This window comes from Lupinus angustifolius, chromosome LG10 (genome assembly GCF_001865875.1).
Source record: "Lupinus angustifolius cultivar Tanjil chromosome LG10, LupAngTanjil_v1.0, whole genome shotgun sequence".
Taxonomy (NCBI): domain Eukaryota; kingdom Viridiplantae; phylum Streptophyta; class Magnoliopsida; order Fabales; family Fabaceae; genus Lupinus; species Lupinus angustifolius.
In genome coordinates this window covers 13,343,965-13,416,053 of record NC_032018.1, presented here as the reverse complement: position 1 = coordinate 13,416,053, position 72,089 = coordinate 13,343,965, and the positions used below count along the sequence as shown (strand labels likewise).

The 72,089-nt window shown below is 32.7% G+C and overlaps 6 protein-coding genes across 6 annotated transcripts; 2 read left to right on the top strand and 4 right to left on the bottom strand.

Annotated features, from left to right (window-relative positions):
• Positions 6,578-7,321, bottom strand: LOC109358130. The gene has a single exon (XM_019602205.1). The coding sequence runs from the start codon at positions 7,302-7,304 to the stop codon at positions 6,750-6,752; it is 555 nt and encodes a 184-aa protein (XP_019457750.1). The 5' UTR covers positions 7,305-7,321; the 3' UTR covers positions 6,578-6,749.
• On the top strand, positions 16,776-24,670 carry LOC109358622 (protein disulfide-isomerase 5-4-like). The gene is made up of 15 exons (XM_019602956.1): positions 16,776-17,000; positions 18,170-18,260; positions 18,423-18,517; positions 19,379-19,436; positions 19,974-20,161; positions 20,315-20,372; positions 20,758-20,798; positions 20,946-21,020; positions 21,730-21,786; positions 22,377-22,443; positions 22,588-22,731; positions 22,980-23,201; positions 23,875-24,027; positions 24,115-24,192; positions 24,270-24,670. The coding sequence occupies exons 1-15, from the start codon at positions 16,960-16,962 to the stop codon at positions 24,345-24,347; spliced, it is 1,446 nt and encodes a 481-aa protein (XP_019458501.1). The 5' UTR covers positions 16,776-16,959; the 3' UTR covers positions 24,348-24,670.
• LOC109358623 (early nodulin-like protein 3) lies at positions 25,502-27,219 on the bottom strand. Its single transcript, XM_019602957.1, has 2 exons — positions 26,935-27,219; positions 25,502-26,199 (listed from the first exon to the last, which is right to left on the bottom strand). The coding sequence occupies exons 1-2, from the start codon at positions 27,131-27,133 to the stop codon at positions 25,664-25,666; spliced, it is 735 nt and encodes a 244-aa protein (XP_019458502.1). The 5' UTR covers positions 27,134-27,219; the 3' UTR covers positions 25,502-25,663.
• On the top strand, positions 42,014-49,087 carry LOC109358653 (GTPase-activating protein GYP7-like). Its single transcript, XM_019603019.1, has 11 exons — positions 42,014-42,406; positions 43,473-43,568; positions 44,334-44,437; positions 44,763-45,025; positions 45,289-45,411; positions 45,691-45,779; positions 46,804-46,909; positions 47,150-47,247; positions 47,624-47,884; positions 48,142-48,225; positions 48,736-49,087. The coding sequence occupies exons 1-11, from the start codon at positions 42,314-42,316 to the stop codon at positions 48,748-48,750; spliced, it is 1,332 nt and encodes a 443-aa protein (XP_019458564.1). The 5' UTR covers positions 42,014-42,313; the 3' UTR covers positions 48,751-49,087.
• LOC109358652 (COBRA-like protein 10) lies at positions 50,451-53,135 on the bottom strand. Its single transcript, XM_019603017.1, has 2 exons — positions 52,365-53,135; positions 50,451-52,219 (listed from the first exon to the last, which is right to left on the bottom strand). The coding sequence occupies exons 1-2, from the start codon at positions 52,960-52,962 to the stop codon at positions 50,817-50,819; spliced, it is 2,001 nt and encodes a 666-aa protein (XP_019458562.1). The 5' UTR covers positions 52,963-53,135; the 3' UTR covers positions 50,451-50,816.
• Positions 56,274-58,699, bottom strand: LOC109358846 (protein translation factor SUI1 homolog 1-like). Its single transcript, XM_019603322.1, has 5 exons — positions 58,552-58,699; positions 57,935-58,021; positions 57,401-57,606; positions 57,272-57,325; positions 56,274-56,563 (listed from the first exon to the last, which is right to left on the bottom strand). Exons 2-5 carry the CDS (start codon positions 57,969-57,971, stop codon positions 56,519-56,521), a joined length of 342 nt encoding a protein of 113 aa, XP_019458867.1. The 5' UTR covers positions 57,972-58,021; positions 58,552-58,699; the 3' UTR covers positions 56,274-56,518.

The window sequence follows — 72,089 nt, the reverse complement described above, 5'->3', positions numbered from 1 at the left end:
TATTGAAACTCTTAAGTCTAAAGTTCCAGAATCTAAATAGATTCTTTCATTTTTCTAAAAATCTGTTGCCCAATAAAAGCATAAAAAACACATTTAAACACTCAAACTCACTTATACTTGCTTCCCTCTTTAGATCCAATTTTCTCAGCACCAAAGGTGACTTCTTTTTTTAGAACTAAAGGTCATGTGGAAGACATAACATTTATCTTAACTACTAAATCATTTTAAGGTGATTTTTGAAATTTTTAAGTACTAAATACAAGTTTTTAAGCTTCCGAAAGCCACTTAAGTTTGTCCCTATGTTCCACTCCCTTTGTCAACCTCAAAAGGTGACTTATAGAATGATTACAATCATGAGGTTTTCATAAGTATTTCACCTTTTAAAACAAAGGGTGTGTTCAAGATTCAATTGTAGTATAGTAGATGGTTATGTCGAACCACAATGAATTGCCTAATAGAAATGTACTCATACTTTGTATTTTTTATCAAAAGTAGGAAAGTAACAAATAAAGTTGTTTTGGTAAATTTTATGAACTAATGTCCTGGTATGATAAGATGATATTCAAACCTTGCATAACACACTAAACAATAGTTAACTACCACTCATCGGAGCACATTGTCACACCCTACTTCAGGCTCATTAACATTGTTTTAGCCTTGAATACAAGTTGCTTAAAATAGATGCTTTGAATTGGCAAGTGAACTAAGACTTTTTAATTCACTTGTAAACACTTTAAGAAGAAGCATTTTTGGGTATTTAAATCAAGTTTTAGGTGATCAAGTTAAAACCACATTAAGAACTTTTTAAAGAATAAAAAATTAACCAAAAGTAATAACTTGAATGTATTGATATCAAAATATGATACAAATGAAGAAAAGAAATAAAATTATACCATAATCCAAATAAATGTGTAGGAGCATGAGCCATTTTTCCAAGGATGAGATTCTTTTGGACCCAAATGATATTATAAAATTAACTTTTGCATCACATTTGCCAACTCCTTTCACCTCTCCAATTCTAAGAGCTAAACACCTAACAAAAGCCTAAAAAGAGCCTAAAATGAGAAAGAACCAAAAATGGAGAGAAAATGGTATGTACAATGTTGTAAAAGTAAAGAAATCGGTGTGCCTTTTATAGGCAACAGGAGGGCCGCCTAACCCCCTTTCTAGGCCACCTGGCTCACTGGTCTGACCCATGGCAACTAGCTTGGACAACCTATTGTGAGCTAGGCTACACGCATGGCGGCACCTTCTACTTGCGTGTGTCTGAAGATGCAAGCATGCATCACATATATTTTGATGAAGACAAAGGACACATATAGTTTAATGAAGACAAAACATTGATAAAGACAAAGGATTGACAACATGATTAATGCTCAAGGACAATCTTGAAGAGATGATAAAATCAACAAACAAAAAGTATCAACAATAAAGTCAAGACTCAAGTTCCTACAAGGCAAAGCATTCAAAAGAGGATCTAGAGGCTAAGTCTTTAATATCTTTATTAGATCTTAAGATGCTTTCTTAGTAAGAGTCTAGGTTAGGATGAACCCCAAGGAAAGTCTCACAAGCTAAAATCAATCATATCTAAAATTAGACTTACATGCATACATACATGATTTATATGCACACACATACATACATGATCATATATTTTGAATGCATTTAAAAAGTGTTTTAAATCATACATCATTCAAAGGCATGCATCATTCTTTTATAAATCATGTAGGAGGTTCATTCATAATTGAAATATATATTTAGAAAATCATTAATCAATTAACAAATGTGTTAATCGGTTAATCATTGATTTCTTGGGAACCCGTTAATCGATTAATTGAGGGGTTAATCGATTAAAGGTTGTTACTATTTCTGTTTTCTGGTATTTTCAAGAAACCCATTAATCAATTAAGATTAAGTATAATCAATTAACTACAGCTTAAAACATAATAGTATTTTAACCCATGTTTTTTATAATGCTTCATTATAGAGATTGACATTGATTCGTAGAGTTAGAACACATATTCGAAATAAAGAGTTTACACATTATTGTTCAGGAAATCTTAATCTCTAACTTTCATATCTTTAGAGAGATTTGAAAGTGTTCTTTTGAGAAAAGAAAATGCTTAATCTTTACAAGATACTTGTTGAGCTTAATTTTCAAATCTTTTATTGAAAAAAGAAACCTTGCATCTCACACATCTTGTTTTTGTAATTGTGAGATCTTTTAGAAAGGTTCTTAGATTGTGAGAAGAGTGTAAAATCTACACATTGAGGTGCTGATATGAACCTGACAAGGCCCATCAATGAGGAAGAGCTAAGTTGGTTAGGAGGGCCCATGACCCGATCCAGAACCAAGAAGGCACACCAAGCTCTCAACCAACTAGTGGAAGAAGTGACTAAATCAACAAAGCCCAACAAGGAAACCAAGCCCATATATTGCATCATTTTTATAGAAGTAACCCAAGTTAGCCACGAAGAAGGGAATAATTGAGGCGTGTGGGAGTCCCATTTAATAAGTGGGGTTGATCATACCCACATGTAGCATGGAAATTATTTTCTTGCCTTATTTGAAAAAACAATTACCATATGCATTTTTAAGCTTTAAGTGCTTGAATTTATAGTTGTAATAAATTACATTAAGAACTATGTAATCCAGGTACAAGCAAGGGAACACTTTCCTTAATAAGCCAGTCGTGAGATTACCCTTGAAGGCCATAAGATCTCAAGGAATCCTTTCCTAATTTGAAGAGCACGTGTGGAAGAACTCTACATGGTAACAATCAAGAGCAATCAAGCAAATCCCATTTATTTCCTAATCAAGGGAGGCGTGTGAGTGAGGAGCAAGGAGCAAGGCAAAACTTTCCTTAAAGATTTAAATCAGAATGAAAGCTCATCAATATCTTCCTTATTCATAATTAAGCATGTGTTGGGCGTGATCATCATAGAGAATCTCTCTATTCACACGAGGCAAGCCATAAAGAAAGCAATGAAGACAAGTTGATTGTTTCCTTATTCACTCCAAAGCATTCAACTCAAATTGGAATCCATCAATACCTTCCTTACTCATAAATAATATGTGTTGGGCGTGATCATCAAGGAGATATTCCCTTTTTTACACGGGGCAAACCATAAGGGAAGGCCATGAAGGCCAATTGATTGTTTCCTTATTCACTCCACAATCGAATTTGGACACTCACTCCATGAAGATTCATTTTCAAATTCAAACTCCCACCTCAACCGAAAAGAGCACATGGGAATTAGATTAAGGAAAGCAATCAATACACCTTGCAATTCAAATTCAGTCCCAAACTGAAAACACATGGAGAAAAGAATTAGGAAAATATTCAATGTACTTTACTACTCTTTATTCACGTGGACACATAGCTTGGCCGAAAGTTCCATGGCTATTTGTACTTGGCTTTGTTATTGGAATAAGATAACTTGAATTTTATTTGGAAATAATCCATTGCTATTTGAGTTTCTCCTAGTTTCTTGGTTAAACCAAGGTCAATGAACAACTTCAACAAGGCATGTTAATCTCTCTTCCTCACACATGCATTTCTCTCTACAAAGTACAAAGTAAATCACGAAAATATGCTCTCTAATCAATTCTAAACAATAGTATGCAATGTTGTACGTTTCTGCAATTTGCCTAAACTTATACAAAAACAAATTCGAACTTCAAACCGTTGCAATCAGTTAAGCAGTTAAAATATAAAACAATTATTACATAAAACAAACATGTTAATCGATTAAGTTACCATGTTAATCAATTAACTAGTATAACATGATTAATCAGAAAACAGTTATAACAGAAAAACAGATATAATAGAAAACAGTTGAGTTAATCGATTAAGTCACCACGTTAATCGACTAACCAGCATATTAAAACACGTGATTGAAAAGACAAACTACTCATATGTTATGCTTAACTCTTATACATGTTTTACCAAGTATATTATACCTAATATGCATATATAACATGTAAGATTAATGCATAAACATACAATAAACTAGATGATATGTCTCATGAATATGATATGACAATTATAATGGCTTGTGAGACTTGCATTTAGGTTTACCTTACTTATACTCACTTACTAAGGCACACATCCCAGACTACTTAGAATTATGAGTCTATTGATATAACCTAGTCTAGATATGACCAATGAGTTCTAAGCATGTTGATTGTTGAGCCATCTTCAAGCTTTAATAAAACATTGTCTTCATCAAAACATAGGCAAAGAATTGCTAGTACAATCCTTGACACTTTGCACTTTCAGATATGGCCAAGATTAGCCATAGATGTAACACAAGGAGGTTGGTTGGCGCATGCTGCAACTAGACGGAATGAGAGGATGACTCCAGATAGGCGCTCAAAATTTGTGAGATGAAAGGAGCACAATGTCTAAGTTCCACTCGGTCGTCAGGTATTCTACGCATTCACTGCTGGGGTAGGGATCTCCTATGGCAGAGTCTACATGACGGTGGTTACACACACATTAATGTCGCAACCCGATTGACTCTAGCTGCTAGACAAATGCAAAAGCTGAGGGTGGGCGCCACACGGACCATAGTGAATAGCTAGGAACAAGTAACATGGTCCCAAATTTATGCTCTACCCCACGAGATTAGAATTCTAGGCTCTTCTATAAGCATCTAGCCTTCTTATTTATAGTGGGAGAATTTGGACATGTTAAATAAAATAGAATATTCCTATTAAATTGTTGGAGAGAGATAAGGGTAAATATTTTGCTACTCATAAATCATATTTTTTTTATTTAATTCAAATTCCAAATTTGATTTTTGTCATTATGGTTTTAAGATTTGAAATTAATAAAAACCATAAATTAAACTTCGAATTTAAATCATTTTTTGTTATGAAACACTTAAAAATGTAATTTTTCAATAGAAAATACCTAAACATTTTTTCTTAAAAAATATAAAAAATTATCGTAATCCCTATGTGTATCGAGTGATTTTTTTTTACTTCAAAATGAGCAAAAGTGGTCGAAAATTTTGATTTCAGGCTCCGCTTTTCATAATGACTTTTTAAAAGCATTATTTTATTTTTGTAGAGTCAAAAATATATTTTTTATTAAATAAAATAAACGAAAATTAAGGAGTATTTGTCATACTAATTTTTTAATTGAATTCTTTCCAATACAAAGCTAATAAGAGACCATTAAACCATGTAAAATCCCTTATTTTTATTTAAAAAAAGAAAACAAAAATAGGAAATAGAAAAGGAAAAAATTTGTCATCCATAATTTATCATGAATGTAATTATCGTATAAAATAACACAACTCACTCAATTTTATATGAAAGTTATTTTTTTATATGGTTTGTATTTTTCAATATTGCGATCTATAATTTATTTTTTGACCAAATTCTAATAACATTGAATATCTAAGGTTTTAATTTTTGTCTAAACAATTCATGCTACCTAATCAAAATGATACCAAAATTATTTAATTAGACATGGTTTTTATTTTTAATATCACAATCTTTAATTTATTTGTTAATTTATTTTTTGACCAAATTCTAATAACATTGAATATCTAAAGATTTAATTTTTATCAAAGCAATTCATGCTACCTAATCAAATTGATGTGAAATTATTTAATTAGATATGGTTATTATTTTTTATATTATAATATTTAATTTATTTGTTAATCAAATTTTGATTAAAGCAAATCTCCAAAGATACGATTTTTTATAATATTATGAAAAACATTGCTTTCTTTACAAAATATATTTGAAATTATTATTTTTATTTTTTAAGTAAGTATTTTGGACCTGATAAAATTGAGTATTCACACCCATAAGGTGAGGGAACAAACTTAATAGTAAAAAAATCAACCTAGTTGATGCCTCAATAGAAATAATTAAACATAGGCAAAAACACTTGTCATATAATGACTCTAAACCTACCTATACATTGTAACTTAAATGTAATCATGGAGACCATTCATCCTAACCATGATAATCTCTACAAAACAACATTTATTTAAAAGACATTAATTGTAAGATGCAATTGCTAAATTAAATAAAAATCATACCATATTATTTCTTATCCATTATTATTTTGATTTGACTTTAAACCAAATGAAAATATTTTTTTTTATTTTAAAATAATATACTCAAATAAATGTCAATGTATTTAGCTTTAAAAACAGTAATTTAAAATTAAATAATTGACAAATTAAAATATATTTTAATGATTATTAATTTCCTTATACAATTTCAAAATCGTATTAAATTTATTTTACTACATTATTTTGATTTAATTTCAAATCATAGGAGTTTTTAAAACAAGGTACTACTAAATGACAATGTATTTAGTCTTAAAAATATTATGGATTGTGTTTTAAATAAAAAATTATTATCTTAACAAATCAAAATTTAATAGTCAATATAATTCACTTTTTTAATCTGTTTATTCTTATTCTCCTTTTTTACATGAGCCGGAAAAAAATAGATGTAATAACCAAGCTTACAATTAATTTACCCTTGATCATGGGATTTATTAACAACTATCAAATTCAAATATTAATTCCACATGAGAAGAAGCTTAATCGAAATATAAGAAATTAGTAATTCTTTTGATATTCATTTATATAGTTCATAGATTCATCCCATGATATACTTCTTTACACACAAACAGTAATAAAAAGGTAAATTCATGTGATGTTTAACTTTATTCAACGCATAATTACACATATATCAATTCCAAAGAAAATCATAACTACTTTTGGATCAAATATTTTGAAATGATAAGAAGTATGTTAACAACTTTCTGAACAACATCAGCATATTGTGGAAGGTTGGACTTATCAGGATAAGGAGGATCTTCTGGATCCTCTCCTGTAATACAATCATCAACGTCTGTTATGACAGCACTGGCAGCTGTACCCACGCCAAAGTAATCTCCCTTCTTTAATAACTCTTCAACATAATCAATGTCATTAAGGGCACCCTCATCTTTATTAAAATGTGTCAAACAAGTTTTATAATGATTTTTTGCTTTATGGTCACTACCACTCTTTGCGATCAGAATGTTGATTAGTTTGACTGTGTTGGTAGCCTTGACACGAGCGACATTAATGGTGTATTGGGCAAGAGTAATGAGATTTGCACCTCTTGCTCCAACAGGCCTTGAGTTTAGAACACTTGAGCATAATTTAGGGTCTCGGGCTTTAGCACAAATGTCTTTCACATCCACAACTTTAGATGCAGAAGAGAGTGTTGCATATAAAAGGAACAATAGTGCTAGGGAAGGTGTAATGGAGAAATAAGTCATTTTGTTGTTGTCTAGCAATTTCTTTTTAGCCTATTGGTTTTATGTATTTTGAATGTTAATAGTTGAATTTTATAGAACAATTGAAAAGTAGGATTTGGTTTAGAGAAAAAGATATATGATCTGATATTTAATTGTTGTTGACTTTTCAAAAAAAGTAATCTAAATAAATTGAGAATAATAAAATGCATGTGTAAAAATCTTTATATTAGTGCATAGATTTTATACTCTTTAGATTAATTCTTGAATGTAATCTATACTTGTGATTTGTGAAAGTATCTAATAAATTTGACACAAAAAGAATGATTTTAATATTTATGCAGTAATGGTACAAAGATTTATGCTAAGGTAATATATCATCCGCATCTATACATTTATTAAAAAATATATATGCATTCGATGCACCTATTTAATAATGGAACAACCATCGTTTGAATGCATTAAATCTATATGAATGAATGTAATCACTATATTTATTATAAAATAGTTTACCAAAGGATAGTGTAATTCATAGTTTGATATAGATTATGTTTTTATTTTTAATTTATAATATATGTGATTATAAACCGTAGGATTATAATTTATTGTCATTATTATTTGTTTATGTTTAGATAAATAAACAAAAAATTGAATATAACTTTATCTGTTTTTTTGGGAAATGATAAAAAGAATATTATTTTTATAGAGAAAATTATAGAAAATGGTTTGAAGTTATATTTTATTATGTTGTAATTACTATGATTGTTTCTAACGTATTTTTTAAATATATATTTTTAATATTTATCATATATGTTTTACTAAAAGATAAAGGTATTTTTTAAATATACAGGTTTTATATTATCATAATATTTAAAAAAAAATAGTGAATTATGAGAAAGGTTAAAAAATATTAAATAAAAGAAAATATGAAAATCAATTTCAATATTTTAAAACAAAAGGAACATACTTATTTTATGAAGTTTGGTAGAAAATTAAATAAGAAGGGAGATGATCTTAAAATTAAGATCATAATTGACATTTCAATAGATAAAATAAGTCAACTTTGGAATAAAATAGTAGAAGAGCTTCCTTTTTTTTTCACAAAAATAAGGTGAGCTTATAATCTAGTAGGTTGTCCACATATTTATTTTGCAACTTTAAATTTACATTTTAAAAAATAAGTGAAAACTACAAACTTTCATCTATACCAACAACGTACTAAGATTTATATGGTTATTTTTTTAAAAGTATTATAAGATTAATAGCTTACACTTGTTTAATATTACTCCCTAATCAATAGACTTATTAAAAACAATAAAAATTAGATATAGTTCAAGCTTTCAGCATAGGCATGTCACAATCGGATTTATCGGCACCATCTTGAAAAATGTTGGTCTACCGATTAGGTTTCAGAAGTTAGGGACTCAATTTATTATTTTAAGGAACAATAGTACTAGGAAAAAGATTAAGGAAGGTGAGAAATAAGCCAGTGTTGTTGGGTAGCACTTCTTAGCCTATCAATTTAATATATTCTGAATGTTAATCACTGCATTTTATAGAACAATTGAGAAGTAGGATTTGGATTAATTCTTAAATGTATTCTACACTGGTGAATGTATCTAATATACACAAAATATACAATCAATGCAGCTATTTAATTATGAAAATTGTTTGAATGTATTATCATGCATTAAATCTATATGAATGAAAGTAATTAATATATTTATTCCAAAATAGTTTATTTGAATGTATTATCTTGCACTAAATCTATATGAATGAATGTAATCAATATATTTATTACAAAATAGTTTAACCAATGATAGTGTAATTGACATTTTGATATAGATCTTGCTTTTTTTTTAGTCTATAAAGTGTGAGATTATAAAATATGAGGTTATAATCTATTAAAATTATATTTTTTTTATGTGTGGGTACATTAACTAAAAAATGAATATGTTAGGTATTAATGGCCTAGGAACACCTAGAAGGAGAGTTGAATATGTGTAGCGGTTATCAATCACCGCTTCTTTCACCAAAACTCAATTCTGGAAACAGCCCAGTTAATCGATTAACACCGAGTCTTAATCAATTAACACATGCACAGAACAGAATGATCAGAAAGGCAAATTGCACAATTATTTAAAATCAATTCAACAGAGATAAAGCAGATATTATTAAGCATTATTAATTAGCATACGGTAGTGAACAATTATACAAAATATCAGCTATTAAATCAAATTGAAACAGCAAGAAAAGTAAAGAAGATTTAAGGAGAGAACAGCGTGCAAAGATAGATCTTTATCCTGGTTTGTTTGCGGTCCACTGCAAATTACATTCAGGTCTCTCCTTCTCATCTTGGGAGATTTTCTTCTTCATAATATTGAATATATGTATGATCACACACACCAATTCAATTTACACAAAAACATAGGACGTTTCTTTCTTGAAATCTAGAACACCTAAACCCTTGGTTTGACTCTACCTATCGCCTGAGAAAACCTTTCTCGCGAAACAGCCCCAACCAAGATTCTTGTTCTCAAATCAAGACCTCCTAGTCTCGGTGAAGAATCCCAATCTCTATGGTTGTACGACACCAAGAGATCAATCCAAAATATACAAAAACATATTAAAACAACAAGGTATTATAAGCACAATAATGCCTAAAATATTACAAGTAAAAGACCTTAAGACTAACTCACTCACAAATCACTTAAGTCATCAAGAACATGTGAGTTAATAAAAAACATAAATCAATTATATCTCTCTAACAATCTTTACAAATAATGCATGAACATGTATGCAAGATAAAGATGTGCATAAGAATGTGAAAAACGGTATGCAAATCAAGAATCGATTAAGCATGGTAACTCTCTTCCTCACACATGCAACTCTCTTGCAAAAATAGAATACAAAATGAAATATGCTCTCTAAAATCAATCATATACAATGGAATGCAATGCTACAGTTTTCTGGAAGTTGCCTCTATTTATACTATGCAGTTTTTATAGTTGAATTCATTGCAAACAGTTAAACGGTTAAAACAGAAATCAGTTATAACACAAAACAGACCTGTTAATCGATTAAGGCAACCCGTTAATCAATTAACCAGCGCAACAGAATTGAAACGGAAAATAGTTGTAATAGAAACACTGATTTAACAGAAAAACGGTTGAGTTAATCGATTAAGTCACCACATTAATTGATTAACTAGCATATTAAAATGCATGGTTCAAAAGGTAAACTTCTCATATGTTATGCACAACTTCTATACATGTTTTAGCAAGTATATTATGCTTAATATGCACATATAACATGTATGATTAATGCATGAACATACATTTAACTAGATGATATGTCTCATGGAAATGATGTGACAATTATGATGGCTTGAGATACTTGCACTTAAGTTCATCTCACCTATACTCACTTACTACGACACACATCTCAGACTACTTAGAATAATGACTCTATTTATATCCTAGTCTATATATGACCAAATGAGCTTTAGGCATGTTGATTGTTGAGCCATCTTCAATCTTTAATAGAACCTTATCTTCATCAAAACATAGGCAAAACATTGCCAGTGCTATCCTTGACACTTGTTCTTTCAAAATATAAACTTATCTATTTTATTTTGGGTAATGTAGAAATATTATTTTTTATAGAGTAAATTATATAAAATGTATGAGGTTATATTTTTTATATTGTGATTATTTCGATTGTTTGTTAAATATTTTTTTTAAATATTTTTTTTTTACTAAAAAGACAAAGTTATTTTTAAATTTACACTTCTATATCATCATAATATTTTTAGTACTTCGTGACAAAGGTGGTAAATAATTAAAATAAAAGACATTATAAAAATCCATATCAAATTTTCATTTATATGAAAACAAGCAAAACTACAAATATAAAGACAATATAAAAATACACTTCTACAACGTGAAGTTTATTTTAAAAATAAGCAAAAAAAAACTACAAACTATCATAGAAGCACTAAAAGTTATATGGTTAATTTTCCTAATATTTTCTCGAAATAGTATAAGATTAATAACTCTCACTCATTTAATATCCTTCCTTAATTAATAGTCTTTTTTTTTGCCACAAGTATCATCACATTAGAGGCAATCATGTCCGAGTTGGGAACATTCACATGTATGTGGGGCTAACTCTCTCTGCAGGTATTTATCCACAGGACTCAAACCCTAGACATTGTTTAAGGGGAAACAAACATGTATGACTTGAACCAACATCCGTTCCGTTGATTTCTTTTTACCTTTCTTTTTTGTTTTGAAATAATAAAAGTTAGATATAGTCAAAGGTTTTAACATAAGCATGTATGTCACAACTAGATTTGTGGACACAAATTAGATCAAAGAATGAAATAGAACAATTGAAAAGTAGGATTTGGATTAATTATTGAATGTATTCTACTTGTGAATGTATTCTACTTGTGAATGTATCTACTAAATCTGACCCAAAAACAATATACAATCATTGCAGCCTATTAATAATGAAAATTGTTTGAAGTATTATCTTGCATTAAAACTATATGAATGAAAAATAGTTTATTTGAATGTATTATCTTGCATTAAAACTATATGAATGATAGTGTAATTGACATTTTGATATAAATTATGTTTTTTTAGTTATTGTGAGGTTATAATCTCTTAAAATTATAATTTTTATGTGTGGGTACATTAACTAAAAATTGAATATAAACTTATTTTTTTGTTTAGGTAAGGTAAAAATATTATTTTTTATAGAGTAAATTATATAAAAGGGTATGATATTATATTTTTTATGTTGTGATTATCTTGATTTTTTTAAATTATATTTTGTAATATTTATCATATATATATTTTAAATTATATAAAAGGTATTTTTAAATATACACTTCTATATCATCATCTTATTTTTTAGTACATCGTAACAAAGGTGGTAAACAATTAAAATAAAAGACAGTATAAAAATCAATATCAAATTTTCATGTATATGAAACAAGCAAAAACTACAAATATAAAGACAATATAAATATATTTCTACAACCTAAAATTTATTTTTAAAAAATAAGCAAAAACTACAATCTTTCATCGAAAGAAGCACTAAGAGTTATATGGTTAATTTTACTAATATTTTTAAAAAATAGTATAAGATTAATAGCTCACACTCATTTAATATTGTCTTATTTGAAATAATAAAAGTAGATATAGTCAAAGGTTTTAACGTAGGCGAGAAGTATGATTTGGATTAATTCTTGAATACATTCTACACTTGTGAATGTATCTAATAAATCTGACACACACAAAAATATACAATCAATGCAGCTATTTAATAATGAAAATTGTTTGAATGTATTATCATGCATTAAATCTATATGAATGAAAGTAATTAATATATTTATTCCAAAATAGTTTATTTGAATGTATTATCTTGCACTAAATTTATATGAATGAATGTAATCAATATATTTATTACAAAATAATTTAACCAATGATAGTGTAATTGACATTTTGGTATAGATCATGTGTGAGATTATAAAATATGAGGTTATAATCTATTAAAATTATATTTTTTTATGTGTGAGTACATTAACTAAAAAATGAATATGTTAGGTATTAGTGGCCTAGGAACACCTAGAAGGGGTTGAATATGTGTAGCGGTTATCAATCACTGCTTCTTTCACCAAAACTCAATTCTGGAAACAGCCCAGTTAATCGATTAACACCGAGTCTTAATCGATTAACACATGCACAGAACAGAATGATCAGATAGACAAATTACACAATTATTTAAAATCAATTGAACAGAGATAAAGCAGATATTGTTAAACATTATTAATTAGCATATGGTAGTGAACAATTATACAAAATATCAGCTATTAAATCAAATTGAAACAGCAAGAAAAGTAAAGAAGATTTAAGGAGAGAACAACGTGCAAAGATGAATTTTTATCCTGGTTCGTTTGCAGTCCACTGCAAACTACATTCAGGTTTCTCCTTCTCATCTTGGGAGTACTACCACTATCTATCAATATATGCAAATGCTTCTTCATGTGACTTTCAGTGACTCTTAGTTCTAAAACTAGAGATTCCAGTAAGTGCATTAACTAATATGTGAGGTTCACATTGTTCCTTACCCACATTTCCCATCTCACACTCATTTTCCCCCTCTTCATTTGTTTCTATCAAATATAATTGTTTTTTTTATGTGTCAAGATGTGTTTAGGAGTGTATGGCTCATCACAAAAATAACACAACCCTTTTGACCTCTTCTCATTCATATAGGTTGGTGTTAAATTTTTGGGCCCTTTTGATTTAATTTTGAATGCCTCAACAATGTTTTCAATTGAGGTAGTGGGTTTTGAGGTTAGGATAGGCTTAGAATGAGTGGATGTCTTGGTGAACTTACCCATAGCATGATTAGCAGGACTCTAAGCATTGGCTGACTCATAGAGTTTTGCTAAGGAAAATGCATGTCTCGCTGACTTTGGGTTAAACATTCAAATTAGCATTTCAGTGTCATTTTTGAGTCCCCCTAAAAAACAACTAAGGGTGTACTCTTCAGATAAGTCCAATCTACTGATGATGACATCAAATTCTTCATGAAATTCAGTCACTGTCCCTTTTTGTCTTAACCTCATAAGTTCAGCCATGGGTCATCACATACTTCCCCAAATCTATCCATCAATATTTTCACGTATTCTTCCGACTTTGTCCATGCTTGAGCCATGATCATTGACTTGGCAAAGGCATGGTGCCATTGTAAAGCCCTACCCTCAAAATGAATTACAACCAATTTAACCTTTATGTTTTCAAGAGTATTATCTATCAATAAATACATCTCATATTTATATAGTCATTGATTCAAAATTTCACCATTAAAGCGTGGGAAATCTATTCTAGCTAACCTTGTTCACACGAATAGTGAGAATTATGAGTGCCACCTAACCAAGAAACTCTTCTATTGGCTAGTGATTTGTTAGCTTCATCGACATTCTCTAGTAGATCCTGTCTCAATGCCTCTACTATGGTCTTCTTCAAGGACTCGTTCAATGTCTTCTGAATGTTCCCAGCCAATTCCATCATTCGCAATTCCATCCTTTCAGCAAAACAATTTCTAAATGATCCCCCATTTCTCGCATTGTTGCTTGAGTTTTGGTAGATTCTGCCATTGCACCCAAGGAAGGAAACAACTCTTAATACCAACTTGATAAGGACTGAATTGAGAGCCAAGAAACCTAGGAATTTTCTAAGAATTCAAAGGATTCAAACAAGGAATAGGGAATTCAAGAAGGAGAGAACTCCAAAATTCTCTTATTAATGGAAGAATGAATGAATTGTAAGAGAAAGATGAAAATTCTGCTAAAAATGATAACTGTTAAAACAGAATTCAATAACAAGCTTTATAGTTTCATGTTTTACAAAAGAATAGGACACATGGCAAGTAACAAAATTAACTAACTAACTAATTTGTTTACTCCTTATCATTCTTGCCTTTTGGCGATTATGATTACAATGATCTTGAAGGTCATTAGGCTTCTTTTTTTTTAATAAGGGATATATGATCTCTTAGATCACTTATACTTCGATTATCTTGATAGACATACCCTCCATTTTTTTCTCGTAGGAACCATAGCCTCCATTTTTTGGGGGTGCACGAGAATGACAATTTATATATTTTTATAAACGTTGCTAATGAATTGTTATTGTAGAATCTTCTGTCAAAGTTTTGAGATGACACATGGACTTCATGATATTTGTTAGGACTTAAGCATATGTGAAGTGCTCAAACCAAAAGACTAATTTTTTAGGTGGAAGAGTCTTATGATTTACGTATCGCAATGATTTTTTTATGTTATCCAATGTGACATGCATAACATTGTCGCTCTGATCCTTTAAGGATTGATGTCCGCGACGAATTTTACTCTATCAACACTTATCTAGTGGTAGCCTTTTCTATTTTGATGACTTCACCCATCTACTAGTATTTGGTAATATGCCTAAGTCTAGTCTATAGGTAGCCTTTTTCATGACACAACTCTCAATGAAAGGCACAAATTATAAGGACCACATAAGGAGAGCTGAACTCGAAACACTAGTCTATTATGTGAGAGAGTCTTATGGCTTGAGTAACACATTGAGTTTGTTATGTTACCCAATATGGAACTCCTAATATTGTCGCCCTATTTAAGGTTGACGTACACAAAGACTTTCACTCCATCAACACTTACCAATCAATATTCACTAATATACATTGGTCTAGCCTATAGATAGCCATTTCCGTAACACAAATCTCAATTGAAGACACCAATTGTTATGAATTAAGCTCATGAGCAGAGCTCAACACAAAAGACTATATAGTCTATTAGGTATGAGAGTCTCATGACTTAAGTACCACATTGAGTTTGATATGTTATCCAATGTGAGACTTCTAACATTGTTACCCCCTCTTAAAGACATACGTCCACGATGACTTTCACTTATCAACACTGACCCGAAGGTAGCTCTTTCTCTTTTGACGGTTTCACCCACCTATAAGTATTTGATAATGTACTTTAATCAAACCTATGAGTATCACTTTCCATGATACAACTCTCAATGAAAGTGTCAATTGTTAGGAAGTATACGCATGATGATAATTTAACCCAAAGAACTAGTCTATTAGGTGGGAGAACTTCATTGATTAACTAGTGCATCTAATTTGTTACGCTAGACTTCATATTATAATGAATCTATTTCTTTGTATGACTTATATGAACTACCAATTCTAGCAAGGAAACTTCAGTACTCTTAGTCAATGTGTGTGTGTCAACATAGGATATAAGATTTACCCCCTTATTGTTAAATGTAATCTTTATAGGGCGTGGACGAATAATACGACCCAACCACGCTTATCTTAGGCTTCATCGCATTGATTTGGACAATCATCAACTTTAGATGGATGTGTGATAAATTATTAAGTAGATAGATGAGATTCTCACCGTTTTCAACAATAAGGAGCCTTGGCTTTATTGTGTCATTGAGAATGAATTTGTTTTTTTTTTTTTTTGTATTATTAAGGGTATTTCTCCATTTATGAGTAAGTAACTAATTTTTTTTGAAATTTTTGTATGTTTTTCTTAACAAATATTATTCATAAAAATTGAAACATTAATCTTTTGATCATTTTAAAAATCTAGTAAAACTTATATCACTAGAACAATGTTAATGTTATGTTGGGGCAATGAATGTGAGGTTTGTTTGAAATTTGGGAGGAGATACAATACTCTTCTAGTTTCATAATGATCTTTATTGGGTTGACCCAACAATGGTTATTATTATCATCTAAAGATAGGTTTTACTTGAGTTTATGTGTCATAGGATGAAATTATCCATCTTCTGAATTGAGTGACATTATGCTCAAAATCTAATTATTATTTTTTGCTTCCAAAAACTTTTAATTAATTATTGCATATTAAACATTTATATTTTATATATTATAGTGATTTTGATATTATATGTAGACACAATACATATGGGGAGCCAAACCCGGAGTTATAGTGAATCATCTGGAAAAAGCTACACTTGAAGAAACCTCCTGCGATCTGTTTCCATTAGCACTATTATTACGCTCTCAAATCTCACCATTTGGGTTTTGAGCTTTTTCCTAATCTTTCAGATTTCACTTCATCGCAACCATGTTTTCTTCAAGCAAAATCAAATCCGTTGATTTTTACAGGTCAGGATCTCCCTTTCCTTCATTCCTCATTTCTATTTTCAATTTCAATTTTCCTTTCACATTTCGCATTTCTGCATAACCTACTTCTATTTGGATCCACAAAATGTGTATAATTCAATTGCTTTAGTTGGTTGATTCACGTTATATAATGTTTTCGTTACATGCATTTGGCTTGATGATTCAGAATCTAATGTACAACATAATGGAATAAGAATGTGGTGTTTATTCAGGAATATAAATCTTCTATACTCATTAATACGTGATCCTTTGACAGTTTCTTATTGATGTTACAGAGGCTGATACAAATTAGTGTGTATAAAAGATGTCTATTTGTTTATTCATTGCATATATGCAAAACTATACTATAAAGCAGGGCCATTTCATTTTAAGTCCTATGAAATAAGAATTTTGTCGAGTCCCAACATGGTGTCATACATTGATGAAATGTCAACACTTAATGGATTTCAGGTAAATAAATGGACGGAAATGAAAATAAAGTAGGTTGTAGAGACTTAAAAAAAAGTTTCTATTTTGGGACTAAAAATTAAATGACTACTTTATATGGACTAAAAACATATTTAAGGATTTTATTTTAACTCATGGGCATTGTTAGTGTACAACCTTTTTTACTATTAGTGGAAAGAAATTTCCCTTATTTACTTTTGTATTTTCTTACTTTCTTGTTTAGTGAAAGTTTCTGAAAATTTATACCGAGAGAAACAGCACAGTCATATACATATCCATGTTATAAAGATTCAACAAAGTTTTTCATCTATTGTGACCTGGTTAATAGTTTATACAACCCTCCTCATTTATATTGACAATACTTAAAATTTAATAGGGGAAATTGCACCGACTATGCGGTTTATATTGTAAGAGGTGTAAGTATAATGACAATATGAACATCAAAGGGAGCAAGTGTAATGACAAACATAAACTTCAGGGTGCTTGGTATACTTTCTAAATCAAGAAGAATGTTAAGTGTAATTAAGCCAAATCTCAAGGAAGGGCAATTCCCCTGTGAAACAAATGGTGGTATATGCGGTCAACATATTGTATCTGATACAAGTGCTTTCACATCTATTAACAATACTAATATGTGAATGCATATGTGACATTATCTTTTTTGCTGATAAATGGGTTTGTTTTGTACATTTTGTTGTGTACAGAAAAATCCCGAGAGATTTAACCGAGGCATCATTATCTGGAGCAGGGTTATCCATTGTTGCAGCTCTCTCCATGATGTTTTTATTTGGAATGGTCGGTAGCCTTTACCACTTCTATTTATGTTCATGGCATGTGAACAGTTGAACATATTACATATGCATGTGTTCTGGATTGATATTAGGTCCTCTGTTGTTTATGCCTCGATTTAGTTTTGTCAAATTTCACTTTGATATATATCATGCAACCTTGCTGCAGGAACTTAATACTTATATGTCTGTCAACACCTCTACCTCTGTGATTGTTGACAAGAGTTCTGATGGGGAATTTTTGCGTATAGATTTCAATATCAGGTAGAAGCCTAAAGAGGCATTTGCTATCTTTCATTGAATATGATTTTACACTAAGGCATCTTCATGAGAATGCATACACAAATTAGTGGTGGCTTCAAGGTTTTCTTTACATGTGCTTGCCATAGAAGTATATTTAAGCAATCACCGCACAAATAACATAAAAATATAAATATTCTAGTAGTGGAGGCAAGCATAACATAGAAATACAAAATATAGGTGTAGAATTAAGAAATAACTCTCATATAATAAAAAAATTCCAATTGTAGGGAAGGGTGCCCTCACTATCCTCTACTTGGGATCGTACCTGCATACTATAAAGAACTTGGGGCTTGAGTCTACATGTATTTGTAGTCTGCAACTCTTGATGTCAAGAATGCATAAATGCATAACTGTCTATTAGGGTATTCATCAATGGCTCCTCTTCAGGGGTTTTATAGGTTGTCCACAAAAGTCTTGGTTAATTCCTTGAAGAAAATATTTTGTACTTTGACTTTTGTACTAAACAAAAATTATTTTCTTAAAGGAAGAGGTTATGACTTTACTTTTCATTATAAATGATGTCCATTTAGTACACTCCTTTCTTCATTTCCAGCCCATTTAAAGCCGGGACTGGTACAGGGATGCTGAAAGAATGGGAATCCAATTTACAATTGTTGTTTAGTGATGGTTTGTGAAAATGACATGAAATAAGGATTGGCAAAGCAATGACTTTTCTCTTAAAGTTTCCATTCCTTGCTTAATTCATCTAATAACTGCAGCTAGTTATAGTATTATACTGAGTATATTTAATTAATTTATGGTTGTTTTTTTCTCTTTTCTCCCTCACTTGCTTTTGGCTGACGAATCCAACTTATCTTGTAGTTTTCCTGCGCTCTCATGTGAGTTTGCATCAGTTGATGTGAGTGACGTGCTGGGAACAGTAAGTTTCTAATATTCCAGTTGAAAATCTGATCTTTCTAGCAAAACGAATTTGACCTCCTGGTTTAGGAAATTTTGGTTACATTGGTTTTAAATAGTTAAATGTGTTGCTTCCTTTCAGTTAGTGTGACAGAGGTAATAAAAAAACCCATCAATGGAGATATAAATAGAATTACCAATGAACTGAAGGTTACAAAATGAGATACTATTCATTGAAGGGTGCTTAATTTTAAATTTTTGGGCAGACCTTTTGCGAATTGGTTTTTAGAGGGAAAGAGAGGGAAAATGAAGACTTGAGAATCTCACTGGTGTATTTAATGGCTCTCAAGCCTCTCCATTCCCTCTAGTACCCTCAAAAACAACTCGCAGATAGACCCTAAGAAGCCTATAATTAACCATTATAAAATGCCGTTAATTAGTTCTTCTAGAGATTACTTTGTTGTTTTATAAAGCTACTTGTAACCTTCATAACATGTATTCATTAACAGACTTCCATAATTGCATGTTACATCCTTAAGTTGTGAGCTCTTGTTTTCAGAATAGGTTGAATCTTACAAAAACAGTACGCAAGTTCTCTATTGATTCAAATTTAAGACCCAATGGGGCAGAATTTCATTCAGGATCAGCTGCAAACATTGTTAAACATGATAATGAAGTAGATGAAGAATCCATTGAAGGTGGTGCTCTTGTACTCACAGCACACAATTTTGATAAATATGCTCATCAGTAAGTGCCTCAGTTATGAGATCCATTCATTTGATATTTATGAGTTTCAGCTAAAGTGAGAGTTGGATAGTTCTTTACTTCTTTCCCCTGCTTTCTCTTGAAGTGCACAGTAGTTATGCATCATTCACACCATTTTGGATAATCTCTTGACAGGTTTCCACTTACTGTTGTAAACTTTTATGCTCCTTGGTGTTACTGGAGTCAACGCTTGGTAATTATTTTATCTTAAATCTCTTATTTCCTCTTCACTTTAGGAACTAAGATGGTTCCTGTCTTCCTGATGTCTTTATTGTTGTCTAAATATATGCCTGATGTCTTTACTGTTCCTTAAATAAAAGATAAATGTCCGTTTAGGTACAAACCATGTAGTGGTGGTGGTGGTAATTGCTAATTTGAGTTCTTAGTTCAACCTCATTAACATTTACATGATTAATGAGATGTCATTATGCAGAAGCTTCAATGACATTGCATGAAAAGGGTGTAATTGCGGCATATCATGTGTCATATAAGATGATTGACCAATTACGTAGCCATGATGATAAACATTTTGTAGATGTTCTTCTGTTTAATTGTTCACACGTGATTCTTTCTTTCAGAGACCTTCATGGGATAAGGCAGCTAAAACAATAAAAGAGAGGTACTTTAATTTTTAGTGTGTTTCTCACTTCCTAGAAATTATATTTCAGAAAGTCTACTATGTTATCTCTTTTTGTGATGTTGGTAATTATCTTAGCATCACTTTGCTAATTCAATGTCGCATATGTATGATTACATTTTTACTTAGGTATGATCCAGAAATAGATGGCCGTATTATTATGGGGAAGGTGGACTGCACTGAAGATGGAGACTTGTGTAGGAGGTACTACTAAATTCATGAATCATTTTCTGGATAGTAATCTGACTTTCACCTCTATCTTTACTTTTACCCCTTCCTTTCCAAGTGTTAGTGTTTGTATATTTTCTCATATATACCACCAAGTAATTCACAAGAAATGCATTGATGTTTTTTATTTTACTGAAAATAATTTCATTAAGAAAGAAGAGGATTGCAAAGATAGGAGGATAAGATGTCCTCCATCAGAAAACTACTGAAAAAAGAAGATACAAAGAAAATTGTAGAAGTAAACTCATGAGTGACTATGCATGATGGCAGTCTCTTAAGTTTAAACCTTATTTTCTTGTTCCAAATCATATAAACCTTATTATCAGAAAGGTATCTTAAGTTGAAACAACATAATTCATTTTTACCATAAATCAGACTGGACATAGTATCTGTATTCTGTCAATGCAGAAGTGGATTATGTCCAGGAGGTCATAATCGTTTGAAGATTATGTACTGTCATGAGCATATTTCATGAAATAGGTTTATAGATGTGCTTAGCATAATCCGAAGATAGAGATAAGCTTTAAACACTTAATCTACTTATTGATCATGGACTTGAAAATACATGTTCTTAATTGTAATTTGCTATTTCTCTCATTACTGTGCTAATTTTGCTATTTCTCTCGTTATTTTCCATCTATGTTTCTCCTTTGCCACTCATCCATATTTCATTATCAATATATAGGCATCACATACAAGGGTACCCATCAATTCGTATCTTTCGTAAAGGAAGTGATGTCAGGTAATAAGGGTTATTTTTTAACTAATTTTTGGGAAACAATCAGTATATATGCATCTGCTTATCCTTTTCTGGGGTTTTGTTATGTGCTCGGTAATATTATTTTCCCATGAGTATGATATAATTGTTACTAATCCTCACAATCAATTATGGTTACAGTAATAAATTCATCTTTAATATGGAAGTAATGGTGAAAGGCTAGTAGTAATTAGTAAAGACATACATTGGATGGATGTAAGGATGCAAGTATTGAAATAGGTAGATCAACTAAATATTGAAAGAAATATGGTATGTGATGCGACTCTTGATCCATGTGGTAGTTACAAATCCAAAGGTAACTTGGAGGCTGTTAATGGTACTGTGGTACTTCTTTTCTATGAACTTCCAAATGAATGAATTTACTTGAAGGCAATGTCAATTTTACCTATTTATAGGTACTTCAATTCATTTTTCAGTGAAAACTACATGATCGGTATCCTTATAGTTTTGTATATGTGCATCCTGAATATAATCCCTTAGGTCTATGGTTGAGTTTTCGAAGTTTATGATTTTTTATTAAAACTATATTTTCTGAACTCTTTTTCCTCTTTCAGAAGTGACCATGGACATCATGAGCATGAGTCATATTATGGAGATCGTGACACAGATACGCTTGTCAAGGTAGACATTATATTAGTTTAAATTAGGCATAATTTGAATGTAGTATTACTTAGAAGTGTCTACATGATGCTTTAAGTGTAATGAAGTATCATTGCTTACCATGAAAGAGTTCAACATGGCTGATATGAAATATCTCCACTGCAGACAATGGAGAATTTAGTGGCATCTCTACCATCAGAATCCCAGAAGCTAGCTTTGGAGGATAAATCCAATGTTACAGCGAATACAAAAAGACCAGCACCATCAGCAGGGGGATGTAGAATTGAAGGACATGTGCGTGTGAAAAAGGTAAAGAAATACTCCATTGTTGCTTCCTAGTTTTCTGATGTGAGCATGAACTAAGATTCTTTACATTGCTCTGGACATTACTAATACCTTTGGTTCCTAGTTTATTTTTAATTAATGGCATTTGCTTTTACTATAAGCTTCATCTGTCAATGATGGAAAAAATGTTACAAAAGGAATCACCAAATTTTTATTTTCTTTTCTAGATTTTAAATATTATGCTGAAATATAAGTTGTTTCGCACTCTGCAGGTTCCAGGAAACTTAATCATCTCAGCAAGATCTGATGCTCATTCCTTTGATGTTTCTCAAATGAATATGTCGCATGTCATACACCATTTATCTTTTGGAAGGAAAGTATCACCCAGGGTCATGAGTGATGCGAAGCGCTTGATACCTTACATAGGTAGCAGCCATGATAGGCTGAATGGTCGGTCATTCATCAATACACGTGATGTAGGGGCAAATGTTACTGTAAGTTAGATTTTAAATAAATACTTCTCATTTGAGATCAGTGTGCTTGATTGTTTATTGATAGCATGAATGCCCAGTTCCTGAGGAAATTTTATTTACTTTTTTGTACTATAATAGTTTATACACCATTATGGAACCAATTGTTGGATAGGTTGGGCATTACCCTTCCTCCTCTCCCATCTGTTTGGGTTATCAATCAACCCGAAATCCATTTAATCATACATTATTATTGAGTACTTCTAGACTTCTAAAATAACCAGCACATAAATCAATAACAGCTTTGCATAGTATGCATATTGAAGTTACAGCAACTAAAAGACCTCCCTAAATCTTCAATCTTCTCCACTATAAGTTTCACATTTTCATAATGTGTGAACTTGTTGGACCCAAATTTGTTTGGTTATCTTATATGCATTCTTAATCTGTTTAAAGCACCCAAAGGACTGGGGGAATAAAACCATTTAGAGGTTCCCTCATTTGGTGTTAGTCTTCACTGAGATAGTATAATTTATCACCAATACATTCTCTTATTCTTTGATGACTCTGATCATGGTTATTTCTTTCTGTATGGATGCTGCTAACTACTGAAAGATGAGCATCTGATATCTGTTTAGAGATTAATTGCAGTCAAAATGTTACACATTTAGGATCTATCTGATATATGTGTCTGCAGTTGGAGCATTACCTTCAAATAGTTAAAACAGAGGTGATAACTGGAAACGATTATCAATTAGTTGAGGAGTATGAGTACACAGCACACAGCAATGTGGTGCAGAGTTTGCACATTCCTGTTGCAAAGTTCCGTCTTGAGCTCTCCCCCATGCAGGTTTGCATATGGAGAATATAGATTTAAATGGGTTTCTCTTTTCTTTTTTATTTCTTGTTGGTTTATGATGTCTGTTTTTGTGAGCAGGTCTTAATAACAGAAAATCAGAAGTCTTTTTCACATTTTATTACCAACGTCTGTGCTATTATTGGTGGTGTTTTCACGGTTTGTATCTCAGACACTGGTTCATACATGTATTTCTCACTACATGGATTGTTGACTATTCTCCTCTATGTTTTCAGGTTGCTGGAATTTTGGACTCTATTCTGCACAACACTGTTAGGCTAATTAAAAAAGTTGAGCTTGGCAAAAACTTTTGATAGGTAGTTGAAATTTTAGACTCTATCCTGATTTTGCTAGATCCAATTTAATTTGAAGGCCTTTCAGCATATTGTTCTAGATTTGCTATAAAGCATAAAAATGTAGTTTTGGAGTTGTTAATTCGGTCAAATGATCACTGCAGGAATTGCTAGTTCAATAAATCCATCCTGTATTTGCCTCTACTAATTTTTTGTATTCATTCATGGTTGAGTTGAAAAATGTTGATATGATATAGAATGCTTAATAATTTTGAATGTAAAATTGGGATTATATTGGTGATAATCTGGACTTGTCAGTCAAGTTTTTTGCTTATCACGTTTTACTAAGGATTTCTTCTGTTAATTGCTTTTGGAAAGAGACTCTGGCCAAAATAATGTTTGCTTTGTGTTCTTTGAGACAAAAATATTGAAAAAATGACCAACTTTACCTGCTCTCTTCTGCCACTGAAACCTTCATCACCTTTATATATAGGGAGATAGGAAGGAATAGTTGTTGATTGCTCTCGTATACTTATACAATCTTTCATTGTTTTTCGGCTTTGATTAATATTTTTCTCTTGGTTACGACACGATTAATTTAGGATAATGTTTTAAGACATGCTATATAAACTTCTTGGTTAACTCCAGAGATTTGTCTCGTTGGTAAATGAACATGTAATGCTTGGGTAATAACACATTCGGTGGTGATTTATTTTAAGATCAAAGCAGAGTTGGAAACCGGTTGAGTTGTGAGTACTTTGGATTGTGAGTTACAAAACTTCATTTGCTATTAACTTCAGCTTCAACAGACAACAGAGTTAAGTACGGTAATAGAAAATGTTTGTCATATTTTCTCATTATTAGAGTCTGTTTGGGAGTTGGTTTTTGGAGGGCAAAGGAGGAAAGGGGAAGACTTGAAAGTCATGAAATATACTTATGACATGACTTTCAAGCCTCCCATTTCCCTTCCTTCTCCTCCAAAATGAAATTCGCAAACAAACCTTAGTGTATGACTTAGAAGAAGAAACAAAGGTAGTCCGGTGCACAAGGCTTCAACTTGTTGGGGTCCGAAGAGGGTAGATGTGCACAATCTTACCCTTACAAGCAAAAAGTGTTGTTTCTAGGATTTGAATTTGTAACTTTATCATTTTGTCAAAGCTCACCAGGTATACTACTTAGAAAAGTGGTTTTATTTTTCATATGAAATTCAACATATAGAATAATACACCATGAAGTTGAAGGCAGACAGAAGGGTACATATTGTCAGCTTATTTAAAGAATGTACTAAAAAAACATGATATTAGAAAATCATACTGAACCACTCATATATGCTGCACTTAGAAAGATAAAACTACAACTGAAGCCATGAATGCTCCAACAGAGGAAACAAAGCTGAGCAAGATTGAAGAAGCGGCATTAGGAGGAGGAGGAGTTTCACTGAATGGAGCTGGAGTTGGGTTTGTTACCACAGTCCCTGTTGTTGGAGATGGAGCCTGTTGCTGATAAGGTGGTGAAGCCCCCACAGTTCCTACTGGTGGAGATGGAAGCACTTGCTGAATAGGTGCTGGTGTTGGAGCTAATGGCCCTTGTGATACTGAGGGTAATGGTGAAGGAGAAGGAGTAGCAATGGTGATTGTTTGGTTGGTGTTTGAGTTTTTGTTGCTTCTGTCAGCCAACACAACCACTACCAGCTTCTCATTCTTGAGACAGTTGTTTTTGTTTCCACTTATGAAGTAGTGTGCTCCTGATTGGTCAAGTTTGATGATTGTGTGGCCATCAGAGAATTTTTTAGAATACACATCAGTGTTACAATTGCCAAAGTCCTTGCTATTCACTTGTAAAACTGAGTCTTGTCCAGATGGGTAATTGAACACTGCAATTTGAATATGCATATATTGAAATATGAGTATGAGCTACACTAATAGTGTAAAAATTTGTATGTAGTGAGTGTATCATCTTTTATTAATTTATATTACTTTTATTCAAGAGTCACAAATAATTGAAAATGTATATTAAATGATGCAATAACATTGTCAAAAAGTCTTAGTCAATACATACATATTCTTTCCTGTCAGTCCATGCTTTTTCTTTTCATACAAATTATTATTTTTTAGTCTGTATTTTTTAGGCATGCACTTCCTTTAAATCTTTATGCTCCAAAACTTTCTAACATAAACTTTGATTAGGTGAAAATAGAGAGATATTTTATCCATAAATGAAAACAAGTAAGAAATACTTTCTTTTTATTTTAGTTCATGACAATAATTTATATTATATCCAAAATATTTTTTTCCTGCAAATCATTATCCCTGCAATTCTGGATACTGATGGTGGCTATATAAAACTCTCCAGACATAGTTGACTACAACATTCAAACTGACATTACAAACAAGGTTTGTCTGGAATATAACAAAACTAATTAATTCTATAAATGAGTGTAATATCTATGGGTTATTAGTGTAAAGATTTATATACATTCATTACATCATCAATCATGAATGGTAAGTGATGAACTGTAGTATATAAAACTCTTACACTTTCATAAAAACTCCAGTAAAAATATGTGATTTAGTGTAGAAAGCCATAGTAAGATTTGATAAGAACTTACCTAGGGAGTCTCCTATTTGAAACCTGCTATTTTCTGCCCATTGATTGTAAGGGTTAGAGTTAGGATCATTTGGAACACTCCAACCCTTTTGGCCACCAACAACAAATTCATAGGCATCACTCTTGTGCACTAACACCAAGATCAAGAACAAACCCAATGCATGGATTACTTCATTAGACCTTAAAATGATGCTAGTCATTGGAAGAGGATCGATGAGGAACAGAAATGTTGTAAATGTTGAAGCTAGAGGGATGAATAAACTGGATCATAATCTAAGTTTAAGTAGGTTTCAAATGCATGCAAACTTTACAAACTGTGTTAGGGAAGCATTTGTGACTTTTTTTATTCTCCAATCTTCTTTTGAGTTTTCTTTGATTCTGCTGCAAAGAACAAGTTCTATTTCATTGTTTAGAGTCAGTCTATTCGAATCTTTCATATGTAAATAGCTTGTTGGACGAATCTATGCTTTGCTTCACTGTTAAAGGAATTTTTTTTTTACCTCACTTTTTGATTAAGTTGTTTTAGAAGAGACGAATAATTTAATTTTAGCATCAAACCATGTCACAAGCTTAAAGTATACTTTACACAGTTTAACTTAAAAGTATGATCATTGTTTAACTTACTTGATGATTTCACACACACCCTAAATGTAAAATTAATTAATTTCTAACTTCAAATGTAAGTATTTGTGCTGTTTTTTTATTGTATAACTAACGTATCACTCATCTTATGAATAAGGAGCTATTCTCCATGACCGATATTCATAGGATATTTATGGTAACATTCAAAAGTTGATTATGTACCTAGTAAATGTCAGCAGACTCAGCTCATGACACAGTCTCAGGGTTTCGTAGTGGTTGGGCTCATTATAGTTGACTATCCATTATTATATATATACATTCATTTATCTACAAGGATGTTGGTGTCAAGATAGAGATACGTTAGGATATCATGGGAGAAATATGATTTTTTTGTACGAGTATACTCTCAACTTTTTTTTGGTAAGGAACTAATCTCTTTCGATTTGTGTGATTGTCTCTTTCAACAAGTATCACTCACATAAATCGAATATTTTACCTTTTAATCAGCCTAGAGATCTAGTAGGGTCTTACGCCAACTAGACCAACATAATATGATTTAATTTCTAGAGAAAACATAAGTGGAGGAAAACCTGACTATTCCTAAAAGTTATAATAATAGTTAACTATATTAATATAAATATAAATATCTCTTTTTTTGTTCAAAAATATGAATATCTCGACCATAAATATAAATACAATTGTAACATATTTTATGAGGTATTGAATTTAAAAAAATTACAAGATATTGCGATTATATATATATATATATATATATATATATATGAACATACCTCATATTTTCTTATTCAAAACAAGAGGCAAAGGCCTCATTAAATACAAAGTACAAAGCTAGTTACTTGTTAAACAAGCAACCAATCATTAGAGAATAAAAACTCAACTAACAAGCTATTTAACCACCCCAACTAACTTACCCTTAGAATCTTTCTAGAATATGTGCTAATTAATTGCTCATGTGTCCAATTTCTGACCAAGAGTGTTATATCGCCAAGGTTGGGCCATTTGGTGTGCCAAGCTAGGCCAAGGTCAAGTTCCTGACCGTGTAATGTTAGTGCGCCAAGCTTGGCCAACTGATGCGCCAGGCTTGTGAACTAATGCGTCAAGCGCCAACTTTGTCTCATGTTTCTGACCGTGTGATTCTTGTGCGTCAGGCTAGGCCATTTGGTGCGCTTGGTCATGCTTATTAGATGCACCTTGCCTAGTCTGGCCAAAGCTTCCTTATGCACCAAGTTGCTGGCCAATACAACAATATTGCCTGATGGAGCCAATCTGACTGTGTTGTTTGGGTTATTGACTCGTGGTGAGCCACGAGTCAATCTTTTTGTATTTTTGCTTGAGCCATTTGGGTCATCATCATGTTGCTTGGATGTCAAGTTATTATGCTCTAATATCCACTCCTCAAGCTGGAGCATATAAGTTGATTATGCCCAGCTTGGATAGTAAGAAGTGAAAAGGTGCAAGATCCAGGGTCTTGGTTAAGATATTTGTTGTTTGTTGAGTTGTTTGAATAGGGAGAAGATGGAAAAGCTTTGCTTGGAGTCGTTCTCGAACCACATGACAATCAATATCAATATGTTTAGTTCTCTCATGAAAAACTAAGTTGGCTGCAATATATCGTGCTGAATCATTATCATAATACAAGATGGCAGGTTGAGTGAACATTACCTGGAAACTTGTGAGTTGATAGGTGAGCCATTGGATTTCACAATAGGTAGAAGCCAAGGCTCTATATTATGCTTTTGAGGAAGAACGTGCCACTAAGTTTTTTTTCTTGGATTTCCAAGAAACTAAGGAGTCATCAAGGAACACACATGATCCTGTGATGGATTTTTGGGAATCTATGCAGGCTACCCAATCTGAATCAATGAAGGCTTTCAATCGGAGGGGTGATGTGGATGACTATAAGAGCCCTTGGCATGGGCTTCCTTTGATGTATCTCAACACACGACTAAGAACTTGTTGATAAGTTGTTGTTGGATGTGCCATGAACTGACTCAGTTGTTGCACAATATAATTGATGTCAGATCTAGTGTATGTTAAATACAATTGCCTGCCTACCAATCTTCTGTATGTTGTTGGATCAGAGTGTGGAGGAAAAGTGTCTTGATGAAGTTTGGCGGTCTTCACAATAGGTGTTGTTGTAGGTCTTGATGCTAGAAATCCAGTATATGCAAGTATATCAAGAATGTATTTTCTTTGGCATATGGTGATGTCAAGCTTGGATCTAGCAATTTCTAGTCCTAGAAAGTATTTGGAGTCTGGCCAAAGCTTCCTTATGCACCAAGTTGCTGGCCAATACAACAATATTGCCTGATGGAGCCAATCTGACTGTGTTGTTTGGGTTATTGACTCGTGGTGAGCCACGAGTCAATCTTTTTGTATTTTTGCTTGAGCCATTTGGGTCATCATCATGTTGCTTGGATGTCAAGTTATTATGCTCTAATATCCACTCCTCAAGCTGGAGCATATAAGTTGATTATGCCCAGCTTGGATAGTAAGAAGTGAAAAGGTGCAAGATCCAGGGTCTTGGTTAAGATATTTGTTGTTTGTTGAGTTGTTTGAATAGGGAGAAGATGGAAAAGCTTTGCTTGGAGTCGTTCTCGAACCACATGACAATCAATATCAATATGTTTAGTTCTCTCATGAAAAACTAAGTTGGCTGCAATATATCGTGCTGAATCATTATCATAATACAAGATGGCAGGTTGAGTGAACATTACCTGGAAACTTGTGAGTTGATAGGTGAGCCATTGGATTTCACAATAGGTAGAAGCCAAGGCTCTATATTATGCTTTTGAGGAAGAACGTGCCACTAAGTTTTTTTTCTTGGATTTCCAAGAAACTAAGGAGTCATCAAGGAACACACATGATCCTGTGATGGATTTTTGGGAATCTATGCAGGCTACCCAATCTGAATCAATGAAGGCTTTCAATCGGAGGGGTGATGTGGATGACTATAAGAGCCCTTGGCATGGGCTTCCTTTGATGTATCTCAACACACGACTAAGAACTTGTTGATAAGTTGTTGTTGGATGTGCCATGAACTGACTCAGTTGTTGCACAATATAATTGATGTCAGATCTAGTGTATGTTAAATACAATTGCCTGCCTACCAATCTTCTGTATGTTGTTGGATCAGAGTGTGGAGGAAAAGTGTCTTGATGAAGTTTGGCGGTCTTCACAATAGGTGTTGTTGTAGGTCTTGATGCTAGAAATCCAGTATATGCAAGTATATCAAGAATGTATTTTCTTTGGCATATGGTGATGTCAAGCTTGGATCTAGCAATTTCTAGTCCTAGAAAGTATTTGGTTGGGCCTAGATCCTTGATTTTAAAATGAGTGTCTAAGCAAAGTTTTACAAAATCAATTTCCTTTTGGATGTTTCCAACCAAGACTAAGTCATCAACATAGATGAGCAGTGTAGTGAAGACAGAACCTAAGGCCTTGGTGAATAGGGAATGATCATGGTGAGACTGGATATATCCAAGGGATAATAGGCATTTGGTTAACCTAGTAAACCATTGTCTTCTAGCCTGCTTTAATCCATAAAGTGACTTGTGAAGTTTGAAAACCTCGTTAGGTTTGTTGCAAATGACACCCTGAGGAATTGTCATGTAGACCTCCTCAAAAAGCTCACCATGTAAGAATGCATTGTTAACATCAAGTTGATGTACAAGCCAATTTTGTGAGGCTACTATGGCCGGTAATAATTTGGTAAGTTTAATGACTGGTGCAAATGTGTCAAAATAATCAATCCCTTTTGTTTGGTTGTATCCTTTGGCAACCAACCTGACTTATATCTCTTTATGGTGCCATTAGACCTATATTTAATCTTATAAACTCATTTGGATCCTATAAGTGTTTTTTTGGGTGGTAGGTCAACTGTGCTCCATGTACCATTAACCTCAAGAGCATCCAATTCATTTTGCATGGACAAATAGGATATGACTTAGTTGTCTAGGAGAAATATTGTTGTAGCATAGGACAATAGGCAAAGGGTAGTAGACTCTGTTGGATTTCTCAGCTTTGTCGTGGCTAGAAGAAAGCAAATTACAATGGAAGTCTTGTAGGTAGGTACATTCTTATTCCTTTGTGACCTTCTAACAGTATGACTTTCAGAGTCTATGGAAGTGGTAAGAGGTTGCTCATTATTACTGGACTTAACGGTTAGACTATTCATGTTTTGTTGGTCAATAGTCTCACTAATATTGGGGTATTGACATAGAAAATTGAAGTCATTATTTTCTATAGGTTCAATGGCATGGTCCTTAGTCTAACTAGTGTTGTAAGGAAAGACATGTTTATGGAAAATGACATGTCTAGAAAAAAAAAATCTCTATTCTTGAAATCAAATAGGATATATCCCTTTGTAGTGTCTTTGTATCCAAGAAATAGACACTTTCTTGCCCTAGGATCTAGCTTAATCATATGTTGTACTAGAGTGCTGGCAAAGCATAAAGAGCCAAAGACTCTTAAGTCTTGCAGGTTAGGAAGTTTGTTATGAAGAAGTTCAAAGGGGACTTATACTAAAGGTTTGGAGTATGCAATCTATTTATAAGGTATTCAGCATGTTGAACTCCATAGGACCAGAAGGCCTTATGAAGCTTTGATTGGAAGAGTAAGGTTCTAGCCACATTAAAGATGTACATATGCTTCCTTTCAACAACAGAGTTTTGTTGAGGAGTCTCTACACAAGATGTCTGGTATAGAATTCCTTTTTCTGTGAAAAAACCTGAGTATTAAATTCTATGTCATTATCTATCCTAATGATCTTAATTAATATATCAAATTGAGTGTGAACCATATGGACAAAAGCATGCATTAAAACTCTAGCCTCAACCTTAGATTTCATGAGGAATAACCATGTATGCCTAGTATGATCATCAACAACATTGAGGAAATACTTATGATCATCTATGGAAGTGTATATTATAGGTCCCCAAATGTCCATATGGACCATGTCAAAAGCACATAAACTCCTATGCATATTGTTAAGAAAAAAAGGTTGGCTTGTTTACCCAAGTGACAGTAATAATATACATGCTTTGATTCACAATTAACATAGTCAAAAGTTTTGCATATAGAATTCAGTATGCTTATTGAGGGATGACCTAGTCTAAAATACCACTAGTCAAAGAAAGGTACAGTGTTCAAGTCATTTACATTGTGTGTTATATCTAAGTTATTCCTATAATCTCTCCTAAGCATGTATAGCCCATTTATAACTTCAGCATGTCAAATCATCCTCAAGATAGTCATATCCTAGATAGAACAATTGGAACCATCAAACATTAGCTTACAATGTAAGGTATTTGTGAGTTTATATACTAAGATGAGATTATATTTAAAATCAGGCACATACAATACATTGTGTAAGGCTAATGAATCAGAAAAGATTATAGTGCATGATACGTGGTCAATATAGTAGTTCCATTTGGAAAGTTTATGGTGATTGGCGTTATGTGTTTGAACACAATGAATTTTGATAAGGATGGGCACACATGGTATGTGGCCTCTATGTCAAGTATCCAGTAATTATTCATACGTGAGGATTCTTAATGTTCTTGGCTATGTCTGGTTTGTGTGTCACTTCCTGGTACGACACTTAGTTGATTCACATTGTGTCCACTACTTGATCCAATGCTTTTGAAGAGAGATTCCAGTTGTGCATATTGTTCTGGTCCAAAGTTGAAGCTTATGTTCCTTGTTTCATTTGTTGGTGCTTGGTCTTTCTTATTCTTTTCTGAGGTTCTTTCTTGAGTTATTGTCATGTTAATTGTTCCATTGTCTTATCTTGTCCTTCCTTGTGATGTATTGGATGGAAAACCATGCTTGAAATAGTATGTGTCTATTGTATGTCTATCCCTTTCGTAGTAGGTGCATACCTTTAGTCCACCATTCCTTTGGCCACCAAAGCCTCTGCCAAAGCCTCTTCTTGTTCCTTGTGCATTACTTCCTTGATTTCCATTGTTGTGTAGTCTCATTCTTACTTGTTTTAGATTTGTCATTTGAAAAATTAAGTAAGACCTTAGGCATTGTCAAGCTAGCTGGAATGAATTGTCTTTCTTGTTGTTGCATAAGTGGAAATGCTTTGTTTATCTGTATCAAGGGCTCCATGAGGAGTATTTGAGCCCTTGTTGAATTGAATTTATCATTCAGATTCTTTAAAAAACAAATCACATTTTCTATCTCCCTTTGATCCTTGACTTCTTTGGTTGATCCACAATTGCATTTGACCTCACAAGTACACATGTGTATCATTCTTAGTGATTTGAGCTCCTCCCAAAGTGTTTTTAAGTATGTGTGGTAAGCTGATATGCTCTTATCTCCTTGATTTATTGAATGCAATTTTTGCAATACATTTGAGATCCTAAAGGTGTCCCCTTTTGAGAACCTCTTCTTTTGATCTGCCCATAACTCTTATACACTTTCGATGTAGATAGTGCTTTGTGCAATTTCTGGTGAAAGAGACCTTGTGATCCATGATATGACCATAATGTTACACATATGCCACATGTCATATTCCATAGATGATTGTGGTGGAGGTGTGATAGAGCCATCAACAAATTTCAGTTTATTCTTGGTCTTTAGTGCTCTTCTCATGGATTTCATCTATAAATGGTAATTGGTCCCTTCTAGTGGGGGTGTGACCAACACAACCGCTGGATTCTCTCGTGGATGGAGGAAATGTGGGCTCTGCATGTCACTGGTACTCAGAGTTGTCAACAGGCTTCTTTCTTGCTCCATTATTGACTGATTCTTCTATGATTCTTTGCTGCAACTTCTTGGTTTTGTGTGTCTCTTCTTTCAAATGTTGTTTTCTTCTTTGACTCTACTTCTTTCTTTCTTGGCCAATTTTTCTTCTTTTGGTAAATGGATGATGCTATCTTTAACTTGGGTAAACAGAACCTTCATAAAGAAGGCTCTAATACCATATTATGATAATGTATCTGACTATACCTCATATTTTCTTATTCAAAACAAAAGCCAAAGGCTTCATTATATACAAAGTACAAAGGCAGTTGTTTGTTAAGAAAGCAACCAATAATTAGAGAATAAAAAATCAACTAACAATCTATCTAACCACCCCAACTAACTTACCCATAGAACCTTTCTAGAATATACAAAAAGTGCCCATGCAAAACACATATACTAATTAATTGTCTCTGTGTCCAATTTCTAACCAAGAGTGTTATATCGCCAAGGTTGAGCCATTTGGTGCACCAAGCTATGTGAAGGTCAAATTCTTGATCGTGTAATGTTGGTGCGCCAAGCTTGGCCAACTGATGCGCTAGGCTTGTGAACAGATGCGTCAAGCGCTAACTTTGTATCATGTTTCTGACCGTGTGATTCTTGTGTGCGAGGTTGGGCCATTTGGTGCGCCTGACCATGCTTACTATATGCACTTGCCTAGTCTAGCCAAAGTTGCCTGATGCACCAAACTGGTGGCCAATATTACCTGATATAGCCAATCTGACCATGTTGTTTGGGTTATTGACTCGTGCTGAGCCACGAGTCAATCCTTTTGTATTTTTTCTTGAGCCATTTGGGTCATCATCATGTTGCTTGGATGTCAAGTTATTGTGCTCCAATACAAGAATACAATATTTACCATTTAAAAAACATTATTTTCGTATAAAATGACGATTTAAAAAATTACATTCATAATATACAAATTATTTTGGTAAAATCAAAAGACACAACTATTATGTAAGGAATTTTATCTTCTGTTATAACTGTCACTTATTATAATTGGTCATAAAAGTGTTTAGTAATTAAACTTTTAATTTAAATAATTTTTTTTAACTAATCAAAACAAGTAACATATAAAGTGAATTACTTTTTATGATTAAAGAATGGCTCATTAGCCACTTATTGGTCATTATCATAGAAAGATCATGAGAGACCACCAATAGTCCCTTTTAATTTTTATATCACTATTTGCAAAAAAAAAATTAATAATTATGTTATCAAAAAGAGAAAATTAGTAAGTTAAAAATAGGAGCATATCTTATCTCTTACAAAATGTGTCACTTCATGGGTTATTTGATGTAATTGGTGAAAAAATATTTAATTATTAAATTTTCAACTTAAATATATTTTTTCAACTGACCACATCAAATGATACATAAAGTGATAGACTTTGTATAATATAAGATGTGATTTAGTTATACCAATGAAGACTTCTTATGTAAAAATATATCTAATGGTTAACACATTAATTAATTTAATCATATCAAGTAGGGTTCTTAATTTTTATGAAAATACCAAAAAATTCCTATAAAAAACAATGGAAATATTATTTAATATACATCGTGCTTCACAAACTACATTACCTTTAAATCTTAATGGTTGATTTTATGAGAAAAATATATGTCCTTATGATCGACAGTTTATGAGATTTATATTTGTGTTTAATCATTATTAACTCTTGAAAAAATAATATAAATAAATAAATAATAGATGATAAATTGATTGTATATAAATTTGTATATTAACTTTACATAAATATTAAACTCTAGTGTTATTACACATTCATAGTTAAGGGTTGGTTTTATTATACATTCATAAAATACATTTACCGATATGAAGTTTTCAAGTCCGGGTATAACTATCAATTAAATTTGGGTTTGTTAATTTAAGAATAAAGGTAAGTAATTTTATTAGATGAGATAACTATGTGATTTATTGTTTCATAAATTTTGTTGTTATAAGTTTTTTATATTGAGGAGAGATTTGTTTACATTCAATTTAAGTTAAACTAGGTATACTTAATTTATCATTCATTTTCTTACATCCAATGAATCATAAGGGTGAGTGAAATAAATGGTGAGAGAAAAAAAAATCTTATATGACTTTTAAGTTTCACTCATTTGGATCGTTATATTTAAGAAAATAAATTGTTGAGATTGAGTATAACTAGTGTAACTTAAATCATGTGTAAACGGATCTCTTTTATTTTATATTTACTTAAAATTAAAATAATCATTTTTTATTGTTTCATATTTTATTCTCCTTTTGTCTTTCTTTCTTTTATAATAACAATTATAAGCTAATAAAGAGATGAGGAGACTCTAATTATTTTCACATTCTTATATTATACTATCTTTATTCCTATATAACTGTCACTTTAAGGTTTTGGCACATATATTAAGAAATTCAATTAATGTAGTAAAATTATATATTAATTTCCTATAATACCCTTTATCTCTCATTCTCATTAATTTCAATCATTTTGCACAATTATTCCTACTTAAGACTATACCTACCTTGCTACTTCAATTCACATATTCCAAAAAACTTTGCCTCCAAACAACTTTCGCTCCAAAAAATCAAAGTGAAAAATAAAAACTTTGGTTAGAATTTAAATTAAAATTTGTTTACCACCGAATTTCAATTTAACTTACCGCCATAAATTTTAAAATTTTACTAGTAGTTTCATTCTTTATATATATGGACTGTGAATTTGAGAAATTTCATATCTGAAGAATTATGACGGCAGAAAATCAATTCTCTTTATACGATATAGACTTAAATGTCACCCCTTCACATACTAATAATGAAAACGTTCAACATTTTTTTTCAAATGAAGAACATCCTATGTTTCCATATTTGAATGTTGATGCAGAAGAAAGTTACTTTATTGATCTCAATGCTCTTCCTCATTCTCTACAATCAAACCATGTTTTTTTGGGATTTAAACAAGAAGCCTTGTAGTGCAGTTTTAGAGGTAAATAAACCGTTTTTTATTCATGCACAAAGTGTTTTGAATTAAATTAAGAAGTCTCTCAATATCCACAGTCCAAGCAACTAAATTAGGAGAATGATCTGTCCATGTTTTTAATCTTTGGTCCAAAGTGTATGCCCAACATAGATGTCTTATTTCTCTATCCTTACAACCCTTTTCTTGTATATGAAAAGATTTGGACACAAGGAGATCAACATATGCTATTGTTTTATTTTATTATGTGTGTTATATAATTTATTGTTTGGATTATTTTATTTATGTTAATTATTTTTGTGTTTTTAAACAGGAGAAGAGAATAATGCAAATATAGACGTGACAGAAGCAAATTTAAATAATGGTATCAAAATTATTTTTTGCTTTTAATTCTTTTATTTTTATATCAATTATTGATTTATTAATTAAATCATTTAAATGTTTTGAGTCATTTTAAGCCTTTAAACTTGTTCTACATGTTCAATTCATTTATTTTTACAATGATTACTTATTTATTATTTTATGTATTTTAATGCTAAATAGATATGGAGGTTAATGAAACAAATTTGGAAGGAAACATGAATAAAAGGTTAAAATACCTTAGCAATGAAGAACGTGCAACTGTTTATCATATTCTACATCAAAATAGTGTTGATGGAAGAGTAAAGAAAGGAGTGATAGATATTGTGGCTTCATCATTTTCAATTTCTAGAAGAACTATTCTACGTATATGGTGTCGTTCAAAAGAAAGTGACTTGCATGATGTATCTCAAAGGAAGCCTATAAACTATGGACGTAAGAGAATTCAGATTGATCATGATCGAATTTGCGAAATCCCTTTTCGTCAACGGACAACCATTCGATCTTTAGCTTGTGCTTTGAATACTAATTCAACTTCAGTGTTTAGGCTTCTAAAGGCAAGGGTCATGCATCATCATTTGAATGCCATAAAACCATTGTTGAAAGAAGAAAATAAAAGGTCACGACTATAATTTTGTTTGTCAATGTTGGAAGATTATAACATACCACATGATCCAATATTTAAAAGTATGAATAACATTGTTCATATTGATGAGAAGTGGTTCTACATGTCAAAGAAGTATAATAATTATTATTTGTTGCCACATGAGGAAGATCCATATCGCATATGTAAAAGCAAAAATTTCATTACAACAGTAATGTTTTAAGTTGTTATTGCTCATCCAAGATTTGATTCACAAGGAAGTGAAGTTTTATCTGGAATAATTGGTGTTTTTCCCTTTGTTACCAAAGAACCGGCTAAAAGGACAAGTTTCAACAGAGTTATGGGAACCTTGGAGACAAAAGCAATGACTTCCGTCAATAGAGATGTGATAAGATCATTTTTTATTGAGAAAGTCATTCCTGCTATAAATGAAAAATGGCCAAGAGATGACGTCAAGAATCCAATTTTTATTCAACAAGATAATGCTAGAACAAATATTAGTCACGCTGATGATGAGTTCCTTAAAGTAGCTACACAAGATGGGTTTGATATTCGTTTGATGTGCCAACCTGCAAATTCTCCCGATTTAAATGTGTTAGATCTTGGATTTTTCAGTGCTATACAATCATTACAACACAAGGAATCACCTAAAAATATTGATGAACTTGTGAGTGCAGTTATGAGTTCATTTGAAAACTTTTCTACTAAAAGTCTAATTGCATATTTGTAACATTGCAATCATGTATGATTGAGATCATGAAAGCCAGAGGTTCTAATCATTATAAAATCCCACATTTGAAGAAACAAAGGCTACAAATGGAACAAGGATTTCTCAATCAATTGAAGTGCGATCCATAATTGGTAAAAGAAGTTCTCAATTATTTAAACACTGATTTGTCTTGATGTTATGGGATTTGGGGTGTTAAGTGCCAAAATGTTAATGAAATGTGTATGGTTTTGGGGCACTTTGTGTGGATTTATGATGTAATTGCATACAATTCCCAATAATCTAGCAATCATGTATTGTTTATGAATTTAAGTAATTGTTGTCGTTTGCAAGTAAGAAATGATAAAAAAAAAGGAGGAAAAAGAGAGAAGAATATGTTTTTGAACAACACTAGCCTCGCCCAAGCGAGGTAATGGTCGTTCAAGTCATAATTCAGAAGAAATTCACCAGAAAATACTGGTACCCCTCGCCCAAGCGAGGGAGCCTCACTCAGGCGTTATTTCAAGACAAAAAACCTCATACTTACTGTTTCTCCCTCGCCCAAGCGAGGGAGCCTCGCTCGGGCGAGGTTTTCAGGCGTGGAAATGCAACTTCTCTCGCTCAAGTGAGAAGATTTTTTAATGCTGAAATTTACTCTCTCGCTCGAGCGAGAATCTCTATCTCTAGCGAGAGACCAGAAGTCTTGAGCTGCTTCTTTAGAATCTTCAACATTTTCAAATTTGCCTTCTTTTGTGTCTTTAAAGAGTAATTGTAATGTTATGGGAATCAACAATATCCATTAATTTATAGTTTTAGATAACTGTGTAGAGTCATTTTGCGAAGACTTTTGACTTCAGATATAATTGGAAAAAAAAATAATACTCTCTTGAACTTTAAAAAGTGACATATAAAAAAGAACAAAATACTTCTCAAAATAGTGACAGTTATATGAGAACGGGGGAGTAAAACAATCTCATCCAAACATTTTTAAATTAATACAAGTAGTAACCAACTAACCATATAATTATAACAATCATAAAGGTGGCATTAATGATATAAACATTGATATCTGTCGTAGGTACATATAAAATATCTCTATGTATTGGAGACGGAAGAGTGCATTGGATGGAAAAATTTCTATACATGACAAAAATATATATTTGATGACAACTTTAAGTTATTTTTTAATAAAAAAAATAAAAAAATTATTTATTATCATATTTCAATATTAGACTATCTAATACTGGAGAGTAGTAGAACTTCTCTTCATTGTATGGATAAGCAGAGTTGTCGACCCTAAGTAGGTGCCACATATGCAATGGCTAAGGGCCTAAATAATAAGGTACTCATTTTTTTAGTTAAATACCTTCATTTTAGTTTTATTTTATTAATATCTTTATTTTATAAATCGTATAATTATTTTAGTACATTCTATAGTTTTATTTTAGGATCATTTGATAATCATTATAATATAATAGATATAAGATGATCAAAACTTTTAGAGCTTTGACAATTATAGCCACACAATTTTCTCAAATCGTGCACAAAATTGTCTATAATTTTCTAAATAAATTTAGGGTTCATATTTTTTCTACCCAGAGTATCAAATATGCATGGACAGATCCTATGTGAGTAATGTTTATCACTTACCTAATTCCAAATGTTGGTCAAATTATTTTTTGAGCCCAATTTGATTGGTCATAGATTTGAAGGCTAACCCGACCCCAAATGTCAATCAGGTCATGAACTTAAACCTGAATGTAAACTCAATTAAATATAATGGATATTTATTTTAGATAAACTCTTCTTAGTGGTACTTATCATTATGGATGTGTAATTGACATACGAAATGATACATATGTAAATATTTTGTTAATCATATATATTTAATAAAAATTAGATAATTAATGATATTTTGGGCCAAAGAAATATCTTTATTCTATATTAAGGTTGAGCAGGACTTGACCATACCCGCTCTCCCAATATTTCTGATCATGATCGGGCCTAAATAAGGTCGGGTCTCGTCAGGTATAGTGTCAGGTTCGGGTTCAAAAATTAGATTTGATCAATATTTGGGGGTCGGTAGGGGAGAAACATGACCTGACTCGTCGTATGGTCACCCCTCATCATATTTTATATGTGTGTCTATTCAATTGTGTACAAAGTAATAACAATTCTTTGGTTGAAAGTATCATTGATTCTCTATTTTTTTTTCATGATATATATATATATATATATATTATCATTTTTAGAGTGTAATATCTATGCACAAACAGTGTAAAGAGTTATACATAGTCATATATCATACACACTCATTTGAATGATGATAAAAAATCAGTGGTGGATAATGAACTAACAGTGTATCAAAATCTTACATTGTCAGTGTATACATTTTTTCTTATCATTTTATGTTGAATTGGGTCTAGTGTTAGGTTCGAGTTAAAATCTAACCCAGACGATATTTAGGACCGGGTTAACTTCGAGTCTAAGGTCGGACCAAAGTTAAAAAACGACCATACCAACATTTAAGGCAGAATAAAGTACAAGCCTTACTCGACCTAACCTGACCATGCTCACCCCTACTCTGTGTAGAGTTGAATATACATATACTATATACAAAGGTAACGAATATCAGAACATGTTATATTTGTTCCTTACATAATCTTAAATATAGATGAAGTCTAATTTTTGGATTTGAACGTAACACTAAACTTGATGAAACCTGACGATATTTGAACCCAATCATAATCAGGCCAACAAAGACAAGGAGGTAAGGTTGGATCCTACTAACTCATCATTGTGTGTCCAAATATAATTGTTGAAATAAAATCTTGTTGGTGAGTAATGGAAATATATACAAATATCATCATGATAATCGTGGGAGTCAACCTTCCTAAATTTTGTATATAATACCAAAAACTATATTCTGTAGTAAAAACAGTATATAATTAAAATAATTTTGTAAACTTTAAAAGATATATCTGTTTTTACAAAAATCGGACACATATTTCGTGAAAATTTAGGCATCAAACCGTGAATGAATGCGTGGTGAGGTTAGAAAAATCGCTTCCATATTTGATATTTCCACCCTTTTTTTGATATTATTACTACCTTCCCTTCCTCAATCACCATACCCACTACCAACCCCACCATGTCATCCTAACTAATAATTATATACAATAAAAACCCTTTCAAAAAAATCACTTTTTTATTGTTCTATATAGCTTTATGGAGCTGGATTCTCATTGAATTCTTCACCTGACAAGTTTTTGTTTCTGGGTTTGCTTGATCTTTTCAAAGGGTTCCAGCTTCTGTGTGCTGGCAAGGATCATTCATACAAAAAATTATTGCTTTGTTGATTTCCTTGATTACCCTTTTTGCTGTTTGGGATGTGGAGAGATCCTGGGGTTCCTGCTGATTCTTTCTATCAAATTCGCCCTGAATGCACCTCAGATGTTCCCATTTCTCGATTTAAGATCAGGGTATGTTTTTTTTTCTTCATTTTTATTGGATGTATATTTGTTAGTATTGGGTTGATGGAAAATGATGCTGTTATATTCTGAGGATTAGTTTGAGATCTATTTGGTGAATGCATTTAGTCATTTAGATATGACACGTTTCTTTTATTTTGCTTATGTATATTTCTAAGTCATGTTGAGCTTGTTGAAGTTTTGTTCATTTGGGGGATTTCGTGTGATTTCAAATGATTGAAAATCCAACATGAGTTTAACTATGTTAAATGAGTTGCTGGAATTCACATAGTTTTCCACAATTTTTTGTGATAAAAAAGATTTTGATTAGGCTTTTAGGATAGTGTATATTTTGCTTGTTATGAGCTTCAAATTCAGTAAAGTCGTCGAGTTTAATGAATGACATTCAATTCGACGAAATGAATTTGTTGTACAGAAGTCGTCGCAAATGCAAAATTTAAGGTAGATTTTATTGATTATATAATTGTGCCAAGTATTCTTATGGACAAGAGATCATGATTCTTTTGCTAGTTTCATGGGTTTGGGGCATTTAACAAGTTAAATCATCCATTGGAACTCATTGTATTAAGATTTCTATATCATTGTTGTTGTATTAGATAATGTTTATGTACCAATTGAATGTAGATGTTATTGATTATTTGATTGTGTGCAATCTTCTTATGCATAAGATCATGATTATTCTGTTAGTTTCATTGATTTGGAGCATTTAATAAGTTAACTCATCAAGTGGAACTCATTTCTATTTCACTATTGCTGTATTAGATACGTGGCATGGCCGCTGGTTATTAATTGGTTGATTGCTTTGTTGTATTAGTTCAAAACTTTTAAATGAACTAATTCTGTATATGGATAAAATATACTTTGTAATTCATAATGGTTCATGATTAATTATCCTTGTTGGGTTTTTATTTTACGAGTTATTAAATACCAAAAATAATTACATAATCCTGTACTTTCATATGCCTTCAGTTGAAAACTTTTACATTTATTTGGAATGCCAATCTTATCACACTCATATCATGTTATTTTATTCTTAACTTGTTGTTATGTGGTCCAGGGTGGTAGAACACTAAGTGCAAGAAAATGGCAAGCTGCATTTACTCCAGAAGGATATCTGGATATAGGCAAGACTCTAAAACGAATCTACCGAGGGGTAATTATGTTTCTATAATCAAAATGCTGCTTCAATATATTTGAGAATATTAATTTTAGTCTGTATCCCAATTTCATTAATCAGGTGCAATAGGGATCTCTACCTTGTTTGAAAAACATGAGGGCATCTATCATGAATATAACTGAACTTTTTTTCTAAGTGTATTTTTGTTTTCTTTAGTACATGAGATCCTATTAGCATGGCTGACATTTTGACTGGGTTGTATTAAAAAAAATTCCTTATATTTTCATACACATTCTTCTTGTGAGACATGTTTTTATTTTCTCACCTTTTTACGTAACAGGCTTTTGGGTAGAATTTTTTTTTTCATACTTAGTTTTTTTAATTATTAAACTGTTCGTATTGCTTTTGTGTCAGTACTTAAACTCTTGTAAGACATGTCGTATACTGCACTTCACCTTTTTTAGTTAATGGCTACATGACATGTGGGAAAATAGTTTGTACTGAGTATGATCATAAAGAGCCCTTCTTTTTAATCTATGAATGAGTAGGAGGGACAGAAAATTATTTTTGGATTTACATTTGACAGATTTCTTAAGTCTGTGATGCATCATTTTCTTCATATTATTTATTTTGTCCTTCACAATCATGAGAAATGCATGTTCTATTGCTGATCATATTGTTGGTTTTCCATGCCTCTAAAATTAGCAAAGATTATGGTTTGCATATATGCACAAGTGAAAAAAAACCAATTATTTGTCTTTATGTGACTGGGTCGATACCACGTGTATTTTATTGAACCAGGGAGTCCACCCATCTATTAGGGGAGAAGTTTGGGAATTTTTACTTGGTTGTTATGACCCCAGGAGTACATTTGAGGAAAGAGATCAGATAAGACAGCAGCGAAGGTAATCGGTTTTCCTATTTCATAAATATTTTTTGATAAGACTCCTCTTTTGTCACCTTTATTACTATCATAGCATCCTACAATATTTAACATTTTTGTAGTATTGCACTTCGCTATGATTGAAGTTTTCCTTGTAAATAAAAATGCAATGTCTATAACATCACCACAGGCTTGATTTGCCTTAAAACAATGTAGCAAGAATTGCTTCTTCATCCTTTGTAGTGGAATTTGGATTATGCATAATATATTTTATAATTTAAAACTGCTCTTCTAAATTTTATATCTAATAAATCAACTTATGTAACAATTTTATGCTATATTGTCAGGATGCAGTATGCTACTTGGAAGGAAGAATGCCGGCAACTGTTTCCTCTAGTTGGAAGTGGCAGATTTATCGCCGCACCTGTAATTACTGACGATGGTCTGCCGGTTCAAGATCCATTGGTTTTGTTAGAAACAAATCCAGACACGGGATTAGTTGTGTTTCCTCAAGATTATTATAAGCCTTCAAGTATAGATGATGTAAATAATTTAGAAAAGGTGACAGACAAAAGAGTAGTCCAGTGGCTGTTAACTCTCCATCAAATAGGTTTGTAAATATGTTTTCTATCCACCGTCTATGATATTTCTCCTACTATATGTTTATTTTTCCGGCATAAAGTTTTACGCAGAATCCTTTCCTGCTGTTGCTTACTTGGTAAATCCATTATGCCTGAAATGCATTGTTGCAATCTGATTAGTAAACATTTTTTTTTATCTTTTGAAAGCTTTCTCATGTAGTAAGATAAAATCCTACAACCAAAATATAATTCTGATAGTGAATGACTCTTTTTCTTGCACACAAAATTTCAGGTCTTGATGTGGTTCGCACGGATAGGACTTTAGTTTTTTATGAGAAGCCTGAGAACTTGTCAAAACTATGGGATATTCTTGCCATTTATGCTTGGATCGATAAAGATGTTGGCTATGGTCAAGGTATTTTACATGGGTGATCCATTTGAATCTTGCATATTTTGCTTCTTTTTGACATAGACCAGTACTATATTTAGATATTCCTATTGATTCAGGTTTTGAGATCTTACCTTGATTCATGTGAGCCTTGTTAATGATTTTCTTTATGGATAAAAGAATATGTAGCACTCACTCATTTCTACATTAGTTTTTCTTCTACTTTTCTTGTAATCTAGCTGAAAAAATTTCAACCATTTATAACTACTCTAAGCGTTTGGTTTTAACATTATACAATGTCAACAGGAATGAGTGACCTGTGCTCCCCTATGATAGTTCTTATTGATGATGAAGCAGATGCATTTTGGTGCTTTGAGCGTCTGATGCGCAGACTTGTAAACTTCTTATCTCTATGCTCTATTTTATTATTAATGTTGGAAATAATCAACTTAATTTTAGCAAGTCTTCTATGCAATGATTCCTTGAAAAGATGAGCAAACAATAATTCTAGTGTTCCTTATTGGCTTTCCCTCTTATATGTACAACATTTTACAGCATCAAGCACTGTATTTTGAGCTGTAGTTTTTTCTAGAAAAAAGTTGTATTCTTAACTGCCTTCACCCTGATTGTTAACTTCTAAATTGCACTATGCATATAGGCTTTTTAAAATCCGTTCTCGAGTTGTTGTAGGTTTTACTTTTAGCTCTGCTGTTTCAGTAATCCTTCCATCATGTTACGGTCTCTATTTTTCCTTTTTATAATTTTAATCTTTTGTATGTGTATTCGTCCCTGGTGTACTCTTTTCTCGTGCATGCCTTGCAGCGGCTTATCAGATATTCATATAACAAATTATGCTGATGTGCCGTTTCCTTTTTCTGCCAAGTCCAATTGGAATTGTCCCAAATATGAAAGATGGACTTCCATGTTTAAAGTACATTTTAGCTTCAATAATTGCTAATATACAACTTGAAGAAAGTCTTCAATGTAATTCTATGTTAGAGATGTAATAGAATCACTTATGAGTCTTCACCTAATAGCTTAAACTTTTGGAATCTGGTCATTAACATGTTATTGGAGCCTCCTTGACTAAGTAGTCAGAACTCAGAAGTTGATCCTTGCTGACCCCATACTTCTACATTGAAGTTGAATTTCAGTGCATGGTAAAGAAAGTGAGATGGCACATTGTCCATGCATCAAGCCCAATGCGCTCTTGCATGAGGGGGATGTTAATTACGTAATAAAACCAGTTCTTTAAAAGTGAAGTTTTATTTAAGAAGTGGCTGAAAAGGATTTTGTGTGATTAGTTAAATTTGTACATTATGGCTACAATTTTTCGGTATATGCTGCACATTTTTAGCACTAATACCAATGTTCATATTTTCTCAATTTCTTATGATCTGTGTTCTTAAATGTTTAAAGCGAGGAAATTTCAGATGCACTGGTACCTCTGTCGGGGTGGAAGTTCAACTAAGGGGTTTGGCTTCGATTACTCAAGTAATTGATCCAAAACTTCATAAACATTTAGGTATTTTCTATCATTTGTGCGTTTGTATTGTATTTATGGTGAAATATGAAATAGAGTTTTCTGTCTCTAATTGTGTGTTTTTGTGTAATTGTTGTTCTAAGAATTTTTGTTATGCTCATGGTTATATCTTTTTTCTAAGTTTTTTAATAAGTCCCTGTTTTTTCTCTGTTGCCACTGTTCTCAATTGATGTTTGAGAAATGAAAATTAACAAGTTGCTTTCTTTTAATTTTGGGGCACAGAGCATGTTGGTGGAGGTGATTATCTCTTTGCTTTTCGGATGCTAATGGTTTTGTTTCGTCGAGAATTCTCCTTTTGTGATTCATTGTACCTTTGGGAGGTGTGTTTGGCTTCCTTTGTTTATGGTATATTGACTATATTCTATTATATTTCTCGAACAAAGAAACATCAAGTCACATTGTGCATATAACAGATCTTCCCTCAGGATGAATATGATTTCCAATCATTGCTATTTCGAAAACTATTTTCGATTGAGAAATTTTTGGATAAAATCAGTGATAATCTAACAGTATGGTATCTCATATGAGATTATTTTTATTTTGTTTCCTTCATGTTAATATGTATATATGTATGTGTATTTGTGCACTTATTTAATGATCCCCCTCCCCACCATGATAACAATTTGCAGAATCATGTTTCGTTTCTTTCTAGGCCGATGATTTAGAATTAGAACTAATTACTTGAAATCATAACAGATGATGTGGGCTCTGGAATATGATCCGGACTTGTTCTTGATGTATGAAGAGCCTCAATCAGCTTCTAGAAAAACTGAGAGCTCTAAAGGAAAAGCAATGTCAAATCATCACTGTGGAAAGTATGAGAGAGAAAATAAGAAAAATGGAGCAAAGAATGCTGAACCTCCTTTTCCTATATCTCTCTTCCTTGTTGCTAGTGTGTTGAAAGATAAAAGTGCAAAACTACTCCAGGAAGCGCGGGGCATGGATGATGTTGTCAAGGTTGGTCTCGTGACATCGAAATTTCAGTTGCAATAAATTACATAAAGCTATCATTTCGATGCCAAATAAACAAAAGGAATGAAAATATTTTGTTCTGAATTGTTGAACAATCTATATAAAATTGTCCGTGCTGATTCGTTTAGTTCATAATAAAAATGTGTCGTAAGACGTCATATTATCAAAAAATAAACTTTTATCCTTTCCTTTTTTTTATAGATTAACTTCTTTCTTTGGTCCTCTGATTTAATTCTTATCAGATATTGAATGACATGACTGGAAATCTTGATGCCAAAAAGGCTTGCAGTGGGGCTATGAAACTTCACAAGAAATATTTGAGAAAGGTAATGTGTTCTCAACAACACTTTTCCCCAACTTTGCATATTGTCATAATTTCATGTATTGGATATTTTTCCATATTGCACAACTCATCACTCATGGCACAAGAAGGAAACAAAATAATATATGTAAATCATTTAAATGTGGCCTATTGCTTAGTGAACACAGTAAGGTTGTTGCTTAGTGATCATGAGATCACGAGTTCAAATCTTGGAAATAGCCTCTAGTTGCAGGGGTAAGACTGTGTAAATTTGTCCTCATTAGACCCTACTAAATGGGAGCCTCGTGCATTGAGCCGTCTTTTTTTATATTAAAATGTGGCCTAAAGTTTTTGTGAACAAAATGCATGACATCTCCTAACTCCTATGTTATATGGCTTAGAACTTTCCCTTTATATGTAATCACAATGTTTCTTGAATCCCCCACATATATGTATATATGTTCTCTTTCTCATTATATTTTTTTGTTTCCAACATGAACTCCATAATATACAAGTAATTTTATAATTGCTGCAGGCCAAGAAACCCTAGCAACAGATATATCCAATGATTTTTCCACTGATTTATCCCTGTGAGACAATAGTGGAATCCATAAAAATTGGACTCCAATTTTCACAATTGAAAAAAAGGAATTGAAGTGTTCAACAAATAATTCTTCCCTGACAGATCAACTGTTGTATGTAAAATTAATTTTATTTTTTGCTGTGTATCCAAAAGAACAAGGTTGTATATAAAAATGAATTTGTACAACCATCTATTTATACTTTGTAATATATTTGTTGCTGCAAAAGCCCCAAAAAAAGTGCAGGAAAAAAGAAATTGACTTTGATATTCATTTTGTACCTTCAATATTTTTTTCTTTCTCATATACCTTATTGGAAATCTTCATTGTTGAATGATCAGTTTAATAAGAGTTTAATGTGTGTATTACACTACTGTTCTATGTAGAGTGTAATATTTATGTACTGTCAATGTAAATATGCTTTAGTCCCTACAAACATTGGTCAACATTGGTCGTCTGAAATTCGTATAAACGTCTTTCCTCGCTCGTCCTTTAGAACCATCATCAAAATCAATCATGCAAATACATCAATTGATTTCTTTTATAAGCATTTCAAGAGAAGAATATAAGTTTTGTTAATCTCAATTCAGATTATGTTATATATAGTAGCATGACATGAATACTTTATTTTTAATTTATTCAATGTATTAGGTTATGAACTCTATAAAAATAGTGGGAAGGTGAGACCTGAGAGATAAATTGTATTGTAAAAGAGGAGAAATGTTGATACACATATAAAAGTGATTATTTTTTTCTCCTAATAACAGTACCCATTGTGTTAAACTGAAATTTCCACGTAGGATGCCAATTTAAGCCATTGTAATACTCAACAATTTCCTTTTATCAACTCTGAACTGAGTCACTTGATAAATATTATTCCTGTGTCGCATAAGTTTGGTATTCTATGTAAATTGTATGTACTTCAATATAATTGTACCACAATGTCATCACGGTTCATACAAAAGATGTTAAATTATCATACATATATGTATAGTTGGACAATGGTATAAATTTAAGCTCCCTAATTCGCTAATTCACTTGAAAGTTGGTGAATGTAAATTGAGTTGATCTTGAATTCGAAAAATATTTTATATTTAACGAACTTCAAAACTCGACTCAAGTAAACCATTAATAAGTCTAAGTTAATTCGAGTGAAGTTCTACTAAACTCATTTCCACCTTTATGGTAGGGGTACGTGGTTTTGAATCCAATAATAATACATGATACAATAAATTTAATGTAGGTGATAAATGAGAGAATTATATATGTATACGTGGAGTAGAAGTTGTTGGTAGAAGAAAATTTGGCAGTATTTACAAAAGTGAGTAAGGGTTGGTGAGATGCTTATTTTTAGCAGCAATGAGCACTGTTTTATAGGCAGTGTCGACTGACCTATTCAATAAGAAGCATATTGAAAGAAAATTAAATTGAATAAATCATTTGAAAGTAATTAAAGGTAGCTAACTAAAAATTGAATCGTAATGATCACAATTGCACTAACCACAACTTAAAATACTTGACACATATGAAATAAATATTTAAGTGCAAAGAGACATTGTAATTAAAGGTACCTAACTAAAAACTGGTCCCCCTTCCTCCAAAATCCAAATAGTATTCTAAAGTTATGTGAATCAAATGATGAAATATATAACAAGACTTTAATGGAAAGTTCTGTGAATCAAATGATAGATTCTTTGTTGAGGTATCTATTTGAACTAATCCATAGACTATATATTAACTTTGATAAGACAAAAAGGCCATCTAATTTGTAATATGAACTAGATATGTACTGAACTTATTAAGTTCCACACACATTCATTTTCTGTATCATATACATTGTTATGTACTTCATAGAAAACAGGTTGCACCACTCATCACATGGCTCAGATGGATTGTTTAGCTATGATCTGCTCCTTCTGTTGATGAGACACCAAAAAGCCTTCTAATGCAGATGATCTTTTCTTACCATAGGCCAAACTCAACTATTGGTAGATAGTGTTGGTTATATTGAGTCAGTAGTAGTAGATTTGTGTTGTTATGCCATTAGCAAGAAAGTCACAAATGCTGAGAAAATAATTGCAAGGAGACTAATTGAAGATTGGTGATGCCCTGAACTCTTCATAGGTCTAATAGGAGGAAGTGCACACTCTTCTCCATTGAAGTAGACCTTTGAAGGGAACCCATCGCGCGTTATATCGAAGTGTTCAACATTTTTCTTATTGAAAGAAACCACGGATTGTTGCTTCCCAGGTACCCTTGGATCATACTCATGAGTTCCATTTGTCTCTCCAGCTAAATAATTCAAACCCTTCACACCTTGGAAGAAGATGGTTTTAATGCCAGGAATTCGAGTCCCGTTGAAGGAATACACGTCTTCAAAATCCTCGAAATACCTATCAAACTTAAGAGCAGTGAACCAATCATCAAATGTATAATCTGCCCAATTGAAAATCGTGATCCGAGCCGTCCACCCAGCCTTGTGATCTGTGTTAACATGCCAGTTTATGCTAACAGGACAATTATCCCCACAAGGCAAATTGTTAGGCACTTTCAAGTGTTTGAGTTTCGCCCAAGCAATCGCCTTCTGGCTTCTATTCGCGAAAGGGACTAAAAGCGCATCGGGTGGTATAAGCATCGGCGAGGCCTTATTATTACACTTCCTCACATCATTACAACCACAAGCACAAGTATTACAAGGGATGGCAGATTCATTATAAAAAGCAGAGAATGAAACACAACACTTGTTTGTTTGAGGCTTAGGTTTTGTGATGTTACAAACCACTTGCCAACTTGCCACAGCTGTTTCAATAGCCTTAAGGCCAGTAGGGTCAGGAAACTCTTGTGGGTCAACCCTAATAGGTGGTCCACACTTATATTGAGGGTTAATAACACCATCAATGTGCCACTTCATAGGAGGAGTTATTGCAGTTCTGTTTTCATCAGTTGGCATTTTAAACACTTGTAACTGAAAAAGTGACTTAGACTTACTCTTATCCATAATAGGAGGTAAAACTGTACCATTCCTACAACACCAAGGAAGTTTTCCAACTTTTTCATCATCTTTTCTCTCAGATGGAAGGTCAGAAAGAATAGGCTTTTTTTGACAATTTGCAACTTGTGAGAAATCCATGGAACCATAGTATTTCCCTGCAGGACCATAGAGGCACTCAGAAGGGTCCTTAATACGGGCATAGGCACCCTTCGTGGAGTAAATGAACTCTCCATGTTGCCATTCCCATGTTAAGTTCCAATGATCAAGACGACCCAATGGGTGGTTGTTTTCAATTGTGACTTGAGCATAGTAGTTGTTGGAGAATGCTTGAAGAACATCATATGCAATTGTAAGATCACCATAGCGACGAGGTGGGAACTTTGTTTTCTTTAGTAACTTGGCCTTTGCTTTTGGGTCCTTTTTACAACATACACTCATTCTTGAACCTATGCATGTATCAACAACAAATCATATTAACAAAATATTTACACAAAAATATATACACATTATTCGTTTATCATGCATTATCTATCTAAAACACAAAGGTGCTCATCTAATATGCATTATCTATCTAACAAAAAGTTTGTGTACCTTTTCTAGTAGCTGCAGGACATTTGAAACCATCATTGACAAGCTTAATAGACTTAGGCATAGGTTTTCCACCTTTACCAAGACCAAACTGGGTGCCACTCATCTGAACCTTCACACTCATTTGGTTAAAATCACTAGCCGTTTCAATAGCAGTCTTCAGGTCTGTGACCGGGTTCCCTGCTAATGTGGTCCCGTTCCCAACAGACGTCGGGAAATCTTCCTCGGCGTCTATGGGAACGGCACCATCAGCAGAGACAAGAATCTCCTTATGCTGGAACCCAATATACATTTTCCAATCCTTAAGCTCCTCATCCCCTACGTTCATCAACGTTGCCATAGACTTAAAAGCCCATGCTTGCTTTGCCACGTTCTTCACGTGTGGATATTCCTTCTCCCTTGACACTAACGTGTACGTCAAGAAAATACCGTCGCAGCTGTCGAGCTCTAAGTCCGGCTTCGCAGACACCGCCTGCGCCGCCGTCCCGGCCTCCATGTCACTAAAGTCTAGTTTTCCATAACAAGCTTCAAAACCTAATAAACAAATGAATAATAAACGAAGCATGCTCCATGAAACTGTTTCATGCAAAGCCACTTTCATAGTTCCTTGAAATAATCCTTCAAATATATCCAATCAGTTTTTTCTCCTCTCTTTTTATTTGATTGGATAGTATAATAATAATGATAATAACAAGAGAAGAATAACAAGAGAAGAATACGATGAAAATGGCGGCCGCGGTAGAACGCGGCACACGACACAAAAGAAGAGGTAGAAGAGAGAGAAGTGAAATGGGTGTATATATATAAATGGGAGAGGAGAATGGAAGGAGAAGGTGAAACTCAAAATTATGTTCGCTAGTTTTAGCGATGCTTTCGGAGGTATATTTGGAAAATGAATTTTGGTTGTTTTATATTCTTGTGATAGAGGGAATTTAGGACTGTGTAAGGTTTTTCAGTTTTTTCTGTTTACTGCATCATATCGGTTGAATTTGGACAAGATCATCTATCTCATTATTGTCATGTTAGACCGATCAAATTTCACAAAATATTATTAAAATATTAATTTCTGTTTTTATAATTTTTTTTTAAACAAATGATGTTTTACGATTGGTTTGATACACCAAATGGGACATGAATTGGAACATGTGATCCCAATTTAATGTTTTTGCGTTATAGTTTGTGTACACAAATGTTCTGTAAAATTAAATAAATATATGTTATATAAATTGTTTTGAAGTCTTTTTGGTAATTTTTTTAAGTTTTAACTAATATTTCCATCCCCATTATTATGGTTATTAACATTAAGGAATGGCAATGGGTAGGCTGAGAATTGGTTACCCAGTTCCGACCCAAATCTGGTGAGTTGAAAAAAGATTATCAAGCATCTACAAACTTGTATTAACCCCAATCCAAAACATATCATATCATTTAATCATTTAAATGAATATTTTTTATCATTAGTGTTATATATATATTATTTATATAGATAAAATAATAACAGCTATTATATAAATTAAGAAGTTTCAGATTAAGTATTACATATTCCAAACACAACCTGAACCCCAATTTTTGAAATTGGAAAAAACCTGAACCGAGTCAAAATGAATTTTACATGTTAAAGGTTAGATTCAAACGGGTAGATATGAGTTCAGGTTATTTTGTCACCCTTTTAATTAAGTGTGCAACCCACAAAATTGTCACATTGACTACCATAGCGACTTAGAATTTTTAGTGGGAAGGATTAACCACAATTATCTTGGAATATAAGAAACCTTAACAACATAAGTATACTTAATGGAAATATTTAATTAAGAAATATTGATAACGTGGGTTAATTCTGATTTTTTACTCAAATCTAGGACCTTGGTGAACAAAATATGCCACCTAATTCAATTAGTTTGCCTATTAAATGCAAATTCATACATTGGGAAAAAGAAGTAAGACCAATTATCATATTTCATCCAAAATTAAATAACATTCTGATTTTTGCATAATTACTGGACCAAATTAAGAAGTTCATGGTAAGATTTAGGGGGTAAAGGTTCAATTTATTTGTTTTTTTGGGTGCAATTCAGTAAACAAACCAAATACAAAGATGTAATTTGATTGAGCTATAAATTTTATTGTAGGAATTGAACTTAATCAATCATGAATGGTGAGCTCCACAGTTTTCCTGTTTTTAAATCATATATTAATTAAAAGTTTAATGAATGACTTTTAAAATAGAGGAGATATACATTTACATTCAAATTAAGTTACACTCAATTTTAGTCATTTATTTTCTTAAATCAAATGGATCAAATGGGTGAGTACAATAAATTATTTAAGATTTCTCTTTTTCTCTCATATCATTTATTGAACTCACTCATTTGGCCCATTGGATTTAAGAAAATGAATGACTGAGATTGAGTGTAACTAGTATAATTTTAATTAGAGTGTAATGGATCCCTCCTCTTAACAGTAATGTTGAGGAAATACTTGAATTTTATGTTCTGGATATGCAATTCTCATAGTAGCTTCTATTTTTTATATCTAGTTTTTTCCTTAGAAATAAAACAATTTAATGACACATTATCCCTAGAAGAATTGTGCTTGTGCATCTCCCATTCTCAGTTAATATGAGAATGATTGATAAATCTTAATTTCTTAAATAAACTTCATTTCCATTAAAAAAACGTTTTCTTAAGTGGGCATAGTGATTCATTCACATCAATTCACATGTTTTCATGAACCTCTTATCAAAATTGAAGTACAAAATACTTATTTCAGGTCCAGGTAAAATTGCCTAACCACATATATTCATATCAGAAAGTTGAGTGTTAGAAAAAACCATAGAATAAACAATAGCAATAAGGATTAATCCCAACTTAGTGAAAACGATCAAACAGCTAAGAATAAAGAGGTAGACAAACCTAAAATCATCTGCACTTCACCCATTTTAAATTTTTTAGAGTTGATTCTAGGCATTCTGATAGGATAGTATCAAAATATTTATGATCAAGTGGTTAGAAGTTCAATATTTTTTTAGTCTGCATTTTTTCTTCTATGTAAATAAAAGAAGTTAAACTTCATCCAACTATACAGTGGGCTTTTGTATTGGTGATATGGCAGAAACGATCCTCACACAGCATTAGCTACAAATAATCAACTGAAATAGAGAACAAATAGAATAGAAAACAATGACATTTTGACGAAACTCAGTCAATTGTGTCTATATTCGCAAGAGCGTTAAACAACTGCCAATATATTAAAAATTAAGGATTACAAGTTCTAAGACACTTGTGTACTTAATGTACTTAAGACCCATAAGATATTTCTAATTAGTACAAGCTATAAGAAGGGAGCTTGAGTACAATATAATATCCTTTATATAGTGTTGATGCCTATCCTTTATTCCTATCTTAGTCCATATATAGTCATCACTACCACTGCTACTGATAGCTTATGCCAGAGAATTAAACTAGTATTTCTGACAGCGGGCATTGACACTATCAGATGTCAACTCAACATGCAAGTATTTTCAACTTCAGAAGAGCGTGCTGAGACTCATACATGGAAGTAAGAAAATAGGAGGATAGAAATAGGGAAGAGAAGAAAACGTGAAAATGTGAAAATGTGAAAAAATGAGTGGATTTTAATGTTGGTGTGAGAGAAAAATGAAAGAAAATGGACAGAAAGACAATAAAGTTTACTGCAATTATGATTGGTTGTAGGCACACGCCCACATGAGTTTTATTCTACGCTCAGAGACATGAATATTAGGTAGATTCCTTCTCTTGAAGGACAATATTATCTCATGAAATGAAGCAAAGCTTATGCTCTTCATAACAGGTATATTTAGGGGTTATATGAAAGAAGTAACTTCCTTGTAAAAGCCATATTTAAATGTTGCATTAAAATAATCCAGGACACTAAATCAAGATTAACAAATCCAAATATCTGATATGTGAAATGAGGTTGTATAGCAGTACAGGACTCTCTTAAACTAGTTTGATACATGTTATTGAAGCAAATAGAACATAATATCATAAATTCCATAATCCCACATCACAAATGATAAAATACCAGTACCACCAGCACACAAGAAATACCACAATCACATATATGCCTGAACTCAAAGTGAGTCGGATAAGACTTGACACTCAGTTTCCAGTAGCTTAGAAACCATGAATCTTGATATGATCCTTCTTAACAATACCAGCCTGTTCAGATCAGAGGGAAAAGATACTGATTAGAAAGAGAAGTGTTCATCCAATAATGCAATGGATCCATCTTTTCAACATTAAAGATTTCAGATTGAAGTTTTCTATATAATGATGGGCATAAAATCAATTTTCACTTCTCGCTATGGAGAAGAACAAGCATATGACCATCAGCTATCAACAATATTTACATAAACTGTCAATTAGAACATCACACAACATTGAGGGGCCGACCCAGCACTATGATTTGCTCAAAATTCATATAAATCAGACTTCACTCTAGCTGCTTACATTGTGTCAAATGGTGAATATGGGCAAGCAGTGACTGACCCACTACCCTGCCTAATTAAGCCACATTAACTGCCAACATGCTTGGAAAAATCTTAACCAGAAAACATACAATTGCAACATCCACTATTTTTTAGGCTTTTATAAACCAAATCCAGTTGCATACATAATTGTGCGTTTTAAAAAAACATGAGAAACAGAAGAAAAGCAAGATGTGAAAAACAAGAGCAAAAACATCACCAAAAAGCCATTCATATAATACACCGTTGAAAATGCCAGGAAACAAAAGCAGCAAAGCAAAAAGAGTGGGGTGAAGAACCAGCCAAACCATAGAGCTCAGGATAATTGAAACTTAAAATGGAGAAACTCATTCATAAAATATTATTAACAGCATAACACATAAGGTGAGGTGATAATTACCTGGATTAGGAAGGTAGATACATTTTTCCTCTGATCACCTTGAAGTTGAATAACCTACACAAGCAAACATGTTAGTTGACGCAGCAAGAGATAAATCATTGTGTAAAAAGAGGATATCACAACACAGACCTGTCCTAGTTCTGGGTCTTGAACGACTGTACCGTTGCAACAGAACTCCTTCTTAAGGTCCTTCAGTATCTTGCTATAGCTGAACTCTTTCTTCAATCCCTGGACAGTTGTCAAGCTTTTTCTACCATTCCGCTGCTGAATGCGAATGTGCACATACTCCTTTGACCCGGCACCTGAGTCCTCAGCATTTGCCTCAGCAAAAGGATCTACAAATGTTGGCACAACCAACGGAGCATTCATTTATTACTTATTATATAAACAACCATTCAACCTGACTGCTATAATCACTGTAACAAAGTATTCACACAATAAACACAAACTTCGTGCCAAGGCAGTAAAAAAGAAAGCAGATAGGTTAGTAAATATGGGCTTAGACCACTAGACTAACACCTTATTGGTAAATAAATAGAAACAGTAAATATTATTAGTTACTAACTTACTACTTATTAAAGGCAACCTGTAAGCTCCAGAAAAACGCAACAGTGAAGAAAACAATTAATTAATTCGCAGAACTTGTCAAAATTTACAACATACCAAAAGTAGTGGGAATCTGAGCGTCTAATTCCGACATGAAACTTAATTCTCCCGAACAAGAGATCCTGCCAACCAGTTTGCTGAAACCTGAATTTAAAATCAACAAGTTAGCTAACTTCCTATGACAACTATCTCCACAATAAGACACAATTTAAAGAAGACTTATCCATAGGTTCCAAATACTAATAAATTAATAAAGCTAACAGCTAAATTATCACAAAATCATAAATAAAAACAAATTTCAGATTATACAGTAAGACTAAAAATTACTAATACAGAAGAAATTAACAATTACACAAGTTAAAATTTTAAGAAAACATATATATCGTAAAGGACTATACATATGAAGTAGGATCTAAATTACAACGATAGATCAGCAAAAAGTATTCCACGAAGCCACAAACTATAACATAAAATTAACAATTTTTAGGTTCCAACATTAAACACGATTTCTACTGAGAAGATCTGATATTCTGATCAAAACTGAATAAAATCCCCCTAAAACTAAGAGGATCATGGATCAAATTCAGAGAAGCAAAGACAAACCGTAAAATCGACGGGAACAAAATTAGATCTAGAAACGAAAATTAAAAGGAACAATTACACGATACAATAACCTGATTTTAGTATAGGGTTCGATCTGATATGCTAGGATCGAGGTAAAAACTAGAAACCCTAAAAACTTGAGGAATAGGGTTTCGATCTGTTTGCGAGAAAGAGAAAGTTTGAAAGCAGAGAAATATAGATCTGAGGTGCAATGAGCATCACGTATGGAAAAATGTTCGTACACGCGAATGTGGGTGTGCAAATGCACGCGCGGGTTGAGTTTTGGTAAAATCCTGGCGAGTGGAGTTTACGGAATGGTTAGGAGAGTAAGAACAATAGTGTTTTGGTATATAGGGAGAAAAACGTCAATGCGGTAAAGCAAATGATTTGGTGTCGGGACAGACGTCAATGCTGTAAAGCAAATCTATGAGCCTCGATAGTTTAATTAGCAATGTTATGTCAATTTAACCAGGAAATATATATTAAATTACAGCCATGCCACTTAAATTGAGTGAAATTATACCTATTCACTTTTTACCCCAACATTAACTACCTATTCACTTTTTGTTCACTTTTTACCCCGACATGCTTTGATTTATAAGGTTGATTATCTCAATACCTTCAAGGATCTAATCCTTATTAGCGTACATTTGGTATTGATTAAGTTTATAATTTCTGTAACACTTTAAATTTTTGAGTAATTTTATTAATTATTTATTTTTAAAAAAATTAATTTTAGAAATTTATCGGTAATGATTTAGGCTAAACTGTAGTTGAGTGTTAGTATTGTTTTGTGAATTTCTATTTTGTGGTAAATTTTCATAATTTTTTGTGATGAAAAGTTTTTTGACTGTCGGCCCAAATACGCCTGAATTCGGCCCAATGACATGTTTTTGAGTTCCGTAGCTCGGAATCGAATTTTGATTGCGCCATTGGCTTCGAAATATTATTTCGAGACAAGATAGACATCAATTTTGTCCATGAAGCATTTCTAAATATTTTTCACTTCGAATTCTATGTTCGAAATTCTAACCATAAACCGAAATCGGAATATTTTTAATATCCAGTTGAGTATTAGCCGATAATACTCGGACATGATTTAAGCGTGAATGTTTCACCGAAGAGGTCACTTCACTTTCACGAGTGAAGCAAAAATACTCATCTTTTACACAAAATCCCTTAAACCTTTCATCTACCCTTTCACCATTTACTCTTGGAAACCATTGGCTTGCCTCCCTAAATCAGATTCATTATGCTTTACAAGAGCCCCTTTAGTGATGAAACCCTTGACACTTCATTCCTCTCTTCTTCATTCTAATTTTCTCAAGAACTTCAAGGTAAGTTCTTACTATTTCGTTCTTAATCCATTCGAATCTAACCGTTAGTTGTTTACGAAATTTAAGTATAATGTTTATAAGTATGTTAAGAACGTTTTCAACCGTAGAAATTTTCTAATAATCTTCCTAACTCTTTTTTTACTCAAGAACTCGAAAAACAGGTTTTCGTGAATCTAGAAATTGTTGTTTGAAACCATGAAATCTTGTTGTTCATAGGGTTGTTTTACTGTTTAAAATATATGCATGTGTTGATTTTGATGAAAAGAGATGACGATTTTGAAAACAAACAATATTTTAAATTGAAATGTCGTTTTGATCATGAGATCAATCCTTGTAAAAAAGTGTTGAAATGATCATGAACACGATAGGAATCGTGAATGAGACTTTCGAGGATAAAGGATGATTCAAGAATATGAATCTTGGACCGAATGAATGAAAGTCTCAGATGTTCTTAGAATGTATTAAAATGATGTCTTTACCTTAGAGTTAGCAGGTAAACAATTTAACTCGCAAATCACTAATTGAGTTTTCTGTATTTAGTTTCGAAGCGTTCGAAGTTGGACAACCTACGCATTCACGTAAAGGAGATGAACAGTGCTACAACTCAAGGTGAGGGAGAATACATTGTGACATAGTGGTGTCCGAATATGACACCCGGATCTCCCAACTACCTCAAAAGTTGGGAGTTATAATTGTTTTTGTTTTAGAAACCCATACTTAACCAAATGATTGTGTGTCTGGATTAAGTACGGATGATTTCTTAAGCTATATGCCCTAGGATAGATTAAAATATCAAGTATTGTAGTTGTTATCGATGAAGGAACACCACTCGAGAAACTAAAACGTGCAAGGATAAAAAACAGTGGAGATTTTCAATCTGGTAGCCCAAAAGGGCGAGGAAATAGTCTTGGCAACTTGACTACCCTCGCCTAGGCGAGCCAACCTCGCTTGGGCAAGGGAGAAGCAATGGATGAGGGGCCCAATTGTCGCCTGGGCGAGTGGTTCTCGCTTGGGCGAGGGCCAGGCAGATGTCTGGCTTGTTCTGGGCGCCCAAGTGACAGTACCTCGCCCGGGCGAGACCCAAAGGGTGATTTTGACCAGTTGTTGGTGGATTTTTAGCTTGAGCGATAGTCCCCTCACTTGAGCGAGAATCATGCAGGAAATTGAGTCTGTTTTGATGAAGTTATCGCTTGAGCAACAGTCTCTCGCCCAAGCTAGATATAGACCATAATGTGACTGTTTTTGGCTGATTGATTGCTTAGGAAATAACCCTAGCTTGGGTGAGAAGTATATTTAATAATTGGGAGAGATCATGGCTCGAATGAGGAGCCCGATCCCCAAACCAATAAACTTATATTGTTACTTTTGTTCTTGCGCATTATGCGGGCAAGGATTACGATGATGATGTCGTGAGCAAGGTGATGCCTAAAAAGGATACCACACAGTGATGGTTCATAGTGGTAGAGATGTTATTCCTATATTACGTGATAACGTACGATCGTGTCCCACAAGAAGCATTCATTTGGGAGATGTCTTAGGACGGGCCGATCGATATAAAAGACTAATTAAAAGATTTAATCGACTAACGTCAATTAGTGTGCATACTCATTATTAATAATGAAGTAGTGGAGAGGAAGTTTAAGGGAGATGAACGAGTCCCGCGATGTTGAGAGGGATGGCAATGGCGGTGATTCGTCAATAAAGTCCTTAGGGAGAGTCTAGGTGAGACGAGTTCGTTTTATTCCTGGATGAGGTATTTTGTTTGATCGAATAGTTCTCACAGCGCAAACTAGACGATCTCTGACAACCCCTCTTTGCAATCAAGGTCAATGAGAGGGATGCTTAGAAAGTGTTTGATACGACACCATCCTGAAATGGAAAGTTCTTCGGAACCGATCGATCATATATCCTTACGAGGAATAATTTATTTTTGGTGTATTCGAATTGGCTTGTTATGGGACCTGTACTCTTGGTTATTTCTAAATAGTATATTGTGAGGATATTGATGTAAGGAATGGTGAAATAAGCATAAAATTCATACATCGAGATCATGGATATTGATCCTCAAGATCTGAGTTATAACATCATTCATCATTGTGCATTATGTTTATGATCTATATTGTGTATATTATGCGTGTCTATATGGATGTGATATTCCGTGTAATTTCATGTCATCAATGAGTAATATTCATTAGATGTCTTACTCTCTTTTCTTTTCACTTCTTTTTTCTTGTCTTCGGTTCGCGTTCTCGTTTAGATGGACCTTACCGCAAGGATTCAGAGTTACCAATTCTCGATGTCCCAAAAGGGGACATGGAGCAGTAACGAACACTAATACACCTACACATGCCCTTGTGCCTTAGAGCTGGAGATGGTTTGTGATGGCTCTATGATGCACTTCCCTTTACAGCATGCGAACTTGGAGGCTTCTTTCACCTTACCTGCTCGGAGATTTGCACGTAATGCACCATCCATTCAGTTTGTGATTCCTCATGGACCCATTATTGCTGGACCATCTACTAGGAGACGGAGTAGAGACGATGTGCCTAATTCCCCACCAGGAAAGGAAGCTACTAAACGGACGTTGTGCGATCTTCAGGTAGATGCGAGAGTGGGAAGTAAGTCACATGATTCGTCCAGTGAACCGGATGAGGAGGAACTGGAAGCCAAAGAGGAAGAATGTGTGGAGTTAGTCTATATAAAGGACTACATTGGGGTGATGGACCTCTCCTCTGATTTTGAGACGGAGGAGGACCACAACGAGTGTCCTAGTACACCCGCTTACACCGAAGCTAGTTACTAGTAGTCATTTCCATTTCTAGTTGCCCTTGAGGCATCTGTGTAGGGTATTTTGGATGTTTTGAATAAACTAGACTATTATATATATTTCTAGTTTGGACCAGGATGTATTCCGTTTTGTTTTTGTATAAAAAAAATTAGTTGTTTTCAATAAAGAATTATTCCATGATATATATTAAGTGGCTTTCGGTTACCATTAGATAATTATTGTTGTTTTTCTGAATTTTAGATTACTTAACGTGATGTCTCGAAAAGAATCGAATGTAAATGAAGAGTTTTACATTTAACAATTTTTTTTACCCATTTTGGACAATATTGTTGGAGTAATTTTCGAGGCGTTACAATTTCGATTAATTAATTATTCAATAGACTACTCTCGTTTATAATTATGAATACCCTCCCTTTTTTTTATTTCTTATATTCCTATTTATCGAGATTTAATCCATGCCATAATTCAGAAACTAATGTTTAATTATTTTTCGTAATCGAAGAAATTGTTGGGTCACTTTTTCCTTTTTTCCTATTGTTCTTTTTTTTGCGAGTAAATCCTCGCGGGATTGCCATCCTTTGTCCCCGACCATTGTAGCACGTGTGTCGCCTAGGGCATAATAATTTGTTTATGTTTTGAGTACCTTAGCTGAAAACTGAATATAAACTAATTTATTTTGTTTGGGTAAGATAGAAAGCTTATTATTTGCATAGTAAATTACAGAAAAAGGTATGAGGTTATTTGTTTATGTTATTTTATTTGTTTTTTACACTATTTAAATATACAACTTTTAATATTTACCGTCATATATATTTTTACTATAATTTTTTTATTTTTAATATTGTATAACAAAGGCTTAAAAAATATATTAATTACAATATAAAAATCAATATCAATATTAAAAAACAACATGATACATAAATAAATAGAAGTTGTTAAACTTGAATTACACAATTGACAAAATAAATAATACACAAATATCAAGTTTCACACAAAAGTTTTAATAATGTCATCCCTAATTAAATCTCAAACAAGATACATGTGACCAGAAGATATATTATCCATATGTTTAGCAAGATCACTATCATCATCATTGATAGCATCATCATCAATATTTGGTATATCACCAAGTCTGTCTCTCGCTTGAGCGAGAGGCTGGCGCTCAAGCAACAATTCCAAGATTGAAGGCAAAAATTTCTATGGGTTTCTCGCTCAAACGACACATGTTGCTCAAGTGAGGCACATTTACTTAAAACAATTGCCTTGATCGCTCAAGCGAGAATCTCTAGCTTGAGCGAGAGTCCAAAATGCCGAGAAAATGAAAATGGAAGGTCTTCAAGGAAACACTCTAACAACCCTTACAATCTTGGCTGGTAAGGAATTTTTAAATAAAAGAAATATGTTAAATATGGAGGAAAATGAGTTGTAGGGAGTTATGGAGGTAGGTGGTGATAGAGAGGGACCAAAGGGAGAGTTATGAGAAGTAATATAGTTTGGTGGTGATAAAAAGATGGAGGAAAATGATAGTTGTGGAGCTTGGGGTGATGTTGTGAATAGTTATGGTGTTTGATGGAAGAGTAAAAATGATGAGACATATAAAGATATGTTTGGGTAAAATGGGAAGTGGAAAAATTGGATAAAAAAATAAGCTAAGAAAAAATAAATCAACCCATGATTTTGGAGCTTCTACTTTTTGCTTATTTTTTTCAAAAAAATAGTTGAATTTATAATTTCATTTGGTTGTCAAACATAAGTTTATATTTTCAGCTTATTTTTCAAAAATTAAGCATAAGCTACAAAAAAAAATAAGCTGAACGAAACATGCACTTAGTCTTTGTAATGTCATTTATAAATTTATCACCAAAGTACTAGTTAAGAGACTAAGACCTATTCTTAGTGACTTGATTGGGTCACTCTAGAGTAGTTTCCATCAAGGTCATGGCATTCTAGATAATGCCATCATTATGCAAGAAATTGTTCATTGTCTGCATACTTCCAAAAAGAAAAATGGGGATCTTATTGTCAAGCTTTTGACAATGTTAGATGAGATTTTCTGCAGAACTTCTTTGTGAATTTTAGTTTCCCAACTTCGACCTCTCTATCATTTGGAATGGTAGCATGCTTCCCAATTTTACCCCTACAAATGGCTTAAGGTATGGATCCTCTTTCCCCTTTACCTTTTTGTCAACTGCATGGAAAAATTATATTTTGCCATTATAAAAGACGTGGCTTCCTATTAAAATTTCTAAAAATGTCCTATCATCTCTCAACTTTCTCTTTACAAATGATGTGCTTTTATTTGTCAAGACCAAAAACTCTCAGGTGTGTCTTATTGCTAGAACTTTTGATGATTTCACCAAACCTTCAAGGTTAAAGGTCAACATCTCTAAGTCTAGAGTTTTTTTTTCCTCAAAAGGTGTCTCAAACAAGAAAAAGATAAGATCACTTCTATTTTTTCTATTCGCTTTACTACTAACATGGAAAAAATTTGGGCTTTCCTATTTTTCATGGCAGAGCAAAGAAAGAAGACTTTCATTTTATCATTGGAAAAAAATGCAACATAGGTTGGCTTCCTGGAAGCTCAATCTTCTCAACAAGCTTGCGAGACTAGCTCTTGCCAAGTTCGTCCTCTCATCCATCTCCATTTACTACATACAATCTTGTTGGCTTCCTAATTCTGTGAGCAACAAAATTATTTTCCATCAGTTATGTGATTGCTCTCCATCTGCTGAGCTGTAGAAAGCCATGCGATTTATTTCGGGTGATTTTTTCAATAATAATGGCCCAATCATATGGGTCAAAAACAATTGTGTGGGTGTCTCTCACAGATTTCTTGCAACTTTTTGGTGGTCTTGGCAAAGTCGTAACTCTTCTACCTTCACCAACGACCTTATGTCATCTAAACAAAACAACGACCACTTATAACAAAAAAAGTTAACACCAAATAATGTTAAAAAATTCCTAATAACAAAAAAAATAAGGTCTTTATTACAAATAACGACTATTCTGTTAAAAAAAACTACTGGTTAAAATAAAACACTTGACAAACAATAATAAAAAAAGATTTAATCAAAATGACAATTTCATCTAAAAAAGTTGAGTCCTTAATTAGTAGACTTAAAAAATTGATTAGCATTTAAAAAAGAAAATTAAACTGACAATTCCCAATACACAAAATATATAATAATGATTCAATAGATGAGTCAATGATCCAACTAATTCAAACAACACATACATAATGTAGGATAAAATAATTTAGCTTATGTGACTTTGACAAAATAAAATGGATCTGAAAATAGGGGAGAGAAATTAAGGATGGAGATAAAAAGAAAATGGGGAGTAAAGTTTTACTTCAAATCGTCTCACTGGAATGAAATGTTAAGAATAAGGTTTTTGAATATGACATGTAGTTTCTTTCTTTTATACACCAATGTTTATTAATACCTCTCTTTTAGTACTTTTCTCCTTCCACCTACCATGAAAGTAAATCCACAAAAAACATAATGAAACAAAAAAAAAAGTTTTATGAAATATGAAACACAAGCAATGAAAAAAAATAAAAAAATGTTAGAGGACATGGTTAGAACATGAAAAATGAATCAATAAATAAAGAAAAGGTGAAATGAACTCACACAGAAGCAATAAAACTACACATAAGCAAAGTGAAAAGACAAAAAGAGTTTATGAAACATGCAAGATGAAAAATGAAAAAAATTGCAAAAAGAAGATGAGAAAGAAACTTTTATCCCACACGATTTAAAAAGGGTTGTAAAGGAAGGAAATGTTGAAAATGGAAGATGAGAAGATGATATTAATCCCTCATTTGACATGCCACTAGTAATTGAGAGGAAGTATTTTGGAAATTGAATAAAATAATAATGGTACACTCCATTTTGTGTTGAGATTTGAATAATACAGTCAAAGAGAGTGTTACATGTACAAGGGTTGACATACCAAAGTAAATTGGAGACCAAAGAGTTTCTCAATTTGTAACTAAATAATCAATATGAAAAAAATGTTGGAGAAACCAAGAGACAAAGCAACGAAACGACTACTACGTTAAATGAGAGAAAAAACCCACAATGTCATTTTGACATGTTTCCTTCATCCATTTCAAATTTCAAATGAATATAAAAATGAGTTTTTTGTGTTGCTCATTCACGCTATTATTATGTTATTAATACTAATTAAAAGGTGGGTCATTAATTAGCAGATTTAGTGGAGTCTTTTATTACATTACTATATATTATTATTATTTTATAATTGTTATTAATTGGTTATGTTTAAACAATTGATAAAGAGAGATTTTTAATCTCTTATGTGAGGCTACATATTAAGCATTGAGGAGTTTTAAGTGGAATTTTTTTGTAGGAGGTGATGACAGAGTCCCCATTTGATGCGGCATAAGTTCTTTTTGTTAGAATAGTAAATAAATTTCCATTAATGAAAATATGAAATCATACAATTTATCAATGGGAAGAAGAGTATTTTCAAAGTCTACAATGATTCTCCCACTCCTATTTTTCCAAAAAGAACCATGCCAATAAAAAAAACAATCGTATAATGAACATACATGATACAGAAAATCAATCTAAAATTATTTTATAGACATAATTCCCGGTACCACTTAAATCACAAAAAAGAGAAACTGAAATGTCAAATTTTAAATACTTTAATTTAGTCCTATTTTGACAACAAACCTGGATATGAGCAAGAACTCAACCTCAATGTTTCACATCTATCTTATAAGTATATTTTATGGTCTTGAAGTTTTTTTCATTATTTACCTTTGAAAACTTAACTCCAGGTCGCCTCATGAGAGTGTACATTAAGTATGTAACACATGACTATAATTAATTGGACCAATTTTTTTTATCGATACAACTAATTTTATCTCTATATATTGTAATTATGCTATTGTTTTTATTCTTTTTAAAATTTGTCAATTATAGTTATTATATGCATATATTTGAAAATGCTTTGTTTGTTGTAATACCATTGTTTTATATTATCATATAATTGATATATAATTGGAATAAATGTTTGACCTAATGTGAGAAATGTATGAGCTCATTTAATGCTCATTATGATGACCCTTAAAAATATATTAGACTTAAGTTCATAATAAGTAACAATAATCGAATGTGAAAAGAAAATGTATCTTATGTTCCCACGATTTTTAAGAGATTTCTTTTGTTCAAAATTTATTATAAAAATATTATATGATTAAATTATTTGATGTACAATGAATATTCATTTTTATCATCGCAATTTTATCTCAAGTCATAAATTTTGTTCAAACTTTAATATTTAAGCTTTATATATAGTTAAATTTGGGGCCAAAAATATTTGTACCCACCGATCTTACCCCTTAAGTTTCATATAGTTAAATGTTTCGTACGCACGGAACTTACAAAATGTAGTTTCTTCTTGACTAAAGTTACAAAATGTAGTTTCTTCTTGACTAAAGTATCTTTCTCATTTTCTTAGTTTATTCCTCTAACATGGATTCCTCCCTCATTTATTCTCATCTTTCTCCCACCACTACAATTTTACAAACTACTCCCAATTATCTACATCAATTATGGTTTGATTTAAATGGGAAAATACACAACAAATTAAAATGATATCAACAAAAAAATAGCAATTTAATGATGAACATAAAAAACCGAATAAAAACAAAAGAGAAATCATGAAAAATACCAAGCTGAACCAAAAAACAAAGAACATTGATGAGAATTTTAAGAAAATAAAATAAACAAAAAAAGAAGCTAAAGTAACAATGACAGCCACGATACCCCAATTGAATTAGTCACTTTGATTAAAAGGCTAGAGAATACCCGAGAAATACATAAATTTAAAAATTAAAAAAAACAAGTTGATCTTGAAATTGTTTTGATAAAAATAAATTGGAAGTAACTAAAATATTAAAATAAGTATCGGTTCAGATTCATCCGGTGATCCACGTCATGGTAATGAAATTCCACGCATAATTTTCCTTGCAAGTTCTGCTTGATGAGTTTAAGGAGAAAAAACTAAAGTGAGTTCAACTCCTCTTTACAAACCAGTATTGAAATATGAGGTTGAAAATTTTTAAAAAGTTTTTATTTATTTTTAATAGAAAATAACATGTAATCATAGTCATTTAATATTTTTTTACCACATGTCATCATCCTATCCAGCACTGGACTCTCCAGTACGGGAGAGGATCCATTTCCAACTAAAGTAGGAGCACTTTTGTTAAAGCCTAGATGTGAGAATGGTAATGAATGCTTTTATATAAAAAGAATAAAGTGCACAAAAATCAAATAACAAATTTTCATTTCAGATTTTTTTTTTTAAATTTTTTTTTAAGCAAAGGTGCAACTACACCATGAGAATATATTAACCAAGAAGACCAAATTACATGTTAATGAACCTATAGCTAGGAAGACCTAATCTATTTCTATTGAACTCCTCCTTTATAAAAGAAGAATAGTTGCTCCAAGAAGACTTATGCCTAGAATGGATAGCATAGTTTGCTAATTTATCGGCACAAGAATTTCCCTCCCTAAAGATGTGCGAAATAAGAAAATTCATTGACAACAATTTGGATTTACATTTCTCCCAAGCAATGCTAATCTTCCAGGGGACTTTAGCTTTGTTGTTAAAAATTTCCACCACTGTTGTTGAGTCATATTCAATCCACAAATTTTTCCAACCATTCTTGAAGGCTAAATTCACAGCTTGAATAGCAGCAAAAATTTCAGCATAGAGGGCAAATTGATAATCAATAAACTCAGCAAAACAGGCTATACACTCCCCAAGATTGTTTCTGAAAATTCCACCTGCACCAGCCAGCCCATGGAATCCTTTAGCAGCGCCGTCGGTGTTAACTTTTATCCACCACTCCCTAGGCCTTTCCCAGACAACTTCAACAATTCTAGGAGCCTTGCTTATCTTTAAGGGAGTTTGGAAATTTCTGAGAAGCAATAATTCGACAACAGTACAAGAGAAGGAAGGAGACTTAGAGCAAATTCTAGAAAAAGAGGTTGCTCTATTTATCTTAGCTATTTCCTGGTTGATAGATATGATGTAGTCATTGAATCTGTTTTGGTTTCTGCAAAACCAGATTGTGGCAATAGTGTGCACCACACCAGCAATAAAAATGTCCTTGGTTTGGCCTGAGATTTCTGACTACCATTACAAATCAAGTGATCTAGAGTTTGGTTTGCTATATTTATAGAAAAGGTGAATTGAAACCAATCCCAAATAGCCAGGGCAAACTTACAATTAAAGAAAAGGTGATCAGAGTCCTCCTGGAACTCATTGCATAAATTGCACTTTGAGACAAGGACCAAACCTCTCAATTTCAGATTTTCATCTGTTGGCAGTTTACCAAGCATTAGTCTCCAAGTGCTGAAAGATTGGGAGGGAGGGATGTTAAGGACCAGATTAGATTGCACCAGCCAATAGGGGGCTTCTTGGTTTTAACATGATCATAAGCAATCTTGGAAGAGAGGTCACCCTCACAGGAATTCTTCCAGACCAATCTGTCCAAGCCATTGTGCCTCGAGATTTGAGTGATGTTTGAGACCACAGTAGGGAATCCTCTTATCATAGGGCCAGGAATTAACCACTTAGAGTCCATGACAAAGTTAGCCACCTTGGCCTTCAGCTTTGAGTGCAAGTTCAAAGGAATTTGCAGAAGATCAACCATAGTTGTCTCAATCCAATTATCAGTCCAGAAGTTAATTTTTGTGCCATCCCCCACCAACCAGGTTGAGTTCTCAATTACCTCTAGCCAATTGTCCTTGATTCCAGACCAGACTGAGGACTTGATTTGTCTATGAGCAGCAGAGGTTGTTGAGCCAAACCTCTGTCTGCAGAAGCAAGCCCAAATCTGATCAGAGGCTTTCAAATCCCAGGCAAGCTTTAGAAGGGCAGCCTTGTTCAAATTTTTGGTGGATCTAATTCCAAGCCCTCCTTCCTTTTGGGGAGCACAGACTTTGTTCAAAGCAACAGTAACCAACTTCCTAACTCCAATATCACCAGACCAAATGAAGTTTCTCATTCCTTTGTCAACCATCTTCAACAAGTTTCCAGGCCACTTATAAATTTTGAAGCTATAGACTAGCATACTTTGTATTATGGATCTAACAAGCTCGACTCTGCCCATGATGGACAAAGTGGAGCCCTTCCAAGTGGCAAGCTTAGCCAAAATTCTATCAGCTATAGGTTGAAGATGAATTTTCTTAGGCCTGCCCTTAAACAGGGGGATGCCTAGATAATTGACAGGTAATGAGCCCACTGAAAAACCAAGATAGGAAGTCATGGAAGCAATTCTTCTAGGATTTGAGGCAGCAGTGTAGAACTTACACTTAGTATTGTTTACATGTTGTCCAGAAGCCTCAGCATAGTCCTTGATCAACTTCTTGAGCTCAATCAACTCAGACTTCTTACCATTACAGAAGAGAATAATATCATCAACATAAGAATATGACTTGGAGTTTGGAGCCCCTTAGGACCCGAAATTGTTGTAATTTTCCCCTCTATGATCAGTTTGGAAATTCCTCTACTCAGAACATCTTCAGCTATACAGAATAACAAAGGGGATAAAGGATCCCCCTGCCTGACCCCTCTTTTGCACTGAAAAAACCCACATTTCTACCATTTATATTAATAGAGAGCATTGCAGACTTCAAGATCACCTCAATCCAATGGATGAAGATTTGGTTGAAACCAAAAGCCTTAAGAGTATCCAACAGAAATTGCCAATCAATAGTATCAAAAGCCTTTTTAATGTCAAGCTTAATGGCCAAATTTCCTCCAAAAGTCTTGTGACCAAGTAAATTAATTGCCTCAGAGGCTATGCAGATGCAATCTTGAATTTTCATGTCCTTTATAAAGCCTCTTTGCTGGGGGGATATAATTCTAGAGGTTATTGTGGCAAGCCTTTCAGCAATCACCTTAGTTATGATCTTGAATTGAAAATTGGCCAGGGCAATGGGCCTGAACTCTTGAATTTTGTCTACACCAGGGGTTTTAGGAATCAGAATAACATTGTTGGAGTTGAGGTTGGGGAACAACCAACTTTGATGGAAGAATTGCTTGATAGCATTGCAGACCTGAATGTCAATTATGTCCCAAAAATATTGGTAGAAACATCCACCAAATCCATCAGGACCAGGGACACCCTCACCATTTAAGTCAAAGACTGCTTTTTTGATTTCCTCATTGGAGGGGATTTCGGTAAGCATACTATTATCCTCCTCATTAACCAAGGAGGGGATCACAGATTGAATAAGATTGTTAGGATGTGTGTCATTAGAAGAGGCAAACAAATCATTATAGAACTCAATCACATGGTTATCAATATCATCCTGATTAGTAAGGAGGCTGTCATTAGCATGCAACCTAGAGATAGACTTTGTGGCATGCCTGATTTTTGAGACTTTATGAAAAAAGCTAGTGTTTCTATCACCTTGGATGAACCACTTGACTC

What these genes read in the sequence shown, in the direction of transcription:
- LOC109358130 (XM_019602205.1), bottom strand. Translation starts at nt 7,304, where the DNA reads ATGACTTATTTCTCCATTACACCTTCCCTAGCACTATTGTTCCTTTTA.
- LOC109358622 (XM_019602956.1), top strand. Translation starts at nt 16,960, where the DNA reads ATGTTTTCTTCAAGCAAAATCAAATCCGTTGATTTTTACAG. An exon ending in GATGGAGACTTGTGTAGGAG is followed by an intron (nt 21,021 to 21,729) that starts GTACTACTAAAT and finishes ATCAATATATAG; the next exon opens with GCATCACATACAAGGGTACC. An exon ending in ACACAGATACGCTTGTCAAG is followed by an intron (nt 22,444 to 22,587) that starts GTAGACATTATA and finishes TCTCCACTGCAG; the next exon opens with ACAATGGAGAATTTAGTGGC.
- LOC109358623 (XM_019602957.1), bottom strand. Translation starts at nt 27,133, where the DNA reads ATGACTAGCATCATTTTAAGGTCTAATGAAGTAATCCATGCATTGGGT. An exon ending in TCAAATAGGAGACTCCCTAG is followed by an intron (nt 26,200 to 26,934) that starts GTAAGTTCTTAT and finishes TTCAAATTGCAG; the next exon opens with TGTTCAATTACCCATCTGGA.
- LOC109358653 (XM_019603019.1), top strand. Translation starts at nt 42,314, where the DNA reads ATGTGGAGAGATCCTGGGGTTCCTGCTGATTCTTTCTATCAAATTCGC. An exon ending in TTTCTCGATTTAAGATCAGG is followed by an intron (nt 42,407 to 43,472) that starts GTATGTTTTTTT and finishes TATGTGGTCCAG; the next exon opens with GGTGGTAGAACACTAAGTGC. An exon ending in TAAAACGAATCTACCGAGGG is followed by an intron (nt 43,569 to 44,333) that starts GTAATTATGTTT and finishes TTATTGAACCAG; the next exon opens with GGAGTCCACCCATCTATTAG.
- LOC109358652 (XM_019603017.1), bottom strand. Translation starts at nt 52,962, where the DNA reads ATGAAAGTGGCTTTGCATGAAACAGTTTCATGGAGCATGCTTCGTTTA. An exon ending in TCCTGCAGCTACTAGAAAAG is followed by an intron (nt 52,220 to 52,364) that starts GTACACAAACTT and finishes ATACATGCATAG; the next exon opens with GTTCAAGAATGAGTGTATGT.
- LOC109358846 (XM_019603322.1), bottom strand. Translation starts at nt 57,971, where the DNA reads ATGTCGGAATTAGACGCTCAGATTCCCACTACTTTTG. An exon ending in TCAGATTCCCACTACTTTTG is followed by an intron (nt 57,607 to 57,934) that starts GTATGTTGTAAA and finishes CAACATTTGTAG; the next exon opens with ATCCTTTTGCTGAGGCAAAT. An exon ending in AAGACCCAGAACTAGGACAG is followed by an intron (nt 57,326 to 57,400) that starts GTCTGTGTTGTG and finishes TTGCTTGTGTAG; the next exon opens with GTTATTCAACTTCAAGGTGA.